The 72,089-nt window shown below is 41.8% G+C and overlaps 2 protein-coding genes and 1 long non-coding RNA gene across 3 annotated transcripts; 1 reads left to right on the forward strand and 2 right to left on the reverse strand.

Moving 5' to 3' along the window:
• Positions 1-30,309: 30,309 nt before the first annotated feature.
• Positions 30,310-47,357, reverse strand: LOC112846147 (protein NLRC3-like). The gene is made up of 3 exons (XM_025905421.1): positions 47,330-47,357; positions 32,290-32,494; positions 30,310-32,138 (listed from the first exon to the last, which is right to left on the reverse strand). Exons 1-3 carry the CDS (start codon positions 47,330-47,332, stop codon positions 30,310-30,312), a joined length of 2,037 nt encoding a protein of 678 aa, XP_025761206.1. The 5' UTR covers positions 47,333-47,357.
• On the reverse strand, positions 34,257-36,196 carry LOC102077849 (uncharacterized). The gene is made up of 3 exons (XR_268798.3): positions 36,142-36,196; positions 35,956-36,057; positions 34,257-34,303 (listed from the first exon to the last, which is right to left on the reverse strand). It is a non-coding gene; the product is annotated as an uncharacterized LOC102077849 (long non-coding RNA).
• A 15,120-nt stretch (positions 47,358-62,477) lies between the features above and the next one.
• Positions 62,478-64,647, forward strand: LOC112846026 (protein NLRC3-like). Its single transcript, XM_025905249.1, has 2 exons — positions 62,478-62,643; positions 62,819-64,647. Exons 1-2 carry the CDS (start codon positions 62,478-62,480, stop codon positions 64,645-64,647), a joined length of 1,995 nt encoding a protein of 664 aa, XP_025761034.1.
• The last annotated feature ends 7,442 nt before the right edge of the window (positions 64,648-72,089 follow it).

The following is a 72,089-nucleotide window of genomic DNA, read 5'->3' on the forward strand; positions in this document are numbered from 1 at the left end:
TGTGTGTGTTTCAGTGATGTCCAGAGCTTAGAGAGAATCTTGGAGCAGATTGTTACTAGAGTAAATAATGATAGCACTGTACGCTTAAACATCATAAGGCGAAATGTGTGGGATGGAGCATCCAGAGCCATGGGCAGATCCAATTTTTCACCAGAGAAAAAAATAGATATGAAGTTTACTGATGACTATGGAATATCTGAGGGTGCTGTTGACAATGGAGGACCTACTCGGGAGTTCTTCCGACTTTGCCTCCGTGAAGTCAAGGACAAACTTGGCATCTTTGAAGGTCCACCCAATGCTTTTTTTGTATTTTGTATCTTATAGTTGAAAATGATGTCTCTTTGGAAGATATTCTTGTTTTCTGCACAGGATGTGACAGCATACCAGCCCTGTATGTATCACAAAGTACCATTTGAACGGAACAGTGATCGAGTGAAGGAGCTCCGTCACCAGTATGTACATGAATTAAATATTATATTACTGCAATGCAGGAAGTAATAATTAACATTAATCAAATTTAAAAAGTGAAAAAAGGCATACCACACTTGATTTGGGACAGTGACATTGTTGACCCTCCGCTGAATTGCTTTCTGTCCTCTCAAAGCTCTTCCCACTGGATCAACTATTCTTAAACATTTTCGCACTCGCCACCGCTGAACTCTGATTCCTCTTCCTCTCAAACTGCCACTAACGTAGGATTCTCCTGAGCCAGGGGTATGTGTAAGAATCTCAGTAATGAGATGATCAAGATCCACATTTGAAATATTATTTAAAGTTCCATAGTCCACTAAACCTAGTTGTATCCTGTGGTTGTACAGTGTTTGAACATTTATTGACAACATTTGAGATATGGCCATCCAACTAAACCCCAAGTCTCGCATGTCAGTCAGCTGAGTAGCTGGTATGTTGTACCTAAAAGAGTTAGAAACAAAATAACAAATATTTTAACTTCTTTCTTATTTCTTGCATTCATTATCTAGCCCTCTGATGCATAGTGGTCACTGGAGTGGACAGCTACTAAAACGTGCATATCTCTTTAATCCATTGGTTTCTATGGTGGAACTGCATATTAGCCTCTAGAGTGCTCTCTGCTGCCATACTCCATTGAGGTCAATTCAGTGTTCAGTTAGTGCAACTGCAAGTAAATTTCCTCTGAATCAAAGATGGCCGACAAACTGCCACCCCTGCCGACCACTGCTGGCATATCCTGTCAATCCTTCTATGCTAGAAGAGCCCAACAGGTAAAAAAAATATGACGATATGCAGTAACATCTAGGGAAGGATATTATCTGTTTGGAATAAGAAATTGTTATGTCTAATATGTAGAAAACTACGATTAGCCATGTGTCCAATTAAGTGGACATCATGCATTACCCACTATATTTTTTGACATAAGTCATAAATTGCTTCACTGTTTCTTGGGACTGTTTTGGTTATAAGTAAGCGTATAATTGTTACATTTTTTAAGCTACTCATTTAAAATATATATTTTTGTGCAGATCAGCTGTAGTTTGAGTTACTATATTAATTATTTTATCATATTTTGTAGACTTCAAATGCAGCAAAGAATAAGGCAGCGTACAGAATAGTCCAGGAAATTCCATCCAGCTCCAGTGATGATGAGTTCATTGATGAGTGCAGTGATGATGAGTTCAGTGATGAGTGTAGTGATGATGAGTGGCTGCCAGAGAAGAACAGAGACATAGGAGCTACGTATGATGAAGACACAGACAGTCAGGATACAGAAAGTGAGAATGATGAGGGGCAAGATGAAGAGGAAGGTCAGCATGATCAGGCAGCTGTGGGAAATGGGCACATGGCACCTGACCATACTCAAGCCCGCAAAAATGTTTGGAAAGTCCAAGACAATGACTTTGATGGAGACTTGCCTCCTTTTCTAGGAGAGTGGAAATTGAATATGGAGGGGAAGGATCCCATAGATTTCTTCAGACATCTGTTTCCAGCAGATCTAATTGATAATATAACTTACAACACCAACTTGTATGCTCTACAAAAAGGGAAAGAAAATCTGTCAGTAACAGGAGAAGAGATGCAGGTTTTTTTAGGGATCAACCTGATCATGGGGTACATTTGGTATCCGAGGGCACGAACGTACTGGTCTAGTGAGGACGGTCTTTGTCTTGGAATAATTGCAAATGCTATGTCTGTAAACAGATTAGAGATGGCACGATACCACTTTTTTATGTCCGATACCGATACCGATATCATAAATTTGGATATCTGCCGATACCGATATGAATCCGATATTGTGTGTTTTTTAATCAATAAAACTGTTTTTTTTAATGTCTTGCTGCATTTTGTATAAGTTCATACTCAGTTTAAATAAACAACAACACTAAAGCTATTCTGTTATACCTGTATGTAAAAAAATATACTGCACCCAAAATATTTCATAGTTCAGCAACACTGATCAATCTAATAAACTTAAACCTGCTCCATCCTCCCTATTCTGGTATTTTAAAGAGTACTTAGCAGAAATATTAAGCAACCTAACTAATAGGGTTGCAAACTCCCAGCAAAAAAAAAAATAGGGAACCACCCCCAACCCTCCACCTCATGATGCTTAATCGACGTAGTCAACTTTAATTTGATGCAGTGTGAAAAAAATGCACAGAAATAAATTATTTTTCAAGAATAATTAAATAGATTCAACATCTTTCTTCTACAGAATTGCTACGTAGAAAAAGATCCTGGTCTAGAAAGTAATATTAAATAAATTCTAATAACAGCTTATCAAGGTTAAACGTGCTGCTGTTGTTCAGCCGCTGGTTTCCTCTTTCTGGTGCAAAGTGGGCCAAAAACAAAGAAGAGAGACGGACTCGCGACAGAAAAGCCGATCAGCTGATCATTGATCAGTTTCACGATTGAAGTAGCAGCAGGAGAGGGAGGGAGAGAGAAGAGGCACTCGCTCCATATATCGGTTGTTAAGCTTAACGTGGGAATGCTTTACAAACATTCAGAGATGAACGTACACACTTACTTTACTTCTCTGTGGGATAACTTCCTCGGAGATGAAATGCTGGATTGCTAGGAGGCTACAAATACACACAGCCGCTCTATAACGTGACACACTGCTCCGACGTGCTACGGTTATGAGCTGAGTTACGCCTTGTCACAAGTTTTGTGAGGTACTTTTTTGATATTTAATGGATCGGGTTACATTTTTTATTTCTCTCCGATATCCGATCCAGTAATTTACGTCAGTATCGGACCGATACCGATACCCAATATCGGATCGGTCCATCTCTAAAACAGATATGAGCAAATCCTGAGATACCTGCACTTTGTGGATAACTTGACTTACCAGCCAGCAAACACAGACAGGCTCTTTAAAATAAGACCAATCCTATGTGCTCTTCAGGAGACATTCAAGGCAGCAGCAGACCCTGAGGAATTTCAGTCAAGAAGGAAAAAAAGATGATGATGGTCCAAAAGCCCTTCTCTGTGGCCCTTTACAGTCAACACATGGGTGGGGTTGATCTTGTTGACCAATGTCTGGCAATGTACCCCCACAGACGTCGAAACAAGAGGTGGTACATCCGAGTGTTTTTTCATTTTTTGGATGTGACCATTGTAAATGCCTGGCGCCTCTACCAGATGTCTGGTTTGGAAAAGATGAGACTCCTCCTCTTCAAAGCATCTGTGGCTCGTGCGCTGATAAATAGTGGCACCCTCCAGCAATGCAAAAGAGGAAGACCCAGTGGGACCCCACAACCCGTGAAGCGGAGAGCAGTCACCAAAGTAGCCCGTGAGGTCAGGTTTGCCACAGGATATCACTGGCCCCAACTGACCGAGGTGAAAAATGCAAACAGATGCCATGATGTTGCGTGCACACGGAAGACCAAATACATCTGTATGCAATGCTGTGTGCCATTGTGCCCTGGATGCTTTGCAAACTTTCACACAGCCTAGGTGTGATGAACATCGGAGATGCAGAGACTAAGATGTCAGTTTGTGTTTTCTTCCAGCATGCTAATAAGGGCTTGGTAATACTGTCCTGCATCGTTATAGTAGAACTGTGTAGACTCAAAAATGTTTCTCTTGTTGGAGATAGTTTGCCATATTCAGGTGTAGGATTCACGGCTGGAACTGTTGTTATTTACGCCTAAACATAGGGGCTATATGAGTTGAAAGTTCCAAAAAATTGCTGAGATGTTTTTCAAAGCATGCAAGCAAACAAGTGCTTGCATATTTACAATAAAACATAAGGTAATTCGTTTTTTACAGTAAGTTCACAGTATTTCATGCTAAGTGCTCGGGCGCATATAGTCCACTGGAGTGGACAAGTCTGTAACTTTATAAAAAAAACATATTTTTGGAAAAAAAGAGTTGAACATTTTTTTTCATGTCCTGAGAAGAATAAAAGCACTTAAGAAAAAAATCTTGACCAAGGCTTTCATAATTCATGCATCAGAGGGCTAGTTTGCCATCTCTTGACTCTTTCAAATGCCATCCACATTATGAATAAATTTTTTCCATTTTTATCACTTACCTTGGCCTTCCTCTTTGACATATATAATGGTATAATGAGCCCATAACATGTACTTCAGCTTCTGCTCGAAGTGTTATCTCAGTTGACATCTCCATCAGTGAATGATAAATTCCCTCAAGAAGCATGCATAATCTTCTCCCAGAAACGTTTTGTTGAACATTATCCATGAGCACTAGAAATGTTGCAATAATCACCGATTGGTGATAACGACCTACTGAGGCTGCTACCAGGTGCAGGAGGGTCAATCTGAGCCACAGTTATGGGCTGATACCTGCTAATAAAACCCATTGATGGACTGATCATATGAATATTAAATGTCAGCACCCTCCAAAATAAGAGCTTTAAAAAAAAAAAACGAAAAAAAGGGGCGAGCTGGGTGTTTTTTTGTGTGTGTATGTGTGTGTGTGTTCCACTGAAAAAATGAATACAATAATAAGTATAATATATTGTTTAATAATAATGACAACTAGAATTATTACCGCTTCCTTCCTCCATCTTCAGCTATGTTTACTGCACACAGATAACATGTGAAAAACTGCCTCTGCCAGTTTCTTCTGCTCAGTCTTTGATGTTTTCTTCTTTCTACCACCGTTCCTTCACAAGTCTGAAGTCTGTAATCCTTAATCCAAATCTTTAATCTGAGAACAACCAACAGCAGCACTACCATCTAGTAACAATTCAACTATGCACCCATGCTTTGCTCCCACCTGTCTCTTGTATGCAGGTAGTTCCCAGTGTATATAATGTCCTCTTTTCCTGTGTCTGCTTTGGATTTCTGTTTTATGGACTTTGTTTCTTCTCGTCTATCAGTTTTGCATTTGGACCAATAAACGCTCCTTTTTGTCACTCCTGCCTCTGCATCTTCCACCTGGGTCGTATCTACATTTATTTATTGCATTGTTTTGAGTTCAAACACCAGGGTGATCTCTGACGATGGCTGCCGCCCTCACATCTTATATACACACACAGACAAAGACATTCCACAACTCTTACATATTACCCCACCTCACAGGCCTATACCTTCAAAGAGAGAGATCTACGACTATATTCTTTACTTAACCGTTGCCTCCCCTCTTCCACAGACGAGCAGAAGGGCCCTCTGTGAAGGTGCCATAAACATGAGGCCCACTTGTAATAACATTCATGCATACAGCTAGTAAGAAAGTGATATTACTATTACTAAAGTGATCAGTACATCAGAAAAGAAATCTTCCACCACAAAAGAGGCACAGCAGAAGGTGGTGTGGTGCTTACAGCAAGAAGGTCTTGAGTCTCACCTGGTGCCTTTGAAATAGATGAAATAGTCAAACAAGGGTTTAACATATGACATCTAGATACAAACAAAGAGTACCTTGACTGTGCATTGTGTAAGTGTGTGTGTGTGTGTGTGTGTGGTCAGAGTTTGACCCCATAAATGACTTCCCTAAACCTGCTGGTCTGGAAGTCCAGCAGTTCATCTAAACAAAAGGCACTTAGACTAAAACAGATATAGATACGTTTATCCTACCACAAAACAATAAGAGAAGGTATGCCCTCTCCCATGCTCCCAGGACGTGGGTGTGAATGCCAGAACACTCTCGAATGCACACATAGTCTTTGCAGACTATTAAGGATCAAACCTCTACCAACATGACATTGATTATACAACTCTAAGCATATATGAGTAGATATTTCTAAGCATAAATGACAATCAACAATATAAACCCGAAACTAAGGATACAGTGGAGGTTCATAGAGGGCTGTGTATTTGTAATTTTTTTTTTGACTTTTTTTTTTTTTTGTTATAAGCCACGATGCTGCTGGAAGGTTCTCTGCCATGCTTGACCCTGGCATGGCTCACAGTGACATCGGCACACTTATTTTGTGTTTTAACAATCAATGTAAATCTATCTTAGATAAGGTGTCACCTCTGAAGCAAAGTGTTGTTCATTCTTCAAATTTATGTCCCTGGATAAATAAAATTGTTTGAAATTTCAGGAGATATTGTGGCAAGTTAGAACATTTATGGAAGGCTTCCAAGTTTGAGGTTCAAAGGTACATTTTAAGGAATCAATTTTCTCACATAACGACATGATAAAAAAAAAAAGCCAGAACAGAATATTTTTTCAACTTTAATAGCTTTAAAAAAGAACAATCGTAAAGTGTTTTTTGATACAATTAAGAATATCGTTAATTCCTGATGTTCCTCATCTACCAATCTATAGCAAATCTGATGTAATACATTTTTTTTAAACTTTGTAAATAAGGTTGCTGCCGTCACGTCTAATATTTCTCCATCATCCTCTCATAAATGGCAACTTTCTCCAGTTTAATACAGGTAAAACAGAAACTTTGATTACTGCTTCTGATCACATGTTTTCAGAAATTAAGCAGCATATCAGTTTTTAGAACCTTCATTTTAGTCAAGTCTCAGAAACTTGGGTATCATATTTGAAGGTTTAATGTTGCTTGAAAAACACTGGAAACAACTGGTTCGAAATTTTCATCAGTTTTGTTAAGTGGAGTTTAATTTGCAACGTTGTAAAGGATATTTTTCTTTATATAATCTTCAGAAATAGCAAGAAAATCTATGGATTTTTCTCCCACAAGGTACCAGACTGTCATTGCTACCTGCATTCATCATGTTTACTAATGTTCCACACACACACACACACACACACACACGCGCACACACACACACACACACACACACACAAGGATCCAACCTGAGCCAGAAAAAAAGGTTTATGGATCACTTTCAGTTCTGTGCACTCTGCTGAATGCAAAATGCTTTGAGGTCAGATTTCATCTTTACAAACTCATCAGCAACCTTTTTATACTCATCAGAGATCTGTGTGTTACAAGGTACAGGTGTTAATGTTCTGAGGTTTACTGTGATGGCGAACAGCTCCAGTGTTTTGATCTCCAGTTGGATGAAAGTTAAAGCCTGTGATCCGACTGAAACTACACGAAGATGTCCACACACACTCTTTACAGCCTCCAGACAGTTCCTCAGATCTGCAACAATCATCCCAAACTCTTTCATTAATTTGTTCATTTTGGGGGCATTTTCAAATTCTACAGTAATTTGATTTTTTTAAGAAAGTGCCAGCAAGAATAATTCCAGTTAGAATTAATAAGGTGATATCCATGTGATATTGCTTTAACTCCAAATCCAAAAACAGAAAGTCCTAGTAATATGAAACTCAATGATTCCTGTTGATGTCGTTTTACATTAGCAGAAATCTGCTGAAGCTCGTCTATGACCGCCCTCATTCTAGGTTCTCTGCACTCACACAAGTCGATGAATGAAGCAGCTTGTTGAGAAAGAGCTTGGAGTAAATGAGAAATGTTATTACGGTATCCCAAGCTCTGCATTATTTGTTGTATGAATGATCCCATTTCCATAAAATCTCCTTGAAACTGAATGCATTACGGATTACATGAACTTCTGTGTGGACAACACCGTACCCATGAAAAAGGTACAGTGTTTTTCTAACAACAAGCCATGGATAAATCCTGAAATTAAGGCTCTCCTCAAGGAGAAGAAGAGAGTCTTTAGATCTGGAGACAAACAGGAGCTGAGAGTTGTCCAGAAGAAGCTGAAATGGAAGATAAGGTAAGGAAAGGAAAACTACAGGAGGAAGATGGAAGAGCAGCTGCAACAGGACAACATCAGAGGGGTTTGGAACAGCCTGAAGACAATCTCAGGACAAAAACCAACCCCCCAGGCTGCAGGAGACTTGGGGTGGGTGAATGACCTAATAAATATTTTAATAGGTTTGATCAACCACCCACCCCTCCCACAGCATCGTCCCCCCTGCTGCAATCTCCTTCATCTTCAGGGACTGCCTGTCCTTCATCTCAGGACTTCACACCTCTCAGCTTCACACCTCCCAGCTCCCAGTCATTACACCCACCCCGGCTTCTGTGGACTCCAACATACACCCCCCTCCCCCAAAATCCACTCTTTCTATCTCAGCACTTCAAGTAAGGAATGAGCTTTGCAAGATCAAGGTGCGGAAGGCTGCAGGTCCAGATGGCGTCAGCTCCAGGCTCCTGAGATGCTGCGCAGATGAACTGTGTGGCATCCTAGGTTATCTGTTCAACCTGAGCCTGTCACTGGGGAAAGTACCACAGCTGTGGAAGACCTCCTGTGTGGTACCGGTACCAAAGACCTCCCATCCCAAGGACCTCAGCAGCTACAGGCCGGTAGCCCTGACATCGCATCTGATGCAGACCCTCGAGAGGTTGGTTCTAAACCATCTGCGCCCCCTGGTGAGGTCTTCATTGGATCCGTTGCAGTTTGCTTACCAGCCTGGCATTGGGGTGGAGGACGCCATCATCTACCTCCTGCACTGAGCTCTGACTCACCTGGAGAAGCCTGGAAGCACTGTGAGGATCATGTTCTTTGATGTCTCCAGTGCTTTCAACACCATCCAGCCACGACTTCTGAGAGACAAGCTGGAGCTATCGGGAGTGGACCACAACATGTCCCAGTGGATACTGGACCACCTCACAGGACGTCCACAGTATGTGAGGTCACAGGGCTGTGTCTCTGACACGCTGGTCTGCAGTACAGGGGCCCCACAGGGAACTGTGCTGGCACCGTTCCTCTTCACCCTCTACACTGCAGACTTCTCCATCAACTCCCCACGCTGCCACCTACAGAAGTTCTCTGACGACTCTGCCATAGTCGGCCTCATCACAGGTGAGGACGACTCAGAGTACAGACAGTGGACTCTGGACTTTGTAGACTGGTGTCAGCAGAACCACCTGCTGATCAACGCCGGGAAAACCAAGGAGTTGGTGGTGGACTTCCGGAGACGCAGACCCACCACACTGACACCGGTGAACATCCAGGGAGTGGACACTGAGATAGTGGACTCTTATAGGTACCTGGGTGTTCACCTGAATAATAAACTGGACTGGAGCCACAACACTGATGCTCTTTACAGGAAGGGTCAGAGCAGACTCTACCTGCTGAGGCGGCTGAGGTCATTTGGAGTACAGGGAGCGCTTTTAAAGACCTTCTATGACTCTGTTGTGGCATCTGTCATTTTTTACAGTGTGGTATGTTGGAGCAGCGGTTTATCGGCAGCTGAGAGGAAGAGGTTGGATAAACTCATCAGGAAGGCCAGCTCTGTTCTGGGATGCACCCTGGACCCAGTGCAGGTGGTGGGAGACAGAAGGACTCTGGCCAAAATAACATCTCTGATGGACAGAGTCTCCCACCCCATGCATGGAAATGTTGCTGAACTGCAGAGCTCCTTCAGTGACAGACTGCTGCATCCTAGATGCATGAAGGAGCGTTTCCGCAGGTCCTTCCTCCCTGCAGCTGTCAGACTGTACAATCAGAACTGCTCCCAACAAACATAGATGTTTACATCAGCACTGTAACTGCAATAACTTAATTAACCGATTCGCACTACAACCTGGTTTGCCTCTTATCTGTAGTTATTTATATTTAATTTAATAACTGTACAGTACTCTCTGTATATAGTAACCATTGTCCTTAATGAAAATATGTAAGAAAAATTATGTATGTTTCTGTTCTGTGTCCTGTGTACTGTTTGTTTGTATATGTGTCTTTTTGGCTGCTGTTACAACCAAATTTCCCCTTGTGGGACAATTAAAGGATTATTCTATTCTATTCTATTCTATTCTATTCTATTCTATTCTATTCTAATGTCAGTGATTCTGGATGATTCTGTGAGTGAAAAGTAAAACAGTCAGCAGTCTGTTTAAAGATCCAGAGTTGAACAGGTTTACTGAGTTTTACCTTTAGCTGAAGGATTCTTCCTGTTTGTCTACAGAAGCTCACAGATCAGATCTGGTTACCCTTTCATGTCCTCCTCGTACCTGAATCTCTGTGAGACACACCTTGGTTCTGTGAAATCATGTGATCTGATTCCAAAGAGCAGAGGGCGTGTCTTCCTGAGTAATACAAGATTCATGATTCAATGAATCTTGTATTTGCTTTGGCTCTCGGAGGAGGCGGACGCACTTTTTCTCCTCTCCCTTATCTTCCCTGCTTCCCTGCTTATGTCCTTGTCTAGTCTTGTGTTTTTTGTCTTTCACTCCCTGGAACACTCTCTCACAGTCTGTATCTAAAACCTAAAGAGAACTATGGATTTGATCAACTGGTCTCTGAATGCTATTGACACCCTCTTCTCCACGAGAAGTCTGGGCTCGGGAGAGCCCGAGTGCCCTGGAGGGACCTTCCCTGCCGGATACGCGATGGACGGGTGGCAGACATGGAGGATCGTGTGCCTGGCGGGACTGTCGATCGAGGACGCTGAAGATATCTACCTATTCGGAACCATGATAACAGGGTTCTTGCTGATCGGAGCTGGCCTGGCCCTGGCTTATCAGAGAATTAAGAAAGCGGAACCGGCTGTCCAAACCGCCACTAAGCTGCCCGCTGAGATTGACTTGACGGGACGAGGTGCGGGTTTTGAGAAAGGGCTCACAGACAGGGACATGGTCAAGAGCTTGGAGGCAATTGCGGCTGCAGTGAATACTCAGAATAACATCTCTGAGCGGATATTGGGACACATCAGGGAAGAATCCGCTCAAATCAACAACTATGGGCGGAAGTTGGAATACATCACGGATCAGTTGGCTGCGGTCGCGAGGTCTCAGAATCTGCTCTGTGAGTACAAGAGTGACAAGATCTCGGATTCGAAGGTAAATAACATCATGGAAAAACTCGCAGCTATCCAACGGATGATGGAGGGACCAGTGTCGGAGTGCTAAAAGAAACAGCTCGAAATTCTCATGAGTTGGTTGGAAGACAATTGCTATCATAATCTGGCTACCCCCTCCGGCGCCAGCTGCGGGCTCAAGGCTGGAGCCGATCAAAACAATCCCTGATAACGACTATGTTGAGACTGTTCCCCCCCATCCCATGCAAGGCCACCTGGGTTGGCTGGAAGACTGTTTACTTAGCCTGGCAGGGCGAAGGACACTGTCTCAGCTGAACTCTGGACACGCACACACATACATATACTGATACTGATAAGCACTCATCAACGCATCACCCTCCCTACCCCGGATCCAACGCCACCTCCAACGCTTACCTCCCCTCTGATGTGGACATCGGGTCAGCTGGAGGCGCAGTCGAACGATTGCAGCGGTCCCAGATCAGATGTACACACTGGAACTCTTTCCCATGTTGCTCGTCTGTGTTTTATTGTGCTATGGTGTGTTGATATCTGTGCATTCCTGTATTATCCTTTTGTGTTACACATTTCGATGTTTTTTCCTCGCTACCTAGCCTGACCTGTCTCCCCAATGTGATGTTGTGTAATGTATGTACGGTCGGCAAGGTCTGTCATCTCGGTTGCGGGCAAAAGACCTGCAACTGACAAATAAAGGCTATCTCATCTCATCTCTCATCATCAAAGCGTTTATTGTCATTTGTGCAAAGAAAACAATGTCCCTGTGCAATGAAATTCTTTCTTTGCGTTCCACATAGAGATGCCGGATAATAAATACAAATAGAAATAGAACAGATAAATACAAATAACATAAATAAATAGTCAAAATATTTAAGTTTGAAATGGATGTGTGTGCAAAAGAACTATGAGCTTAATATGCAAGATGACCTGATATGCAAAAGTTATTATTATTCTAAAAAATAGGTCAGCTGTTTAAGAGTCTGATAGCAGTGGGGAAGAAGGAATTGTTGAGTCTGGATGTTCTAGATTTCACGCTTCAAAACGTTTGTCTCGAGGGCAGAAGTGTGAACAGTCCATGTTGGGGGTGTGTGAGGTATTTGAGGACAGAGACAGCTCTCCTCTGGACTCTGCAATGGTAGCTGCTCTGCCAGAGAGGGCAGCGGGGTCAAGGTGATCTTCTCTGCAGTTATTATCACTCTCTGCAGGCATTTGTGGTCCATGCTGCCGTACCATGCAGTGATGCAGCTGGTCAGTGTGCTCTCCACAATGCAGCTGTAGAACCTGCTGAGGATCTTGGCCAACATATCAAATTTCCTCAGCCTCCTCAGAAAAAAACAGCCGCTGCTGAGGCTTCTTGTGGTGATTAGTGTCCAGGTGAGGTCCTCGGCGATGTAGACACCGGTATCTAAAGCTGTAGGTATCTAAAGCTGCTCACCCTCTCCACATCAAGCCACAGGGTGGGACTGAGGACACAACCCTGTGGAACTTGTTAGAAAATAAAATATATAATCTGAATGCTGATTAGTGTGTTTTATAAGAGGCCCAGACTTCAGTGTAAAACTAGGTTGCAGGCTGACAGGAAACTACATACTTTTGCATAGCATAGGACCAGAAAGTGAAACCAACTAGGCTGTTTGTTCGAAACTTAAAGTGGGGTGTGACGTAGAGCAAGTATATAAACAACTAGGCTTCCTTTTCTGCTTCAGACCTGGGGATTTGGGTTTTGTGTACAGGTCTCCATATCCTGGATATGTAAAATAAGATCATTTTTAAAGTAATAAGACCACTTCTGAGCTGTGTCTTTTTTGGCCGTAAAGAATCCAAAGAACTAGAATTTAATAAACTCCAGTGTTTGTAATAATGCTGGTTGAAGTTCTGTTGCCGATCCTGGCAGACTGGGGCCTGCCAGTCGAAAAGTCCTGTAGCCAGTCACAGGGGGTGGGGTGCAGGCCGAGTGTTGCCAGCTTGTGAGTGAGTTTGTGAAGGATGACTGTATTGAAGGCGGAGCTGTAATCAACAAAAAGTAAAATGAAATGAAATGAATTTCATTTTTTGAGTTAATACAAGATATTAAAAAATCTGCCAAAGGAACAAATAAAAACCTCCATTTTTTTCTAGTTTTAAGATTCACTCTCTTGAAACAAGTTCCTTTAGATTACTTAAATGTTGCCCTTTAGCTGATTGTGGCTTATTTTAAGTGTAATGAGATAATTCTGACTTGAAATAAGACAAATATACTTGGTAAGATTTTGAGTTTTTGCAGTGTACCGCTGTGCCATTGAGAGCATCCTCACTGAATGCATCACCACCTGGTATGGCACAGCACCACTTACAACCGCAAAGCTCTCCATAGACAGTGTTGGGAAGGTTACTTTTAAAATGTATTCCACTACAGAGTACAGATTACATGTCATAAAATGTATTTCGTAACATATTCCGTTACGTTACTCAATGAGAGTAACGTAACGGAATACTTTGGATTGTTGCCCGGCCCCAGATAAAGCGGAAGAAGATGGATGGATGGATGGTTTGACAGAGGTGGGATATCCACATGGTTTTGGAGAATGCATGTTCGCTTACCAAGAAGCTGGAGAGCATTTGAAACACCTTTCGCCTTTCCTGGGTGTAATCACCAATTTCCTTGTTATAACACCTTGAAATGTTTCTACCTCTGAGGAAAACATTTATTATTTCATGATTTTATTGTGTCAAGAAAGGAGATTTCTCAGTGGCCACTATAATGCTGTGATTGTAGCTAATCAACAAGCTAAATGTAGGACATCCTAGTGTCGTGAAATCAATCAATCAATCAATGTAGAGCAGTGAAACAAACCACGGAGGCCCCAGAAGTGCAATCAAACAATGAGTTTATTAACACACAGGAGAAGAAATATAAGCATATGTCTTCTGACAAAAATACATGTTGAGAACACTTTTAAAGCATTGGGTATCCGCCCCCCATGGCGTCAGAACAGGTCAAAGCCGTTGATTACAGTAAATGGTATATCTTGAATGGCTAAAAACAGACACAGAACTTTCTATGTCTATAACACCTTCCATACATGGCAATAACTTTAAGCCCTAAGGGTCTCTGAGGGCTGGTCGTTGACTCTGGTCATCTGTTACCAAGTAGACTAAACTGCAGTTAGAAGCTAAATGAGTTAAGGCCTCAGGCCTGGCACATTAGACTATATTTCTAGACATCAACTCTCTATAAGCACAATCCTGCAATGTGTGTATAAAATGATTATAGCTGCACCTGTAAGGAAAGGTTAATATGGGGGCAAACATCTTTAATACAACATCAATGCTGTAGGGTATATTATTAAGGCACTGTTAATAATGCAGATTATCTTGTAGCAATAAAACAATTTCTGTATCTCCACACTAGTTAACATCAAAGTTTGCAGTGATTTATGGTGGCAGACGTCAACAAACAACAAATCATCAGCTAACTTAACAACACAGGTTATTACCTCCTTTGGGTCGGACTTTTTTTCTTTTTACAAGCGGTTGGTCTGGACCAACAATTAAATAGTGTTGCCTGTCCGCCTCTTTTCATGTCCGATGTCGCCACAGTTCAGTTAGCAAGCATTTAGTTAGGACCAGCGACTGCGCTAACAAACATACAGCAAACAGTGAAGGTTTGGTAGAGAAAGCTGGTTGGGTAATACCAAGTATGTGGCGGAAGAAGGGGGGGGGGGGTTACATTACTAGATGATTAAACATGAAACTATTTTGAAGATAATAATTGAAACGATTAAAAAAAATCAACAAGCTATTCATGTAAGATAATTCATAATTTTATAAACAGGAATGATGAAATTATATTGGCTGGATCTGATTATTGGGGGGTCATGACCAATGTTCCCTCTAAGCTGCGCACGTGCGCAATTGCGCACTGCTGGCACGGTCTCTGCGCACAGAAAATCTGCGTTGCGCACAAAAACAATCTAACCTGAATTGAAATTAAAATTAATGCTTTAACAATTCTGTTTTGCAGTGTTAGTCAGTGAGTGACTGGCTGCTCCTGTATGGGATTAGAACGATGCCACCTTATCCCATAGTCCAGCCAATAATGCGATTCACATTCGTATATACGCAGCCAATCAACGTTGTTGACAGGCTATGACAGCGTCCTTATGCGCCGACACCGGTGTTTTAGCTGGCAAAGCGGCGTGGCTGATGTGGAGTGAAGCCACGTTAATGACAACGTGTACAACCACTGGAGATGTGAGCAGGACAGACGGAACAATTGACGGAAAAAGTGGGGACTTTATACCAGTTTTGATTTTGTGTTGATAGGCCACGTAAAACCAGAGTTATGATAAAAATATATGCAGTGTTTGGTTTTCTTCCTGAATACTATCGTTGTTTATATTTACTGCGGGAAGAAACGGTAAAAACGGCGTTTTATAAGGAAAACGCTTGAAAGCACTCTCCGCCTGTGAGCAAAAACAAACCCTACCCCTCTCTGCCTTTCCTATTCGTCCAAAAAAGTACCGTGTCGACCAATCAAAAAATGATATGGCAACGTGGCATCTAGTTGATAAGAAACGGGGGGGAAGTTTTAGGAGTGACGGCGGTGTTTTGAGATGTGAGAGATTTGCGACGTTTAGCGCAAATCTTGTGTAGTTAGTGTGTAGTTAGTGTGTAGTGTAGTCAATAGTTTTGTTGTGTGTGTCAGAACAATGAGGCGACTGCTGAATGTTACAGGTGTTACGGGAGTGATACATCTCCTGTTGTCAGGCCTGCAGGTATCAGGCTGTTGTTCTCCTTTTTCTCATAGTGGACAGAAATTATTTTTTGGAGTGGCACAAATAATTTGTGTGGCATCAGATTTGATGCAGAACAGCTGATTGTTCTGTAAATAGTTTGAAATGTTTATTTAAAAACGCCTTGGCTGCATTAAAAGAAAAATAGCTGCAAAAAACTTTGTTTGCCAAACTGAGTTACTTTTTTGAAGAAGTAACTATATAATTAATTGTCCAACACTGGTCTTTATATACTGTATTTTACAGACAGAGTTACAGGACTCTCTCCCAGACCACAGACTCACACTCATAATAAGTCAGAGCTTTATAAAAAAATAAATAAATAAAAAAAAAAGTTGTGTTTTCGAAATTGGAGTTCAAGTTATTTTTACCTCCAATAGTGTTAACATACTACACAGGTCAATGACTAGATTTTTTTTACACCATTACATGGTGCCAACAGCACCTCCTGTGGTGAGAGGATGCAATAATGCGAAACTGTCTGTTGGATCTGTGTGACGTTGCTTTCTTGTGTTGCTTTCTTGGTTAGAGTTCCTCACAAATGTCCAGATTATTCTTCTAATGAGGCGTTGACCATGTTTTCAGTTCTTTGGAAGAAAACATCGCCCTTTGCCATCCTTACTTTTCTTTGACTTCTTCAAATGCAGCTGAACTCCAGCTGGTATTTTATTGGACTTTGCAGCTGTTTCTGGTCATCAGTTCATTCCTGCAAACCTCTGAACCTGAACAACAATGATGCTGCATTGCTGGCTGATCCCAAAAGGTTGATTCTGTTCATCTGGACGTTTTCAGAAACGTTTGCTCACTGATCAGGTGACTTCTTCAGTCTCAGCTGACTGCAGCTTTACAACCTTACAAACAGCACATTTGCACAATGACTGAAACCAGCAGCAGCAGCACCTGATATATATGATACTAATATAATACATATACATATATAATCCATACAAATGATGAAGGAACTGAGCTCACAGTCCATTGTTCATTCAGTGAACTACTCAGTTTATTTTGGGCCTCAGAAATGCTCACTCTGTTTGTACATCACTGATTGTCAGCAATAGACTCATTCTGCTGTGTGGACAGGAACACATGTGACATCACTTCCTGTTTGTTTGTGACTGAAGAGGAAGAAGTTTACCAGGAATCATTTAGAAGAGTTTCAAACATCAACTGATTGAATCCATGAATCTGAAACGTGTTTGTGAGTGAAAGAGACAGACATGTACAGACTGAACTATCTGTTCAACAGTCAGAGTGTTTCTCTAACAGGAGACACTCTTTACACCCAGCACAGGGACACTGAGGAACCAGCAAACCTGAACCCAAATGATGAGAGTCTAAACCCAGGATAAAGAGTTTGAGTGAATGTGGTGTTGAAGGTGTGGAGGTGGATCAGAGTGTCAGAGGAGACTCTGTAGAAGGACAGAGTGCCAGCAGGACAGTCCACATACACTGCTGCTCTGTTAGAGACGGAGGAGGAGGAGGAGGAGGAGATGGGTGTTTTTATTTTATTGTGCCTGACATGATGAGGACCATAATCGGTGCAGTACAGACTCCAGGACTGATCATTGTCTCCAAACACACAGTCATTACTGTCTCCTTTCCTTCTGATGCTTCTGTAACTCACAGATATAAAAACGTCTCCTCTCCACTCGACCTCCCAGTAACAGCGACCAGTCAGACCATTTCTACACAGCAGCTGATAAACATCAAATCTGTCTGGATGATCAGGATATGACTGAACCTCCCCCACATGTGTCACCTTCCTGTTGTTGTCAGACAGTTGGAGGTATTTGTTCACTGTGTTTGTGTCGATTGTGAGTTGACAGGAATCTGATGGAGAGAACAAACACAATCCAGCTGCAGTTATTGATCCATCATCTGTTCATTGATTGACACTTTGATGATGACTCCTGACATGATGAAGATGGTTGAATGTGTGCTGCTTTGTTTTCATGAATCCCATTAAAAACACACTTACACTTCCTCAGACCTGGTCTCAACCATCGGACTCCAGCAGGCTCCACCCTGAAAGGAGGAGGGGGGTCAGAGCAGCACAGTCAGCATGCACACATGGACATTACATGGCTCTCACACACACACTGTTACACACTGAGGACGGCTCAAAGCTCGGCTCCACTGTTTTATTCAAAGAAATCTACATTTATTTATCAGCACATTTAAAAACAGGTTGAGCCAAAGTGCTGCACAGAGTAGAGATAAAATAGGAAACATACACAGTAATTACTATAAAGACTCGTCAGAATTGAAAGCTACAGAGTACAAATGTGTTTCCAACCGGGTTTTAAAAATGTCGAGTGTTGGTGACGACCTGATGTGAAGGGCGACTGTTCCAGAGTTTGGCTGCAGCGATCGATAAAGCTCACCTCAGTTTTTACGTCTAGTTCTGGTCAGAAGCTGCTTATCTGCAGACCTGAGACAAACAAGATCTGGAAGTGGATTCTACGACGTACTGGTAACCAGTGGAAAAAGCTGGTGATGGGACGTCTAGCACAGAGCCACCGATGGAACCAGACAATTCTACTACAACATGCACGTTCCTTCACTTGACCTCAGTCGCTCTCGTCTGCTCCCTCGTAACACTGCTCTTTATTGCGGTTACATGAATATGCATTAGTTCATTAACATACGACGTCTTACACAGGTATGAACAAAGAGTACCAGTCTGTGCATAGTGTAGGTATGTGTGTGTGTGTGTGTGTTCCACATGTGACCCTGTGACCCCAAAGCTGGTGCTAAGAGTCCAGCGGTCCCCCTGACAAAGGGCTCTTATACTTAACCAGACACAGAGTAGGTGTCCTCCTATACCAGGGCTCAGCAACCTTTAACACCCAAAGAGCCATTTGTATGCAATTTCCACACAAAAGAAAACTCCGGGAGCCACAAATACTTTTTGACATCTAAAATGAAGATAACACTGTATATATTTTTTTTACCTTTGTGTGAACAACTAAGGTGTGCTGCTTATGAAATCCATGAAGTGCTAAAGAGAAAATTACATTTTATTTATGTAATTAACACATTTTGAACTCTTAAAGAAATATAACAAAAGCAAAGACACCCAGCTGAACTAAAAGGATCCAGCAAACAAAAACTGTTGTGAGCCGCCACCCTTATATCACCTTTGGGCTGTTGGAGCCTTGACCTGACTTTTAAAAAGTAATTGGGAAAAAACACTATGCTGCTGAAAAATGAAAAAAAGATATTTTCAAAATTCTGCCTAAATATGTATTTTACCTGGTTAATGTGTGTTGCGGGAATCACGCCTCGCCGCCTTTACGTCTGTGCTCTCTCTACTGTTGTGTTGTTGTTGGTGTGTGTCAGGTTTACAATGGGACTTCTGCTCCTGAACCTCTGCTCACAGCGTCTGCAAATCGGCACTGTACGAAGTTACTTTCATCTTTACGCAGGACTGTAAGCTGTCATCTGTGAGGCGTGAACAGTGTTTGTTTTAACATAGTTCACAGTGGAGCTGCTGACATAATGTGGATCCGAAGATCCATAATTGGCCTACCTGGGGCTGAAAGTCTCGATAAATGGGCGTTTAGGCAGGTATATCAGCTTCCGCGAGTGTGACGCTTATTATGAGCGATCAAAAACTAATAGAATATAATTTTATATTTATATTTCAATATCACAATAATCTTCCAATTTCAAAATACAAGTTAAAAAAGAACTAACATAAATAAAACACACTTCAGCTAATTACTTAAAAAACTAATTTATTTTCCCAAACCACGCGGAGCCGCACTAAAAGGACTAAAGAGCCGCTGGTTGCCGACCCCTGTCCTATACCATAAATGAGTAAGAGAAGGTACGACCTCTCTCATGACCCCAAGTTGTGTGTGCATGCCAGAGCACTCTGGAAGGCACACAGAGTCTTTACAGACTACTAAGGATCAAACCTCTATCATTATGCAATTGATTATAAAACTCATATATGAGTAAATATTTCTAAGCATAAATGACAATCAACAATATAAACCTTACAGCTGGTTTTAAAAGCAGAATGTATTTGTTTCTGAAATGAGAAAGAGCTATCGAGAAACACTCCTAAATCTTTAGTTCTGGAACTTTTCCAGTGGGCCAAGATCAACATTGTCTGCTAATGCTAAATAGGCTGCCGTTATTAACTAATGCTAATTTGACATGAATGAGCATTATCCACTAATGTTAACACTTACTTTTAACAATGTGAGCAGTTAATGCTAACACTATTTCCCTTAACTTTTTAACAATGTGAACTGCTAATGCTAACACTCTTTTCCCTAGCAAAACCTAATGCTCATATCGTTTTCCTTTGCTTTATAGCAATGTGAGCAGCTACAGCTAAATAGACTGCTGCCATTAGTGGCTAATTCTAATTAGGGGTGAATAATTATTACCTGCTACTGCTAATATCGTTTTCCCTTCCCTTTTAACGATGTGAGCAGCTAGTGCTAGGTAGGCTGATGCTAGCAGCTAATGCCAATTTGATGTGAATTAGCATTATATTAGTGAGGAGTTAATGCTAAGTAGACTGACATTAGTGGCTAATGCTAATTTTAGGTGAATAGGAATTGGCAGCTTATGCTAATACCATATTTTCTTGCTTTTTAACAATGTGACCAGCTAATGCTAAGTAGTCTGCTGTTATTAGCTAATACAAATTTGAGGCAAATTAGCATTACCCAGCTGTCATAGGGCGAGAGGCGGGGTACGCCCTGGACAGGTCGCCAGTCTGTCGCAGGGCTAACACACAGGGACAGACAACCATTCGCACTCACATTCACTCGCACATTTACACCTAGTGGTAATTTGGATTATCCAATTAACCTATCCCCACAAGCTGCTTGTCTTTGGACGATGGGAGGAAGCCGGAGTTAAATTAACATCTAACGAGTTAAAAAATTACCATCTAGACTGATATTTTTCACAAAATATGGTTTTGCATTTGTTGTCGTAGAGGGCAGAGCGAAACTGGAAGGTTTACTGAGCTGTGGCTTCACGTAAACGCTGAGCATACACTCGACGGCGGTAAGCTAAATGTGGCTAATCAGACACGTGATGTGCGGAGTGTGGGTACAGTTATTACGGCATCTCTGAATGCTTGTAAAGCATTCCCATGTTAAGCTTAACAACCGATATATGGAGCGAGTGCCTCTCTCTCGCTCCCTCTCCTGCCGCTACTTCATGAAACTGATTAATAATCAGCTGATCGGCTTTTCTGTCGTCAGTCCGTCTCTCTTCTTTGTTTTTGGCCCACTTTGGACCAGAAAGAGGAAACCAGCGGCTGAACAACAGCAGCACCTTTAACCTTGATAAGCTGTTGTTAGAATTTATTTAATATTACTTTCTAGACCAGGATCCTTTTCTACATAGCTGACGGCTGGTAACTGTGCAGGGGCGGATCTAGCAAAGTTTAGCCAGGGGGGCCGATAGGGCATGAACAGGGAAAAGGGGGCACAAAGACATACTTTTCTTTCTTATTCTCATTTAAAATATCTAGCTTTTAATAAATAATTATCCGAATCTTACACCCAAAGTTTTAAACTGATGTAAAATGTATAGAAGTCCATTACTGTATATGGTAACTGTTAAGTCTAATATACCCTAGTAAGCTATAGTACTTTTTCCTTTGGGAAGGTACGATCTGTGCAGTCTGCAATTCTGTAGAAGAAAGATGTTGAATCTATTTAATTATTCTTGAAAAATAAATTATTTTTGTGCATTTTTTTTCACCCTGCATCAAATTAAAGTTTATTATATCGATTAAGCATCATGAGGTGGAGGTTGGGGGGTGGTTCCCTATTTTCTTTTGCTGGGAATTTGCAACCCTATTAGTTAGGTTGCTTAATATTTCTGCTAAGTGCTCTTTAAAATACCAGAATAGGGAGGATGGAGTAGGTTTAAGTTTAATAGATTGATCAGTGATGCTAAACCATGAAATATTTTGGGCGCAGTGTATTTTTTACATACAGGTATAACAGAATAGCTTTAGTGTTGTTGTTTATTTAAACTTGAGTATGAACTTATACAAAATACAGCAAGATATTAAAAAAACAGTTTTATTGATTAAAAAACACACTATATCGGATTCATATCGGTATCGGCAGATAGCCAAATTTATGATATCGGTATCGGTATCGGACAAGTGGTATCATGCCATCTCTAGTTTATAGGTCAGGTTTTTTATATGGGATGAATCCAAAGACCAGGTCAGCGATTCCAGAACCCAGAGTGTTCACTGGATGGCGAGCCAACCCAAGATCCTAGGAGACGATATACATACACACGCACACTCATTTGCACATTGATGGACTACAATCCTCTACTGTACAAGTAGTACGGTAGGACAGACAATCACACACACACACACACTCCTCATCGGACGAACTCTAAAATGGTAAATGATAAATGGCCTGTATTTATATAGCGCTTTAATAGTCCCTAAGGACCCCAAAGCGCTTTACATATCCAGTCATCCACCCATTCACACACTGGTGATGGCAAGCTACATTGTAGCCACAGCCACCCTGGGGCACACTGACAGAGGTGAGGCTGCCGGACACTGGCGCCACCGGGCCCTCTGACCACCACCAGTAGGCAACAGGTGAAGTGTCTTGCCCAAGGACACAACGACCGAGACTGTCCAAGCCGGGGCTCGAACCGGCAACCTTCCGATTACAAGGCGAAGTCTCAACTCTTGAGCCACGATCGCCCTCTAATGCAATACACCCGTTTGTCATGAGCCCCACCGGTACCATTTGGACTTAAAAAGACTAATTCTTTTACTTGTGCACAACTTTATTTTATTCTATTTTTTTGCTACTTTGGGGGAAAAATTTTATACTTGAAGTTCTGTTAAACCTGTTGTAATACTGTGTGGTTACAAAATTCTTTTAAAAGGCTTAACCCCACTAAAGCACTTTCAAGCCACGCAAATGTGTTTTGTATGGTTTCCCTGCCATTCACATACCAGAGCTCTAAGAGTCGTTCTTAGCCTTCTGATACTAGCCCAAATTACTCATTACCTTGGTAATTATCCATTGGTACTGTATATAACTCCACGTAAGTGCTACACTAACAATGTTTTTTCTTACTTTTTAACAATACGAGAGCTAATGTGAACACTTTTTTAATTCAATCTTAACTTTTCCCCTGCGATATGAAGAGTTAATGCTAAATAGGACGCCATTAGTGGCTAATTCTAATTTTAGATGAAAAAGCACTAGAAGCTAATGCTAATACCATATTTTCTTGCTTTATATCAATATCAGTAGCTAATGCTAGGTACATAGCCATTATTAGCTAATGCTAATTTAGGTGAATTAGCATTATCCACTAATGCTAACAATGTTTTTGCCAACTCTTTTCCCTTGCATTATAACAATATGAGCAGTTAATGCTAAGAAGGCTCCCATTATTAGGTAATGCTAATTTGATGTGTGTTAGCATTATCCGCTACTGATAGCAATGTTTTACCTTACTTTTTATTACTTTTTAATAATATAAGCAGCTAATGCCAACACCACTTTCATTTCAGTTAAGCCTATTTACCATGAATTAACTTCATTTAGCATTAAGAAGTTTATGCTAAATGAAGTTAATTCATGGGTGGCCTAATTTTAAGTAAATAAGCATTGGCAACTAATGCTAATACCATATTCTCTTGATGTCTAACAATGGGAGCATCTAATGCTAAGTAGGGTGCCGTTATTAGCTCATGGTAATTTATCCGCTAATGCTAACAATGTTTTTTCTTACATTTTAACAATATAAGTAGCTAATGTTCAAGTAAATGGAGAGTCCTCTTCACCCACTAAGGTCAATTATGGTGTTCCACAGGGTTCAGTGCTAGGACCAATTCTATTTACATTATACATGCTTCCCCTAGGCAGCATCATTAGAAGACATAGCATAAATTTTCACTGCTATGCAGATGACACCCAGCTCTATCTATCCATGAAGCCAGGTAACACACACCAATTAGTTAAACTGCAGGAATGTCTTAAAGACATAAAGACCTGGATGGCTGCTAACTTTCTGCTTCTTAATTCAGATAAAACTGAGGTTATTGTACTCGGCCCTGAAAATCTTAGAAATATGGTATCTAACCAGATTCTTACTCTGGATGGCATTACCTTGGCCTCCAGTAACACTGTGAGGAACCTTGGAGTCATTTTTGACCAGGACATGTCCTTTAACGCACATATTAAACAAATATGTAAGACTGCTTTCTTCCATTTGCGCAACATCTCTAAAATTAGAAATATCCTGTCTCAGAGTGATGCTGAAAAACTAGTTCATGCCTTCATTACTTCCAGGCTGGACTACTGTAATTCATTATTATCAGGATGTCCTAAAAACTCCCTGAAAAGTCTTCAGCTAATCCAAAATGCTGCAGCAAGAGTCCTGACAGGGACTAGAAAGAGAGAGCAGATTTCTCCTGTTTTGGCTTCCCTTCATTGGCTTCCTGTTAAATCCAGAATTGAATTCAAAATCCTGCTCCTCACATACAAGGTCTTAAATAATCAGGCCCCATCTTATCTTAATGACCTTGTGGTACCATATCACCCTATTAGAGCACTTCGCTCTCGCTCTGCAGGCCTACTTGTTGTTCCTAGAGTATTTAAAAGTAGGATGGGAGGGAGAGCCTTCAGTTTTCAGGCCCCTCTTCTGTGGAACCAGCTTCCAGTTTGGATTCGGGAGACAGACACTATCTCTACTTTCAAGATTAGGCTTAAAACTTTCCTTTTTGCTAAAGCATATAGTTAGGGCTGGATCAGGTGACCCTGAATCCTCCCTTAGTTATGCTGCAATAGACGTAGGCTGCCGGGGATTCCCATGATGCATTGAGTTTTTCCTTTCCAGCCACTCACTATGTGTTAATAGACCTCTCTGCATCGAATCATATCTGTTATTAATTTCTGTCTCTCTTCCACAGCATGTCTTTCATCCTGTTTTCCTTCTTCACCCCAACCAGTCGCAGCAGATGGCCGCCCCTCCCTGAGCCTGGTTCTGCCGGAGGTTTCTTCCTGTTAAAAGGGAGTTTTTCCTTCCCACTGTCGCCAAAGTGCTTGCTCATAGGGGGTCATATGATTGTTGGGTTTTTCTCTGTATGTATTATTGTGCGATCTATTGTACAATATAAAGCGCCTTGAGGAGACTTTTGTTGTGATTTGGCGCTATATAAATAAAATTGAATTGAATTGAATTGAACTATTTTTCCTTCCATTTTAACAATGTGATGTGTGTTACCGTTAATAACTATTACGCCATTAGTGGCTAATTCTAATTTTAGATGAAAAAGCATTAACAGCTAATGCTCATACTGTTTGCTTTGTAAGAATGACAGCAGCTAATGATAAGAAGCCTACCGTTATTAACTAATGCTAATTTGATTTGCATTAGCAATATCCGATAATGGTAACTCTTTTCCCCTGCATTATAACGATGTCAGGAGTTAATGCTAAGCAGGCTGCCATTATGGGCTAACTCTATTTAAGGGTGAATAATTAGTAGCAGCTAATGCTAATACCGTTTTCTCTTTCCTTATAACAATATGAGCAGCTAATGCTAATTTGATGTAAATTAGCATTATATTAGTAAGGGGTTAATGCTAAGTAGGCTGCCATTAGCAGCTAAATGTAATTTGGGGTGAATAAGCACTAGTAGCTAATGCTAATACCCTTTTCTCTTGCGTTATAATGATGTGACGTTAATGCTAAACAGCATTAGCTTAGCAGCATTAGCTTATCAGAGTTTCCATCATGGTCACACAAATCCTTAGCAGAGCAAAGTGGCCTACTTAGCAATAGGTGCTCAAGTTGTAGAAAGCAAGGGAAAACAGTATTAGCATTAGCTGCAAAATGTGCACTTGAGAACAAATTTATTGTGAATTCAGCTGTGAATGTAGAGTTTCCAGTATTTAAACTTCCATTTCCAAATGTTAGCTGCTCCTGTCTGTCTCTTTGTCACACACACAGACTGAAATGATTCACAGCCTTGTTTTATCCTTCTGACTGCCACTGTGACTGTGGAGATACAGCATGGGAAACATACACATGGCTGACACATTACACAGTGACCACTATCTCAGGTACACCTGTGACCTAATAAAGTGTATCTAAAGTTACAAAATGTTGTCTCTTTCCAAATATTTATGGACCTAACTGTAGGTCCACTTTTAATGAAACTCTCAACATGACTTATCAGTTATCATTAATGCTCCTGCAAACAGACTCCTTGGAGACCCCGTACATAAATATCCATGTACTATCCAGCTAGACTAGTGTGTCTATCCCTGAAAATATTCCTGCATGTAGTGCTGGGCAATATGGAAAAAATATTTATCACGATATGAATTATTTTATATCACAATAACGATATATATCACGATATACCACCTGACCCGTGGTCATCTAGAAAGTATGCAGTCTGTAAAGAGCGAGTGCCGAGGGTGCAGTCTTTGTTTTGAGTTACCATAAAGTATGTCGCAAATCCAGGTGCACGGACAGCGGCACCAGCTCGCAAACCACGAGACAGAATTTCTTCACGAAAAATATCATTTTTTTAATACTTTATTTTTCTTGCATAAAGTTAAGAGCATGTATAGTTAGAAGACAACACTAATATATTTGCCACAGGCTATTTAACCCTTTAAGACCTACCATAGAACCAAGACCGCCAGAGCTTATCTTTCTGTTTTTACATGCTGTAGTGCCATTTGTGGGAGTATTTCAAGTTTCCATATATATTTACAACCGTTATAGCCCAAATTTTAATAATATGTAGGCATTAAGTAAATAGTAACTACATAAATTGCAAAAACTTGTTGTTTTGTTTTTTACATATATTTGTTGTTAAAAAAATTTAAGAGGTGTATCCCTCAAAACTGTAAATACAAAAGTTTCCAACCACGAGAAATTTATTTAGAGTGTCTTCATAGTTTTATTTTTGAGATACACTAATTTTTATATACTACAGGAAAAATGAAAATAAATATTGTAATGCATCAAAATAAACTATTTCCAACAGCGTAATTTGAGTTCTAAGCATCCCAGAAATGATACAGGAAAGCATAAAGTAAAACATGACTTTTAAAAACACCAACATAGGCTTTTCGCGAAAATGACGTCACTTCCGGTTTTGGGCAGGTAATGGCGGACAGTTAGTTCGCGCTGACATATATGCCAACGTAGGAAGTCTTATGAACGTCGGCAAAGCGTGTTTCTGGAATATTATCTTTTTGTTGCTGCAAGTTTGGAATATTATGTTTTTGTTGCTGCAAGTGCTTCTTATGCAATTTTTGCAAAGTTATATGTGGAAGGAAACCTGTGACCTAGGACAAGTTAATGACATAAGATGTAAGTACAAGTCCTCCGGTTTCACATGCAAATAAAATTATTGCGCTCTCTTACGTGGCTCCAGTTCTACAGGGATTTAAAAATAGTTTATATTTATATAATATATTTTATGTAATAATTTATCAAATTTGGGTTAGTACGATATAAACGACAGAAGACAAATGGCACGATAGACACTTTTCTATCGTCCACACGATATATATCGTCTTATCGCCCAGCACTACCTGCATGTGTGATTGTTCATGTCTCATCTGCAGGAAACAAACAGTAAATGAGTGAAGGACACAGGACATGTTTCCAGCTCTTCCTCCTCTTCAGACATTCTCTTCATACCTGAGAGTGTCCAGTCTCCAGCCTGGTTCCTTCAGTCCAGCCGACAGCAGCTTCATTCCTGAGTCCCCTGGATGATTGTAGCTCAGGTCCAGCTCTCTCAGATGGGAGGGGTTGGCGCTCAGAGCTGAGGCCAGAGCAGTACAGCCTTCCTCTGTGATCAGACAGCCTGACAGACTGCAGACACACAAAGCAACAATCCATCTGTCAACAATCGTTTTCTCTTTGTCACAATAACATCTATCCATTTACATCCATTCAATGTAACTTTATTTATAAGTGACAATTCCCAACAGACACCAACAGTCATCTCAAGCTGTTTAACAGTGTAAGGTAACAGCCTCCAATATTAGAGAGAAAGCCCCAACCATCAGACAATCCACTGTGAGCAGCACTTGGTGATGGTGGGAAGGAAGAACTCCCTTTGACACAAAGATCCTCCCAGTGAAAACACCCTCCAGGAGGAGCATCTACCATGACTGAGGGGAAAGAGAAGAGATGAGCTCAGAGAGACAAGAACAAAACACAAACTAAGGAGAGAGAAGACAAAAGTTAAAAACATGCATAGCATCATGGAAAGTCCACCACAGCCAGGCTTTCTTTGTGTTCGCTGCTTTGACAAAACCTCAAACCGAACCTTAAGCTCCTTATTCCACACGCTGGGAACATTTGGCCTTCAGTGGTGTTCTGGCTGACACACTGGAGTGACCGGAGTGCTAAAGAGTGAATCCGACACACCAGTGTCACCCCTGATATCTCTACTACACTTTCAGCTTCTCCACCTGAGCTGTGGCTAAGGTGCTACCAGCATGCAGGCTCGGTGTGTCTCACTCAACAATTACACTCGTCACCCAGACTAACACCACTCCACAAGTTCACCACTAAGAGGCGCTAAAAGACCACATACAGTGAGATCATCACTAAATGTCTGCTGTGTCTGAAGGTGACTTGGTTTTTTAATAACTGGCTACATGAGCATGATTAGCTGCAGTTCCATCTTTGTAAAAGAGACTCAGCATTAGAGCCAAACAGAAACATTTCTACTTTTTAGTATGTTTTTTAGTAGAAATGTTTCTGTAAAAAATTTATTTGATATTTCAATGAAAATACTTTTTAACAATTGTTTATAAGTCAAGAATAATAGTTAAATAAAAAGAAGCGACAAATCAATAAACACTCAATAAAACTTTGTACAGCTAAAACTCATGTAGACAATGCCAGGGGAGGAAGTAAAACTAAACCTTTGACACCAGAGATGATAACTACCAAAATAAAACAGGAAGTTAATCACACCATCTGAGTGAACCTAGTAAAGGGATGTAGTGGAACACTGATGGAAGTAAATAAACTCAAAAATACAAACAGTAACTAAAACTAATGAGAGCTGATGGCAATTGTGTCTGTGAGCAAGAGGAGGGAGAAAAAGGAAAAGTAAGAGTTGTCACCAAGCAGAAACGGGAGCTAGAAGCATGTAAATATAATAATAACCACTGCAGCCAAAAAGAGTGCCTGACGAGCCCAGTTGTAAGTAAGCTATTAAGCTGGTTTAAAAGAAGCTAATAGATTATGTGATGAATGTTGAGTTTTAATCGAAATTTTTTAATCTGTATTCACTGAGTATGTGTATGTGTAATGAAAACACTGAATTAAAATTGCTTCCCTTAAAAACACCAAGCTTACAATTAAATTTCTAATTATGATCTTCAGTACCCAACACCGTGACTATGTACATATTGTCGGGTGTGAGAATATTTGTGTTGTGTGCTGTGGATTCAACTCTGCAAACTCATCACTATTTTCATCATCAAATTTCTACTTAGACAGCAACAAAACAGAAAGTAGTTCCCAGGAACTACTTCTTGTTTTAGAATCTTTCAACATAAGAGTATGTTGCACATCAGAACACCTCCACATCTCCTCTTATTAAAGGATTACCTAATTATTAATTTGCTAATTCTGCCAGTTGATTAAAAAATGTTTGATCTCACCTGAGAGCTTCCAGTTTACAGTGTGGATTCTTCAGTCCTTCAGACAGAAACTTCACGCCTGAATCCTGCAGGTCATTGTTACTCAGGTCTAGCTTTATCAGATTAGAGGACTGAGAGCTGAGACCTGAGGACAGAGCTTCACAACTTCTCTCTGACAGGTTACAGAGACTCAGTCTGAAAAATAACAGCAAAACAATAAAAAAATTACTTTTGATCAAGTGTAATGAGATTATATAACATTTAGGAATATTCCATTCTCTTTTTGTCTGGAAAGTAATGAGCAACATGTGGAGACAATCAGAGAGAGAAGAGAGAAGTGAAGAGAGAACAGAGCAGTAAAAGAACACTGGATAGTTCAATGTGCTTTTGGTATCAACAAAATGTGTCAAATGTCTTTATTTTGTAATCGTTTCAGAAGAGTTCATGATTAAAACTTAGATAACAACTGAAGGCCAGGTCTGGATGGAACTTTGATGGGAGTTACACCCAGAAAAATTTCAGAAATGCCGACATGTATTCAGTGTTGAACAAAGTGAGTACTGATTATCACTTAATAGCTCTATAGACTTTTCAGACACCAGCACTCATGACTGTTTTTCGGGGGTTATTTTGTTAGTTTTTTTAGTTGATCGCACCTGCTTTTTATCAACAAGCATACAAGTTAAAATGTACTCACAGAGCTTTGTTGGAGGCTTTGACCACTGGCAGCATTCTCAGAAGAGCCTCCTCAGAAGCAGAGTATTTCTTCAAGTCAAACTCATCCAGATCTTCTTCTGATGACAGTAAGATGAAGGTCAGAGCTGAGCACTGAGCAGGAGACAGTTTACCAGTGGAGAGACTTCCTGAAGTCCTGTATTGTTGGATCTCCTCCACTAGAGAACGATCATTCAGTTCAATCAGACAGTGGAGCAGATTGATGCTTTTCTCTGCAGACAGATTCTCACTGAGCTTTTTCTTGATGTACTGAACTGTTTCCTGATTGGTCTGTGAGCTACTTCCTGTCTGCGTCAGCAGGCCTCGTAGGAGACTGTGATTGGTCTGCAGTGAAAGACCCAGGAGGAAGCGGAGGAACAAGTCCAGGTGTCCATTTGGACTCTGTAAGGCTTTGTCCACAGCACTCTGGTAGAAGTGTTTCTCTACAGATTTTACTTCTTTTTCTGGTTCTTGTTTTCGAAACAATATAGACCATGTGGATTTTGTTTGTTTCTGTTCCAGCAGATTGAGTCCAGAGTTGATGAAGGTCAGATGGACATGAAGAGCAGCCAGAAACTCCTGAACACTCAGATGGATGAAGCAGAACACCTTGTCCTGGTACAGTCCTCTCTCCTCTTTAAAGATCTGTGTGAACACTCCTGAGTACACTGAGGCTGCTCTGATATCGATGCCACACTCTGTCAGGTCTGATTCATAGAAGATCAGGTTTCCTTTCTGCAGCTGATCAAAAGCCAGTTTTCCCAGAGACTCAATCATCTTCCTGCTCTCTGGACTCCAGTGTGGATCTGTCTCAGCTCCTCCATCATACTTGACCTTCTTCACTTTGGCCTGAACCACCAGGAAGTGGATGTACATCTCAGTCAGGGTCTTGGGCAGCTGTCCTCCCTCTCTGGTTTCCAGCACATCCTCCAGAACTGTAGCAGTGATCCAGCAGAAGACTGGGATGTGGCACATGATGTGGAGGCTTCGTGATGTCTTGATGTGGGAGATGATCCTGCTGGCCTGCTCCTCATCTCTGAATCTCTTCCTGAAGTACTCCTCCTTCTGTGGGTCAGTGAACCCTCTGACCTCTGTCACCATGCCAACACAGTCAGGAGGGATCTGATTGGCTGCTGCAGGTCGTGTGGTTATCCAGAGGCGAGCAGAGGGAAGCAGTTTCCCCCTGATGAGGTTTATCAGCAGCACATTCACTGAGGTGGACTTTCTAGGGTCAGTTAGGATTGTAGTTTTGTGGAAGTCCAGAGGAAGTCGACACTCATCCAGACCATCAAAGATGAACACAACCTGGAAGTCTTCAAAGCTGCAGATTCCTGCTTCTTTGGTTTCAATAAAGAAGTGATGAACAAGTTCCACCAAGCTGAACGTTTCCTCTTTCAGCACATTCAGCTCTCTGAAAGTGAATGGAAATATGAACTGGATGTCCTGGTTGGCTTTGTCTTCAGCCCAGTCCAGGGTGTATTTCTGTGTTAAGACTGTTTTCCCAATGCCAGCCACTCCCTTTGTCAGCACTGTTCTGATTGGTTCATCTCTTCCAGGTGAGGCTTTAAAGATGTCTTCTTGTCTGATTGTTGTTTCTGGTCTGTCTGGTTTCCTGGATGCTGTTTCAATCTGTCTGACCTCATGTTCATCATTGACCTCTGCAGTCCCTCCCTCTGTGATGTAGAGCTCTGTGTAGATCTCATTCAGAAGGGTTGGGTTTCCTGCTTTAGCGATGCCCTCAAACACACACTGGAACTTCTTCTTCAGAGCAGATTTAAGGTTACGATGACAAACTGCAGCAGGAAGTTCTGAATAATAATAATAAAAATACAACTTCAACAATGATATTTTACAAAACGCTGATGACAATTTCTGACCCACTAAGAAATGACTGAACACACTGGTGTCGCAGGTGTCTCATTTATCTAACAGCTTAAATCTTTAGATAAATCCTCTTACTGCTCTGCAGACGGTCAGCCAGCTCCTCCTGCTTCATTCTCCTCAGGAAGTCCACTGTGATCTTCACAAATGCCTCTCTGCTGTGTTTCCTCTGCTCATCATCCTCCCTCTGAAACTCCAAGCACTGGGGCTTATTTGGATTCAGAGCCTTCTGGATCTTCTTCAGCTCGTTCTTCACAAAAGTAATGATGTTGTCCTCCAGCAGCTGGAACAGAATACTTTATGAATGACCCACCACTCTGAACTTCAGTCTACACAACATCCACTTCTTTACAATCAACGGGCATATCATCCACGGTCTCTTCACCAATTGTAACTTTGACTTTATCTGATTAACTGACACATTCTCCACAACTCCATGATCCCAAAACATTGATGGTGTTCATATGAATGCAGTGATGTCAGTGGGAGAAACATTTCACTGGTGTTCAGAGCTGCCTACCAACGGGTTGATGATCGAAGCCAGAAAGTCTGCTCCTGCCTTCAGTTATTTTTATCTACTGTGTGTCAACTGGCTGAACCTACTCCAGCTGTCTACCATCCCCCTAAACTCAACAATGACTTAGTGATCTATCCATTCTCTGACCAAACACATCCTGCTGCAGGATGTTAACATAGCAGCCAATGATGATCCCACTCACTGTGAACAACACATTTGGACCTGATTTGCTGCTCTGGTTTCCACGTGAACTTTGACTGCTGTCACCAACTTGAGAGGCTCTACAGTAAAACTGGACTTGTCCACAAACAGATGTATAAAAATCATAAACTACATTACAAGGACAGCATTGCTCAATCAACTCTAATTACTATGGCCATGTTATCTCTTCTAATTAAGGCACAGACACTCAAACTTGCTGCTTTCAGTGAGAAGTCAAATGTCTGAATATGAGCTGGAAGCTGCTGAGAGTCCTCCTCCTTCCCATGGGGTTTACTTTCTCTACTACTTTCACTATAAACACGCCCCTTTCATGCACCTGCAGAGGGCCACCAGCAGATGGAGCTGTCTTAAACAAATCCACTTGGATAGTTAGCTGTAGATGATTTTCTCAGTATTATTGTAGGATTTTGACTTATTCTTCAGATTTAACTCTTATATTGTGCACAAGTGTTGAGCGACCCATAATTTCTCTGTACTTTTCATAAGAGCAGCCAGACTTTCAGCTAGTTTTTCTTTTGCTCTGCAGGCTTTATGAAGGTGTGTCAAAGTTGTTCTTTGGACATTGCCTGCTTTTTAAAATCATTTTCAGTCCTCGTACAGGAACCTTCTTCAAGCTAAATCCAAGTGTGTTAGACCAGAGTTAACTTGATATGTGTGGGTGTGTAACTCTTAGAAGCTGATTGGCTGCTTTTTATGGGGGCTGGGTCTTTGGAAAGTGAGCAAACCACAGTTTTAGTAACACACCCTGAACTGCACACTTTAACAAACAACATGAGATTTTAACAGTAATGTAAAAATCCTGTGATTCATTGTTATTAAGCACAAACACATCTATGGCCCCGTTTCCATTAGTAGCTGCTCAGATCAACTCACCACAGGTCGCCACACTGGACTAGATCCACTGGTTTCCATTACAGTTGAGGACCACCTAATCTGGTCGTCTCAATACAGCCGAGTCTCAACTCACATCATTAGTAAGTGCTAATGCTGCTAATTTCCATCATATTTCTCATTTATTTCTCAAAGTTATTGTAGAAACAGTTATTCAGCTTCATTCCCACTGATCTCGACTACAAACTGTTTCACTTTGGTTTTTGTTTAAAGCCTCAATGTTTAAAACGCTTCCCTGTGATCACATTTGCACTGTATGATTTCAAAGTTTGTTTTCTTTTGCTCATTTAGTCCACAGAGTCCTTGGTGTTCTGAAAGTGACCTATAAATAAATGTATTATTATTAATATTAATAATAAAGTAGTTGTTGTACATGTACAGACCATAAATGTGGAGTCCAGCTGTGTTTGATGCTGCTGGGCAGACTGACCACTGGGAACCTCTGAGCTATCCTCTTCCACTCTGTGGAGGAACCATGGACACACACACACACACACACACACACACACACACACACACATACACATGAAGCCACTTTCATTATTAAAATGTGAATTCACCTTCAAGAATCTACAGAGACAATTTGGACTGGATAAATCAGATTTATTTAGGTACTTTCAATTAAGACACTTTTACAATACAGAAATATTGAAGAAGCCCTTGAGAGAAGGAACCCATATAATAGAAATAATAACTGGTGCGTATAAAAAACCTCCATCAAGAATTTTATCGAAATTATATAATGGTCTGCAAAATTTGACCTGGCACTTTCAAAATGTTTTTCCCTTTATTCTCCTCATCAGTAGACTAACTAGATGCTGAAGTACCACAACTGCAATTTATGGACACCTGCAGTCATTCACTGTCCCACTTTTAACCTGCGACTTTAGCACACGTCATCTCTTTTTATGCGACATCTTAATAAATATAAATAAAGGAACAGAAGCCTTTCATGTGTTTCTATTTAGGCTTAGATGTTTGAAGGCTTGCAGTGATGTGAAATAAGAATGTCCAAAATGTGTTATACCGTGCAGCAGCCCATGTCGCCCGTATCAAAAACCGCCACTGTACACAGGACAGGAAACTGAACCATGATTAAGAAAGAATATTAATGAACCAAGAAAAGACATAAACACTGGGTCACAGGACCGTAGTAGAAAAGAAAAGTTGCTGGTACTCATGGTGCCCCGACGTCATGCCAGCGCCGTATAAAAGAGGAGCTGAGACGTCCTGAGGGTGGAGTGCTCATAACTTAGACCTGTGATGTTATGATGTGTGTGTTCGCTCTCATGTATGCACGCAGTAATAAATAGTTTGACCACAGCTCTTTCTCAGTTGCAGACGTTTTATCAAAAAACTCCACGACAACATCATGATATAGACTTGTAGTTTGCACCGATGTGTTTTCTAAATTCGATCACACACATATATGTGAAAAGTCAGTGTGAGACACTGATGGAGCTCATAGACTCTATTGCACGTCTGCGCTGTGTTCAGCATAATATTAATTAGCCATTAATTAGAAGAGCTGTATTGTTGATTTGTCTGCTATTCTTCTTAAAAGGTCAAACTAATATATAATATCGACTCATTACATGTAAAGTATTTCAAGTCTTTACTTTTTATCATTTTGATGATGGTGCCCAGGGCACCAAACAGCCTAGGACCGCCCCTGCCTGTGAACCTTCCATGTCTTGTGTCTCTACAGGATTTTGTTAAGTTGTGCGTTCTCCCTGTCTTGTTGTGTCTGATTAGTTCCAGCTGTTGTTTAACTGAATTTCTCTGAGCAACCAACTCAAGGGATCAATAAAATTCTCTCTCTGTTTCTCCTCTTTAACCTCGTTACAAACACTACAGCTAACTGTGGATTTTCCTGTTTTAGCTCAACCAGCAAACAAAGCAGAACCACTTCCTGCTGATGAGACAAAGAGTGAAAGTTTTTAAATAAACTCATTGCTGCAGCAAAGAGCAGCACGACAGTGAGACAGATTTTTAGCTTCAGTGTTCTTATTCTCCACAAAGTCATTGCTTCTGTCACTAATTAGCTAATATGAACTAATCTATGTCTATTAGCATCCAACCAACTCAAAGAGTTCATGTTACTAACAGCTCACCTCTCTGCAGCAGACACAGGCTGGACTTTAAAATCAATGATGGCATCTTTAGACGTGTCACTGTGTAAGGACACAGAGCTGGGTGGAGGTGCAGGTGGGTTCCTGTGAATAATGATGGAGCAGTGATGTGAGTGCTGAGCTGTGACATGGAGAAGAGTCATGGACAGTTAGAGATGGTCATCTCACCTCTGAGCTTTGGTCTGGCTCTCATGTTCCCCACACAGAGTGCTTTTAGAGGGAGGGACTCCCTGCTCTCTGTCCTCACACTGATCCATGCTGCTCAATTCAGCTCACACACACTTTCTACCTTCACCTGCAGAGGAAACACAAATCATTCATGTGCACATCAGCTGAGAGCTGCAGAGGTCATGTCTGATGTGTTGGACTAACATCCATCTGAGACACAGCTTTCATCAGTTCACTACAAAAAGTGTCACAGAGCCCAGTTCAGCCTCCAAATCCTCCATTACTGTAGTCCTACAAAGGTCTTCAAAGAGTTCATACTCTAACTGCTAGCTGCTCTGCTAGCTAACTCATGTTAATGCTGCTCAGAAAATGTTTATAAAACATTAAAGAGTGAAAAGTAAAGCTTGGAGTCACAGGATGATGCTGATGTAAGCAATGAGAGCACTGCGTTCTTCATTGCTGTTCCTTTGTTGTTAAGCCACAGAAAATGAAATCTTAAGGAAAAAATTACAATGTTGATAAATCTATTTATTTGTAAGACAAAACTTGGCTTAGTTTGTGGAAAGCTGCATGAAGCTGGCAGCGTGACATTTGTCTCAAAACTGCACGTGTGATGGAGAGAAATGTTTTAGATATTTGTGCGCACAGGAAGGTTTTTGATTGGTGAAGCTGAACTTAATAAACTGAGTGTAAATGATGAGGATCTTTTCAGGTTGTGATGTGTGGATTGCAGCACACGCTTGTGAGTCCTCATATGAAACACACAAATCACTGCAGACGTGTGTAAATCTTATGGATCATATCGCACCCAGTCGAACTACTCTAGAGACACGTTTGTCTGTTAATGAGCTGAGATCTTTTATTGGGACTCGTCATCCAAGAGAAACCCTCCCTGTCACCATGGTTACTGATTGTCACCTGTGTGCACAGAGAGCAGAGAGAGGCTCTGCAGCTGTGCACCGCTGATGTCAGTGTGCGCAGCTGCATGTGGGAGTTTCTAGTGAACCATCAGGTTACACATGTTTCTGATGTGACTTCATCCCAGATACACTGTGGCGTGTCCAGCGGGGTGGCCTGGGGGGGCACAGGCCACCCCCCCAACCGGACTGGCCACCCCAGGTGCCACCCCGAAGCTAAAACAATAAAATTCAATGAAATATCAAATGTACGATTATGTTTTCACAGTGAAGCTCAGATATCCGAGTGTAAGTGAATGCAGCATCGGCTTCTGAGCTATGAGCATCATGTTAGCAAAGGTAGAAGAGCCAAGCAAGAAAGAGGCACCGCAGAAAACAGTTTTTCGGCGAAAGGTTAACAGTTTAACATAGCTGGACTGGCCATCGAGCATGGCGGAGCTTCCACAGCGGCTAGCAGGTTGATGAGGGAAGGGTAGGCAGGAGGAGAGACCCGAGGCGGCTGCTGGTCCGAGTGTCAGGTGAACTGAACTTCAGGTAAGAAGTTATGACCTGCAGTCTATCTGGGTCAGATATAAACCAAGTTTAGGTGGAGTTTATTTTCATTGTGCTGACTTTTTACAGTCAGTTACAATAACTCATACTGGTGCTAGCTAGCATGACGGAGTTTCTATACAGCTGGGTGGGTGTTATGATGTTACTGATAGTGAACTTTATTTTATTCATAAGTTTAGTTAGTAGAGTTTACAGCGGCTCCTTAAAAAATGGAATGGTCCCTCATTCAGAGAAAATATTACGCGTTTCGTATTGAGCTGAGAAGAGACGCAGTTTGTCCCGGACTTAAGCTAGAATGAAAAAAAGACACAAAGCTGGAGTTATTCTGTGTCTTTGCTGCACAGCTGCCTCTTCTTCTCTCATTCTCTCCCCCTCCCTCTCCTGTTGCTACTTCAATCATGAAACTGATCAATGATCAGCTGATCGGCTTTTCTCTCTTGTTTATCGCCCAATTTGCACCAGAAAGAGGAAACCAGCAGATGTCGCGTTAAACAACAGCAGCACATTTAAGCTTGATCAGCTGTTGTTAGAATTTATTTAATATTAATTTCTAGTATCAGCTGATGTTTGCTGGAGCCACAGCTGTAAAGCTGCTGGTCATGATATCGGTTTGTATATGTGGTGAGAGGGAAACATGAAGATGAAACCAGGAGATGTCCTTACTGAATCATCAGAGCTGAACAGGTGATGGAGAAACAGGTTTACCTTTTAGGTGACATGGATGAGTTGAAGTTATGAACTGTTTCTGAGAGACAAATAACACCAGGATCCTTTTCTATGTAGCTGACAGCTGGTAACTGTGCAGGGGCGGGTCTAGCAAAGTTATGCCAGGGGGCCAGGTAGGGCATTAACAGGGAAAGGGGGGCACAAAGAAATACTTTTCTTTCTTATTCTCATTTAAAATATCTCGCTTTTATTAAATAATTATCTAAATCTTGCGAACAAAGTTTTTATCTGATGTAAAATTGATAGAAATCATACATATACCAACAAGACAGTGTACATCACTGTCACAACAGCATCTGCTTTCATTCAAAGGCTTTATGGCTTTAATACCTGGTGGGCCGGTCTGTAGTCAAAATGCCCAATTTTTTGTCCCAGTCCAGCCCTGCAGGTTAATACTGGCAGTGTCACCATGCCAGCTGACTATATTTCATCATCAGCCAGTGTCGTTCTTTATATATCAATATTACCAAAGTTTATCATAAGGCAGCATAGAAAGTATTTACTTGCTTTCAGGTTTTATTCAAATGTTAGTCTTTTCATTTGTTTCCCCACTTTTTTCCTGTTTCAAAATCAAACACCCGTTTGTGAGAAGATTATCTTCTTTTTTTAATAGGCAGATAAAGTTTTGCATTGGCTAATTTGCCAATTGTATGTTAAAAATGTTCATATTTTAATATTTAAAAATGTTTTTGCCCAAAACATACGTGCACTATATGTCAGTAAAAATACTATGCAAATATTGCTGCACCGTAGTGGTTAAAACCTCATTCTAATAAGAGTCAAAAGCAAATTCAGTTATTAGGTTTACAGGGTTATTGAATGATGGTTAACTGTTGGTAGAATTTTTTTAACATTATCTGCCAATTACATCTGCCACCCTTCTCCAAATCTGTGCCCCTACCTGGCCCCCCCAACAAAAATTTTCTAAACACGCCACTCCAGATACACGATGACAAACCGCTTTACTTTAACTTTACATTTATAATTTGGTCTCTTTCAGGAGAGTCCAGACTCCTACACAAACACTCAGAGCCTGAAACACAGAGACTAACTGAAAAACGTGTTTTGTCTTAAAATCAAATCACAGCAGAGCGAGCAGAGAAAGAAACGACAGATCAAATCTTCACAGCATATTTCCTTTTTTCTTCAGAAACATGTTTCCACGTCACGTACAGCGGCCTCACTCACTCAGAGCTCAGGGCGCGGTCAGCCTCTTGGTCCAGCTGTGAGTCCGTTACCGTGAATCAGAATAACTATCAGAACTATGGAGCGGCAGATTTGTGCTGAACTAAGCTGCACACAGCTGATGTTAGCCAGGAAACATTACACACTGCTAACGTTACCTTAACACGGAGCTTCACACGGAGACGATCAGCCTCAGACACAAAGTTCAGGAGAGAAAAACGTCGGGAAGGAAAAACCAGGGAGGGGCTTGTGGGACAGAGGGTCCACAGCCACAAACAATCACAGCACTCCATTTCACTCCACTTTTGTTACGCCCCCCGCTTTTCCACAGCAGTAAACTGTGGCAGTAACAGAGAGGATGGAGTGAGTGAACTCAGCACATAAGATTTTCTATTGAACGTAGAAAAACACAGAATAGATTAGTTTGAGTGAATGGACAGCCCATGTTGCACAGACCATAATAATACTGACAGGCGGCTGTTTGTTCAGAGCTGATTTATTTCTGCTCATTTTCCTGTTTGAAACACAAACATCTGTCAACACTTTGTTTCAGCTCCACATTCATCCAAACATCCATGATGAAGGTGATCATGGTCGAGTGTGAGGTACAAAATTCTACTGTAACACTTTACCTTCATCTGATGTCAGTATGACCATCAGCAGGATTCTAATGCAGGACTTTCGCTGCAGTAAATCCCCTCAAAATACATGAAAGTAACATTAAAGCAGCGTTTCATCCTCAGTGTGTGTTTAAACACACTGATCCAGGATCAGATTCATGTTTCTGACCTGAGAGTTTACCTGTACACTAATGATGCATTCAGGGTCCTGCAGCAGACTGTTGGCTCTACAACGGGGGTTTTATCCTTCAGTCACTGCAAAAATAAAATCTGCTAGAAGATAGAAGCTCTGAGGTCACACTGTCAATATGTCAGCACACGAGCTCACACATGACTGCTTCATCAACATGGAGCTCTGAGTGTTTATTAAAGGATCATTGTGTGAAAGACGCTCTGACACAGCTGACTGCAGCCTTTAGCTGTGAGCACACAGTGTCTCACATTTACATTCACTTTACTGCCAAATACACTCAATAACTTTAAACAGCTGCTGTGGTTCCAGGGCTGAGCCCCCAGTGTTTCCCCTGATCAGGTCTAAGATATCTGCCTGCACTAATTGCAGGGCGCAGCTGCAGGATCAGGTTCAGCTATAAATAGACTGCATGTTTTACAGGAACTGACAGCACTAAAGGAGAAGAGGACAAACTAAACAAGACACAAACAAACACACACAGTTTGTTTATGAAGAAAAAATCAGTCAGTGAGTTTGATTCAAGCTGATCAATAATGTATAATCATGTGGATTTGTCTTCAAACACACGCGTGATTTGTCCTGAAATAAGAGCTGAACATGCTTTAGTGTGTAGAAGCTGTTGTTATTGCAGCACTCCCTGATGTTTGAAAGTGTCTATTTTAAAGTGGTCGTGTGTAGGATTGTGTTTCCTTCCTTTGTGCAGTTCTTACAGTAAACATGTTTGAATGTTTCCTGTTCCCCTGATGCTTCTTCCTGTTGGATAAAGTTGGTTTGAATAACATGTTCTTATAGGTTTCAATGAACTTCAAACTGTGATCCACTTACAAAACTGTCTCATTTTATTGGAACGATCCACATTTGCATCCATTCACGGTACATTTGACATCAGGTCTGAACACGTTTGTACACATGATGAAAGCACAGATGGTGTTTGTGTGTCCTTCTTAAACTTAGTGTGAATGTTTCATCATGTAGAACTACTTAGAACAAAGTCTTTGGGAACATTTGGAGAACACGTTTAGGAAAGTAACATCCTGGTAGAACATTTTCTTAAAGCAAAGCAGAGCTGCAACATGACTGTGAGGATTCACAATAATAAAGTCAGAATACTTTATTATTATGAAGACTAAAGTGCACCTTAATGCTGCCAATGAAGACACATGTTCTTTGTGAAAGCATGAGCACAGCTGACATGCACCACACTGACCCCACTCGCCCCATTTCTTCATCCACTTCTTGCTCTTGTGCTTGAAATGAGACGCAGACGCAGCAAAAGTCAGAGGCTCTAAAATCCACAAAAAGGGGGCTTGTTAGATCAGGATATTGATGTGATCCATAGAAAACATGGATAATACACCACTTTATTTGAAGACATCTGTAGCACTGCCTCAGTTCTGGATGTTTCCACAGACTCCTCTGTGCACCTAAAGAACAGGTCAAAGGTCAGCAGCACATGTAGTTGGGACAATTCTTCATTTACAAACAACAGTCGCACAAACTATACAATTATTTTCCTCCAATTACTTTTCACTTGCAGAAATGGTCCTGTGTGATTTCTAGGCTGTGATATAAAAACTAGTTCCTAATGGCAGCGATTCACTCAGTAAACATGTGTTTCCTTCACCAACCTCACACACAGATCCAATAAGATCAGGAAGTGGGCAGTATAGTACAATATGTGTTATTTTGTACTGTACTGCCCAAACTAAAGATCTGCTGAAGTGTTGGAAATGATTCAGATGTTTATTTTGGACGATACAGCAGAAGATCAGACATGAAAGTGGAGATAACACAGAAGACCTGCAGCAAAGGGTCAGAGGTCAGACTGGGCCACTGGATTCAACAATGAGCCAATGATCATCAAGTAGTGACTAAAGCAGAGCCCTGACGTTCTGACATTTATCACACAGTTAGAACAAATGTCTGCTGATGACTTCATCTCATGAAATGACTGATAGATGTCAATTCATTGATCAGCTGAGCTGCTGATCTTCATCGTGCACAGAAACATTCAGCTTGTTTCAATCAGTAAATAACTCCCACTACTGTCAGTTTGAACTGTTCCCACTCAAAATGCTGTCAGAACAATGATCATTGTAGAACTTCACAAACATCACGTGTTGTTTTCCACATGTAAGATCAGCAAACATACAGAAACTTCCTGTTGCCACACACGGCCTCTAAAATCTCTTCCACGCTTTCTGTCTGAAGTCCACTCTCTGTGTCGGATCCACAGGAAACAACAAGATCTTATTAACATGGTTTTCAATGTGTCTCCTTCCAAAAAGTCCAACCAATGAACAAATGTGTATATTTGTGGAGGCCGAACAAAAGCACGACACATTTCTCTGTTTCTATAAACTGGTGTCAAACACAAATATGAAGAGTTTCATTGACAGACTCCAAAATGCCCCCGCAGTGAATCAAAGGGAAATCCTACAGTGTGCAGAGAATCTTAATGGCTCCAACATCAACACATCCACAATGTTGAATCCAGTTCTACCTCACAGAGTTACTAAGACACACCCTCTGCCAGCATTACAACAGCTCCACCTGCTTCACCTGCCTCCTCAGCCTCTGTACACCTGAAGAGAAAAGAAAGGCTCCAAAAGCTCAAATCTACAAAGGATTCATGAAGTTTCATCCAACAATAACATGTTTGCCTTCCACAGTGTGCTGTTAGACACCACTGTACCTCTGCCATTTCAGAAAGAGCAGCTTGGGAACATTTTGGCTCCAAACACTTTGTGTTTAAGTTCCTAATCTTTGTTTTCTTTGTGAAGCCGACAACATCTGGAGCTTTTTGACTCATAGAAATGTAACCCACATAAAAAATCTGAATCGAACTCTTAAATTCCAATCGGAGCGTGTCCGTGAAGGCATCGCGATGCGTCATGACGCACGCCACGCCGCGAGTCTGCACGTGCCTGTTGTGACCAATCACATTCAGGTGGCACTAATATATGCCTTCCGGGTTGTCGCCTCAAAAAGATGCGGGGGAGAGGCGGTAGCGGATGGAAGCAACAGTACTTTGATACCGCCGTGCTGATTATTCCAAATAAAGCTGTTTTCCATTTGAGATGAAATGACTTTCTGTCCTGATATATAATAAAGATGTGAGTTGTTTTTGAGCCCCTGTATTAAAAGTAGATCCAGTTTAAAGTCAGCTTGAGTTTGATGTCTTTCTGTCAAAGCTGCTCATGATGTTGAGCTGCTGATGGAATAAAAACAGTGAAAAATCTGCCTCAATATAAAAACATGTAGTCCAGACTTAAATGTAGCCTATTGTTAGCTGAGGTCCACACACAGTGTTTGACAGTGTAAACTGTGTGAAAGGGCTGCTGGTGGAGCTCACTAGGATGAGCAGGTGACCATGTGCCACGAGGTGGAGAGCAGCTGGCCTGGCTTTGATTCTGACCCGGGCCACGCCCCCTTTCTCTCTCCCTCTGCTTTGCTGTCACTTATCTTCACTGCTCCGTCCAATAAAGCTGAAAAAGGCCCCAAATCAAAGAAATCTGCTGCAGCCTCTGAAATGTCTTCTGTTTCCTTCCCGACGGCTTTTTCACCGTCAGCCCATCAGACAGTCCAGTAGCATTTATGATGATGTCATGATGTTGAAGAGACTGCTATGGTGGCCTCCCATGACCCCAGCCTCATCTACACTGAGATGCAGACATTTGAAAACATTCAGCAGACAACTGAATAATAGTCCAACACAACAGTCTGTGTACAGACACACACTGAGCTTTCATAGAGTCAAAGGACTCAATCAAACACAGCTAGTTGAGTCATTTCTTGTGTGAGTCTAAAGTGAATCTAGTATTTGAAAGTCCACTTCCTGTATTTGTTGTTGAAGACTTCTTCAGCTTCTTCTCAAGGACATCAGCTGCTTGTTTGGCAGCAGAGGCAGTTAAGAAGCTTCCTGAAAAACACTGAACAGTGAGTTCACTGTGGCATATGACAAATTCAGCTTTCTATGTGCAAATGTGTCTGTGTCAACCTTTCAAATGCTGTTGAATCCAAAACATCAGCGGCTCCTTGGCTGCTCACTTCATGCACTTCTGTCTTTGTGACAGTCCAATGACATCACAGCTGTTTTCACCCCCAGTGTCTCAGGACTGGACACCTTTAAACATGTGGAGGATCAAACAGCCGTCCAGCTAAACATACATGAAACTATCAAAGCTGACAATCATTCCAATAACATCTAATGGTGCATATATATAGACACAGGACTACAAGGAAATGGCTCTCAGCATCTGGCTGTGGGAACAAATGAGTCCCTGTTTGTGTTCAAATTGTGTGCATGTTTTAGACGTGTGTCACATGTAGAAACACAAAAATCCCACAATGACACAAAGATGTGTTTGACACAACTGTGCAGCTGTAAGTTGTTTCTAATGATTCATTGAAGCTCTTCTAACATTCTGGAGACAATCAGTCCATGAATCTGTTCAACACCACAACAATTTGACTTCAATGTGAACGTTTGCCATTAAATAACCTTCTTCATCCAGCTGACAGCATCCTTCATTCTATGATATGAACAGTTCCTCCTGTTGATGACAAACCTCTGACATGATCTACTTGAGGAGCTTTTTCATGTGAAGCTCTCTGAGCTCAGGGCTAAGTTGCTGTGTTTCATCTTTAAGAGCTGCTGCCTCCTCGCCGCACTTGTTCTTCTCTTCTTCTCCTAATGACACCATTTCTGCTTCATATCTTTCACTGGGCCTAAAACAGATGAAGAGTAGATCTACTGCTGTTCACTGTTTGTGTCAATATGGAGAAATATGAAAGACAAACACAGCACATACAGAGAAATGTAGACAGAATGTGCAGCCAGTGCAGTAAATGGTCTAAATATCAGCTCTTTAGAAAATGATCCTGATGAACATGAAACTAACATCCAATGAGAAACACAGCTTCCTTGTTTCATGTCCAACAACAATAAATGAAGAGCTAATAAAGAGCTATTCTATTGTAAAATGCTGAGATGATTATTAGACAGAACCCAGCGGCTCACCAAAAGCCTGCATTGAAAATCTATATGAAAGTAATCTATGCTCATATATGGCAAAATCCTTTAACTGTCACTGTGTTTTTCATCTGTGCTCTTGTTGGTTGGACAAGTTTCTAAATGACAAAGAGCTCAGTGGACTTTGCATCCATCAAATCCTGTTAGATGTTTGTTTTTCCTTCACAGCTTTGTGATGAAGGCTAAAGAACAGAGATATGAACTATTGCCAATATGAACCCTGATGCATGACGTGGGCACAGACCCACCAAAGCAACACTCAGCTCACCTCATTCCAGGCGCTTGTCTGCTGGAGACCATGAGCCTTGTTAGTCACACATTAGCACCGTGGTAGGAAACAGCCTCCATCATTTCATTAGATCTGAATTTGGACTGTTTCCCTCTGGATGAGAACCAAGTCTGTCAAATCTATTGATCCAACACAAACTATCAAACACATTGGCTCACAGTCAGATTGGCTTTGTATGGATGGTGTAACAGGGGCTGGGAAAGGATGCTGAAAGCTGAATATAATACAGAACAATAACAGGACATATAATCATGTAGCAAACATGATCTTCAACAGGCACACTTCTATTATTCATGATCACAAACACAAAGAACGTGTGCAGCCCTGATATCAGCCCTAATATATGAGTGTGTTTGCCCAAAGATTGAAACAGCATCAACATGACAGCTGTAAGAAATCTTCTCTCAGCCTTGTTTGGCAGAAGATCCCTGCAACAAAGATTGTAGCTGAAAGATGACGTGTGTAAAGTTTGCTCTTTGGGAGGGTTGTGTAAATGACCTTTAAATTTGGTAAAAATTTTTACGTTTGTTTTAAAGGTACTTCGGTTTTATTTTGAAATCCATGCTTTTATTTTCAACCAGGAAACTGGCACAAAACCGTTAAAGGGCTTGTTAGTAACGTTTGTTTTAGGATACAATAAATAGTGTGCCTTAAAGTGAAAAATATGTACGTTTCCTTTGCCAATTAGTACCTGGCTGACAGTGGCACAAGGTTTGTTAATGTTTCCTTTAACGGAATAAGTTACGTGCAATCAAAATGTCGTTTAATAGAGTTAATGTGTTGTTAACCTTGACCTTTATGTGTAGTTGTAAGTTAGTGAGGTGATATAATGAACTGAGTGATGTAAATTTGATGTATATGCTATATGTGAGCAGGAGAAATTTGTTTCTTTTGATGTTATGGTATTAATATTGTTGGTTTTGTTTTGCTCCTAGCTCTTACGGTGTCTTCACTGAATGTTTCAATAAAAACCTTTCCAATAAAACCTCTGTGAAGCATCAGTATAAGAGACCATCATTCAGCCAGGGATGCTACAGGTTGAGGCTGTTTTTAGACCTTTGATAGTTTCCAATCCAGTTCTGAAAGACAGAAATAAACCAAAACAACATCATTAAGATCAGATCATGGAGCTGTTTGCTGCCTTGTTTCTATCTTCACATTACAAGACTTTACTACAATAAAGATGCTAACATGTATCTGTAGGAACAACATCATTGAATCTATAACAACTGGAGCCAAACCAGTGGCCTCTGCTGGGATCACTGGTGAGCCAACACTTCCTTGTTGGATGCAGATTTCAGGGCTTCCTGTTGCTCCTCCGTTATAACTGTTCTCTCTTCTCAACACATGATGACACAAAGGAATCAGCAGTGATGAAGATGATGCTGAAGAGAAACACACATTTCACACATATAACAGACCAGTCCCTCCAGTGGTTCACAGACTGGATCTGGTGTTACTGTTGAACTTGATTTGACGCTTTGAGTATTACAAAGTTAAAGTCCATCATTTAAAACGTTTCCCTGTGATCACATTTGCACCGTCTAATTTCAAAGTTTGTTTTCTTTCAGTCATTTAGTCCACAGAGTCATTGGTGTTCTGAAAGGGACCTATAAATAAATGTATTATTATTAATATTAATAATAAAGTAGTTGTTGTACATGTACAGACCATAAATATGGAGTCCAGCTGTGTTTGATGCTGCTGGGCAGACTGACCACTGGGAACCTCTGAGCTCTGCTGGTCCACTCTGTGGAGGAACCATGGACACACACACACACACACACACACACACACACACACACACACACACACACACACACACACACACACAGATGAGGCCACTTTGATTATTGAAATGTGAGTTTAGCTTCTAAAAGCTGTGTTCAGTCACTTTTGCTGCTTCCCTTGTTGCATCTGTATTTGTAGTACAAATAGTACAATAATACAAATGATACTCCAGAGTCCTTCCACTCCTGATCACTGACACTTCTTTGTTGGGTTTTAAATGCTGTAAAAACACAAAGATCATAATTCCCTGAATGACTTCAATGTTTTTCTAACCGAACTTTGATTCTAAAGTTAAAGCCGTTTCTCAGTAGATGTACGTGTGATACGTCATCATTCACACATCAAGTACCTTTCAATTCAAAGTACATATAAAGCCAAGTACAGCAGCTTCACGTTCACTGCAGAATCCAGTTGAATCAAATCTCTACATGTTACAGCTGCACTTTATATCTCAGAGCATCTTCAAGCTGAGACCCTCAGACCAGAGAATAAATGACTGTTACAGGGTCAAAGGTCAGGATTCAAACACAGGACTGTGTTTCACTGTTTCAGCATCAACACTGTGGAACAAACTTGCTCTCACTGTGAGATCAGCACAGTCAGTAAGGTGTAGTAAACTCCTCTGATTTGATCCAGCTGTCTGCAGATTCATCACTGTGGTCAGCCTGCTGCCAACAGCAGCTGGATCACTGCTTCATGTTTGAAAGGAGCTTTCTTTATCAGTCACTTCATTATAGGAACAAGAAGCTCATCAGATCCTGTCTCTGTGATACTGAAGGTGAGATTAACAATGAAAGATGCAGTCCCAGTGTGAGCCACTAACAGGAAAAGAGGAAACACACTTGTATAAATGTGTGAATGAGGCGAGTATCAGAGTGCTCTGAGTTTCACTTAGACGTGTTTGCACTGCAGTTTATATCCAACAACATCAAGCAGTTAAATCAAAGAGTTAATTTTACTAACAGCTCACCTCTCTGCAGCAGACACAGGCTGGACTTTAAAAATGAACCGGATGCTCTTTAGACGCGTCACTCTTTAAGGCAGGGGTGTCGAAGTCCAGGCCTCGAGGGCCGGTGTCCTGCAGGTTTTAGATAACACCCTGGGTGAACACACCTGAATCAAATGAGTAGTTCATTACCAGGCCTCTGGAGAACTACAAGACATGTTGAGGAGGTAATTTAGCCATTTGAATCAGCTGTGTTGGATCAAGGTCTCATCCAAAACCTGCAGGACACTGGCCCTCGAGGCCTGGAGTTCGACACCTGTGCTTTAAGGACACAGAGCTGGGTTCAGCTCCGGGTTTAAGTCTATGATGGATCCTAAAAAAAGTTCAAATCTTCAGTAAAAGTCTCCTCACATATTACTATAACTGACATTAGCATACTTTTTCCTCAATTGACTGGTTTTGTTCAAATCTCTTAATGACATCCTTCACTCTGTCCTGGGTGGAGGTCCAGGTTGGTTCCTGTGAATAATGATGGAGCAGTGATGTGAGTGCTGAGCTGTAACATGGAGAAGAGTCATGGACAGTTAGAGATGGTCATCTCACCTCTCAGCTTTGGTCTGGCTCTCATGTTCCCCACACAGAGTGCTTTTAGAGGGAGGGACTCCCTCCTCTCTGTCCTCACACTGATCCATGCTGCTCAATTCAGCTCACACACACTTTCAAAGATTTAAATTGACACACCAACTCATTACCAAGGATGGTTTAAGGGGCCCGATTTGTCAAAATCAATTGACAAATCAATTTGTTTGATTCAATATATGTTATCAGATTACATTGGTCTGGAAACACTGTGTTCATTGTGTGTGAGTTTGTGTTTCTGCCTGTGATGGTGAGATAAAGTTTCAGGCTTTGAAGCCTTCCAGCTAACAGCCTCACAGAGGTTCACATGTGGAGGCTTCATGTGTACACAAACCCCCCTGCTGGTCAAACAAAGCCTAGCAGGCAGAGTTATCACAGGTCGTGTTAAGTGCAGCATTTGTGAGACAGCTCTTGTTGTTACCAGTGTGTGCATGGCAGCAAAAACAAGAACTACATTCACCTCAATACATGTGTTCCACTGTGTTGTGTCTTCCTCTTCATGCTTTCATTCAAACACAATTTCTGCATTTGTTTGTGTGTATTGTTCTGTAACATGTCAGCTCAGCTCAATGAAACTGAATGTTAATGGCTGCTTACACCCACGTAGATGTCTATGTTAATGAATCTCAGACTATCAGCATAAAGAAAGGAACTCTGGCCTTCTAATGTTTCCTCCTCATATTTTGTCTCCACCAGTATGGAGAATAAATATTGTCATGGGATGTAATATTTTCATAGACAAACATCATCTTTACCCAGTGCTGGTTGGGCTACAAGTAGTAATGCTACCATTGTTAGCACATTACTTTCAACAATTCAGTTCAGTATTTTTTTTTTTTTTTTTCACAGCGCAAAATCACAGCAGTCGCTTCAAGGTGCTTTATATTGTAATTGATTTTTTTTTTTTTTTTTTTTTTTTTTTTTTTGTCTGTCCCATTTGGTTCTTTAGCCGTCAGAATTGTTGTCTGAAGACCAACAAGGATACCAAATGGATTTATTTTGCCAAATGGATCATCATGGCATTGCCGTATTGGTCCATTTGATCAAACTTTGTTGTTATTATTTATTTTATTTTCAGTTGTTACAGATGGGACAGACATGACTGGGGGATAGGAAAGGGAGAAAGAAAGAGAGGAAGGAAAAGAAAAACAGAAGGGAAAAGGGACAGTGAGAAAGGGCACTTACAAAGACAAAGAGAAAGAAAAAAAAAAAAAATCTCCTGGATCACCTGTTGAGAGAAAAAGAAGAGAAGACAAGCAAAAAAAACCAAACAAAAACAAAGCAACATACTAAACACAACACCATCACGTTAATCTAGCTGAGTGTGAACAGCAGTAAATACTAAATATTGAAAGTTGTTGTGCAGCACGCAGGACAGACAGCGCACAATGTGCTTTGAAGTAGCAGCTAAGAAAGGTGTAGTTTATGTCTACGAACAGTGAACACCCGTGTGCACACCTGTGTGGATCAACGCGCTTGTATACAAAAGGTTTTCCCATGTAACGGTCTGCTAGAGGGTGTGGAGGCCCATAGCCCCGTCCCCCAGGGCATGAAGCAGGCATGGAGGAGATCCAGGCTCCAGACATCCAGAGGACCCAGAGTGCGAGAGCCCAAGGAGTACCACCGGAGGGGCATCCGTGCCACCTTCCTGGGAAGGGCTGAGGAGATCCCCAGACGAGGGGTCACCCAGTAGCCACGGAGCAGAAGCCAGAGGGGGCTGCACCGGCGTGCCCGCCGGCTCTGCCGGCAGCCAGCTGTGCCAGAGTGAACCGAGTTGCAGGCCCCGAGGCCGGAGGCCCGAGGGCCCCCTTTGCCCCGGAAGAGGCCTGACCGAGCGACAGGCATCGGGCCCCGCCAAGTAGCCACCGGGAGTGAGCCGGTGCATACCTGAGCGCCCAGCCCCGGACACCAAGAACCACCAATGCACCAACCCCTGAGGGCATCAGTTACCAGCAGGGAGTGTGGTGAGGGGAGATAGGCCTCCACACTTGGAGGGCCTGGGAGTACCCAGGGAGGTGGAGTCTAAGACCCGACCTGACATATAGACACAGACAAACAGGCACACACAGACATAAACATGCTTTCCCACCCTCATGCACACATATACAAACACTCAGCACTCACCCAACGTAGGGATAGACATACATAGACATGTACACACAATCATACTCCCCAAACATACTCTATGCCCTGGGTCCAGGTACCCTCGCCCCCAGAGGGGGAAACGGCACCCAGACCCAAGAGATGTGACCCTTTCCCCCGGGGTGGAGGCAAGCAGACCGCCCCAGGCTCCGCAGCAGCAGGGAGGCCAATCGGACAGCCAACACCTCCTCCCAGCCCCCGCCCCGATGGCTAGTAGAGAACGGGGGTGTGTGAAGACCCCATACCTCCCTCCTCCCGCTCATGTGTAGTGTTGCTGCGTGTTGTTCTAAAGTGCATTTAAAACAAGGGAGGGCATGGTGCTGCTGCCAGAGAGCAGCAGGTGTTAGCACGGCCCCTCCCGAGAACCCTCAATGTCTACATGGATTTAAAATTGAGAGGTGGGCACCGGCGCCAGAGGTAGGGTTGAATACACAGACCGTCCTCTGGACGCCGTTAACGTGATCACCCTCAAGGCCCTATATATATATATATATATATATATGTGTGTGTGTGTGTTATGAGAGTGTGAATAATGTGGATGTCTAAGTTGTGAAATAAAATTGAGGCACAGGTGGCCAGAAGGGGACAGAGGGGGGGGGAATGCCTCCCCTGCACCCTGGTGACACACCCGCACCCCAAGGCCCTACCTGTGTGGGTGGGTGTGGTGGAGCGGGAAAAGGGAGGCAGCCGGGGATGGGGAGGAAAAGAAGGGAGGGCAAGATGCCCCTCCTTAGGGCCAGCTCCCCGGCTGACCCCAGTAGGCACCCCCGTCCCCTAGTACCCACCAAGGCAAGGGAGCCCAGGCCCATCCCGATCGGGGCCCACGGCAGCAGCACCGCTAAGCCCCACAGGACCTGGGGAAGCCCACCCCACCCCACCGCAGAGGAAACTATACCCACCCCAACATTCAATCATCTCCAGACTACACAAGACAACAGACACCCAGGTTAGGTTTATTCTCCACCTCTCCTGTGTCTCTCCCCCACCTGCAGAGTGGACTTCTGCAAGGATGGAACAACCTCCCTGCCAGTTGAAGAGTCCCCCAGTTAGGTCGATGCACCAGAGGCACCCTGCGCCAGGGCTGAGCCCCCGTGCACCCACCGGCCCACAACCTCGGCGACACACCGACGAGGACCGAAGCCCCCAAGGCCCAGCCAGAGCCCCATCACGGAGACGAAGCACCCCCGAACCCCAAGCCCCCCCGCCTGCCCCGGATCCACTCAGGGGCAGCCAGGCTACCAGGCCAGTAACCTACGTCCGCCAGTACAGATCATCCCCCAGCCCCGCTGCACGCAGCCACGAGGAGAACACCCTCTAAGAGCGACCAGAGCCACTCACCAGGTTATGACCACAACCCCCCGGGTTGTGCCCTCCAGGGATAACGTCTCTAGGGGTTCTCCTGGCGCCCTAAGCCCATCCCAACCTCCACATCAACCACAATAGCGAAGGCAGGACCAAACCATGACCCCCCACCCCCACTAGGTGATGAAGCCGATCAAAGGAGCCCAAAGGGATTGATCAAATGTGGTGGCAGAGGCTGTATCAAGACTAATGTGATCTATTAGATGGTTTTTATATTGATTAGAATTAAGATTATTTTTATTTTTCCAGTTAAGGAGGACCGTTTTCTTGGTAATTGATTATTTCTTACAGAGGTGTCTTATATACAGATTAAACATGTTGGCCTCTGATTAACAATACTGGGTCACAAGCTGTTGTCTCTGTTCCAACTGGGAGTAGTGTTACAAAACACACAGTTGTCAACAACTGGTTATAATAGTTTACAAAACTAATCACAAAGCTAAAACTAGATCTGAAACAGTATTTTTTTTATTAACTAACATTAAAATAAAAACTAGACCTTTGAAAAGAGTTAAAACTAAGTGAAATGATTCTGTGAACTTCACTAACTACAGTAAAATAATAGAGGAAAAATCCCAAGTTTTAGTGTTGGTTAGTTGGTTTAAAAAAAAGAGAAAGAAAGGGGGGGAAAGAAAAAAAATCAAAACTTGAAAATTTGATAGACAAAAGACTCTTTATCTTTGTAGGACAGCTTCCTAAGCCTTTGACATACGCACTAAAAATGTCTTCAAAAACTCAAAACCAAACTGAAACGAGTCTTCCTGTGGAGTCCTCCAGGATCATATCTGTTTCTCAACAGTCAAGTACGCAGGTCCATACTTCATAAATTCACATGGGTGTCCAGACTTCCCGAGAACGCAGCATGATCATTTTACAATCGGAAACGCAGTGTACTTTATGACATCTCAGCTCCACAGTTTGCCATCCCCTCTGGAAATTACAGGTGATGTAGTAGATTTCTTTAAGAAACAAAAAGATAATTTAAGTATTAAGTGTAATTAAGTATTTTGGGCAATTCTCTTTTGTGTATCATCTGTTTCATTATGTCTAATATCCTTCATATAGTCAAACACAATTACTACATGACAGAAATACAAGCTCCATGTCTCTTAATAAAAATAATATACAGCTACGCTTATTGAATAAAAACAAACAGGTCTGCCTTCAGGATCTCAACGTATTACCACGCTGTTTCTGCTCCCGGTGAAAATTTAAATATTTTTAATGTTAGATTCAATTCAGAGTCAGCTGTTTAAATCAGAACAGCACATTTTACATCAGGGGATATGACGGTTGAAATTCAAAATATACTGACACCCCTCCAAGTAAGACTTTAAAATGAAATAAAACGGTTCAGTTATGAAGCTGAACTTTAATCTCACTCAAACCGATTAACTCAGGAACAAGTAAAACTCTTCCAAAAATCTCCCTCCTTCCCCCTCCCAAATGTGCTGAGCTTCAGGTGGAGTCCCGCCTCCTTCCAAGAAGCCGCTCACCTGCGTGTCCGTGTTTATTGTCCAGCTGTGCAATGGAGCTTGTTGTTGGTGTCTCTGTGTGAAGAAACTGTAAGTTTGCTTTGTTTCCTCCTTTAACAGTTTGTTTATAGGAACTTTTGGAGCAGAATGTGAAGAGAGACTTTTTATATTTACATTTTATTACATTTTACATAACATGAAATAAATATGAAGTATGATCTGAATTAGAGTGTAAATCAAACAAACTCTGGATGTGTGTTAGTGTTGTGAAGCACCTGATCTATGCTTCACATAGATCAGGTGTGCCGTAAACTGAAACTATGCGAAGCATTTGAGTTTCTGGTTTTTCTGGTTTGAACTTTCACTGAAGAATGTTTCCTTTGCTGAAAACACCCAACATCATGAATAACAACAACACAAAAACTATTGAACATGATTTCAGACAAAGGAGTGAGCTTCTTGTGTTCTGCTTTATTGGGTTTACGTCAATAACCAGTTCTCTTTATGTTCTTCTTTATCTAATGTCTGCATGTGATTCCCCATCTTCAAACATGAGTCTTCAAACTCTTCCAATTGTGACAGTTTTGCTTTGCTGTTTAAAATCTCAGGACCAGAAACATGTGAGGCTCAACTCTGAGATTCAAAAACCAGATCATGTACGCTAGTTTTCATCTGAAAGCTTAAATCAGATTTAACACAGGTTAACTGTGTTAAATAAACACACAGATCAACATCAAACACACAAAATTCTAAAATCTGGTTACTCCTGTAGTACAAAACTAAAAATGAGTCAAAGTGAGAATAAAAGGTTCATTTGTACATTCTTAATGTCACCACTTAACTAATTAATTAATTAATTAATTAGTGTATTGACTGCATTATTTTTAAGAAAAGTAAAGTGTAATGAATCACTTGTCTTGAGTATCGACTCAAAAAGGTCACATTAGCGTGAACTTTACTTTGATTCAGTCTGAGCGGTCAGACAGCAAATATGCAATTACAATTACACGTGACATTCTTAAGCAGGCATATCTGAACAACATCAGTGTCTGTATTCTGTGTGTGTGGGTGTGTGTAGATGCATGTGTGTGTGTGTTTCCAGCTATACCATACATAGACATACGACCTTTTAATCAACTTGGTCATGTCTCAGACGAACATTTAAAGGTATGAAGTCTTGCACTTTGAGATAACGAACAAGACAGTCTGGTCTCTACAGCTTTAATGGAAATTATAACGTCAAGGCTGCTTCCTCTCATCTCATGGTACACAAGTGCACACAGACTTTTATCAGACCTAATAAGGATATGATTTTTATCAGCATATATTTATATATTTCTAAGCATAAATGACGATATAAAAACGATCAATTCCAGCACAGACAAAGTTAGAGCTGAAGATGGTTTGGTTATCTGCAGAGGAGGGATAAACTAAAGGGATAAACTAAACTAAGCATGATAAAGATTGAGCTGCAATGCAAGACGTGAAGAGAAAGACCTCAGAGGAAAGATTTATAGATGTAGTGAAGGATGGTCGGTATTACGGAGGAGGATGCTGCAACTGTCTGTGTACAAACTGTGTCTGTCTGCAGACTCTGTGTGTTTTTGTGTGTGTGTGCAGGTGTAACCTTTATTTGTTCACTCCAAAAATGATGATATTTCAAGGTAAAATATCTTGTATTAAGTGAAAAAATCTGCAGATGAAACAACTGAAAATTATCTAGTTTTTCTCTAGTTTCAAGATTCGCTGTCTTGAAACAAGTTCATATATCTTACTGGAACGCTGCTTTGTAGCTAATTTTGTCTTATTTTAAGTGTAATGAGATATTTTGACTAGAAATAAGACAAATATACTTGGTAAGATTTTGAGCTTTTGCAGTGTAAGGCACTGAGTGTGTGTGTGTATGTATGTGCGAGCATGTGTGTGTATGGGTGTGTTTGTGTCTCTATATACGTGACTTCCTGCTGGTCATAAAAGTCATCTCCCCTCTCCCTGTATATGGCTTAACCCCTCTAACGGTCTACCATACACTAACACAGGTGAGGCCATAAATGGCAAGAAGTAAACATCCTCACTAAATAAGGACAGAAAACTTTCACCTAGGGTGTGCCTGCAGTTAAACACTATAACTAATGGTCTCCCCAGCATCCTAGATGTGTAGGGGAAGAACAGAAGAATATCTAATCATGCAGTTTAGGTAAGGTTTATAAATTTAAGTACAACAATGGCAACATTTAACACTTTATTCTAACAGTGCAGTTCTCTGCAAACTCAGCAGGAATAATTAGTGTGAAGCTTTTAACTCTGCTGATCCTCTTTGAATCATGGATCAGCTGAAATGTTTGAAAATGTTGTTCACACGTGTTGAACTGACTGAAGCTTCCAGTCACAGTGAATCAGTGTGTGTCAGTGAATGCATCATGTGTGCTTCATGGCTCCATCTAGTGGACTGATAGTAGAGCAGCTGATGGCAGCTTCCTCTGCCTCACACTGCTGTCTGACTGCATTCAGCTGACATTGAGATGAAGCAGGAAAGAAGCAGCTGATATTTGGACAGCACACATGATGGAAAGGAGGATTTCAGCTGATGTGCACATGAATGATTTGTGTTTCCTCTGCAGGTGAAGGTAGAAAGTGTGTGTGAGCTGATGTGAGTTCAGCAGCATGGATCAGTGTGAGGACAGAGAGGAGGGAGTCCCTCCCTCTAAAAGCACTCTGTGTGGGGAACATGAGAGCCAGACCAAAGCTCAGAGGTGAGATGACCATCTCTAACTGTCCATGACTCTTCTCCATGTCACAGCTCAGCACTCACATCACTGCTCCATCATTATTCACAGGAACCCACCTGGACCTCCACCCAGCCCTGTGTCCTCTAAGAGTGATTTCTTGAACAATTACATTAAAAGATCTCATCAAAGACTTGAGTCTTTCAAAGAGTCTGTATTAAACTGTTTTAAAATGTCTAACATACTATCAGCTGTCTCTGTTCAATTGATTTTAAGAATTGTATTTATGTTCAGTTATTTTATTTTTCTTTAATTTTTTCTTTTTTTTTTTTTAGGATCCGTCAGAAAGTCAATCCTCAACCTGTATTGAGGAGTGTGTCCTTTAAGAGTGACCAGTCTGAAGATTTCCACATTGGCTTTAAAGTTCAGCAGGCATCTCCTGCAGAGAGGTAAGCTGTTACTAACATGAATTCTTTGGTGTCATTTTAATGTCTGATTTAAATGATTTTAATAATGGTTTCCTGGTTTCTAAAATGCCTCTCTGTAGGACAGCAGTGGTTCAAAGGACACACAGGCACAGGCGTAACTGTTATTTATACCTGTCTTTAAGCCATGTTGTGGCTAAATTGGCTGTTTAGAATAGAGTAAAACAGAATAGAACAAACCTTTATTATGCCACGAATGAGAAATTTGTAATTGTGTTAGACAGCTCTTATAACAACAGCAATATAGACACAAAGTAGTCCTACATACATAAGCAACTGAAAATCGTACAGAGATGTGTATAAAAGTGTACAAAGAAATATTGTGTGTGTGTGTTTGTGTGTGTTAAAAACCGTATGATGTGTCAATTAAGCAGGTGTTGAGTAGGATAGCTATGTTAAACTGGTAAGAATGACCTTGGTAGCGCTCCACTGTGGGTGTAAGTCTACTGCTGAACGAGCTGCTCAGTGCTCATACAGTCTCATGCAGGGGGTGGGAGGTGTTGTCCATGATGGATGTTAGCTTAGACAACATCCTCTCCTCCCCAACCTACTTGATGGACTTCAGTGGACAGTCCAGGACAGAGCTGGCCCTCTTGACCAGTTTGTTGAATTTCCCCCTGTCCATCTCTGCCATTCCACCACTCCAGCACACCACAGTATAAAACAGGAGTGTCCTGTTCACCCCAAAGGATCTCAGCCACAATAGCAGGTATTTGTACTTCTCCACCGTTTTAATGTCCAAACCCTGGATGCTCACTGGTGTAATAGGGGGTGCCACTATATCTGTCTGTTCCCGCTGGAGGATCCAAGGGGCCGCTTCAGCCTTCTGTCCTCACTGGAGGGACCGATGTGCCCATTTAGCCACCTGTTTCTGCTAATGGGGTTCAAGGGGCCCGTCCAGTGTCCAGCTTTTGTTTCAGCTGGGGGTTCAGGAGAACCCAGCAAGCATCATGCCTCATCAGCTGGAGGGTTCAAGGAGCCGGTACAGCATCATGTCAAGTTAGCTGGGGGTTCAGGAGATCCAGTAATTTAGGTCAGGATGGGACAGATACTGATACTTTATATTGGATCGGTCCAACTCTACTGCAAACCTCGAAAACTCCCTCTGTTCTTCCTCCTTTGCCAACTGAAGATGTGCCAGACACACTCTAAGCTTTGAAGTAATTTCATAGGTGGAGATGGTTTTACAAACACACATCTAATTAAGACACCTCCACACACCTCTGCCAACTCAGTCACAGGCTACCAACAATTAAACAGATTAATGATGAGCTAACCAATTTACTTCCATTGACCAACTTAATTCTTGCGGTATACACATTAAACAACAAATAGAAACTTACCCAGTTCCTAACCACAGCAAATTTTACCTACCTACCAATGCTAAAAATTCCTTTTTCACAGACCCTACATGTTACAGTCCCCTAAAAGGCCCAGGGGATGAGGGAAAGTAACAAAAGGTGTCCAGGTTGAAAAAAGGAGACAGGGAGGCAAAATGGTTGAATTTTGTCACCAAACTTTCTCTGGTTAGGTACCAAGATTTTTAGGGCCGAGTACAATAACCTCAGTTTGATCTGAATTAAGAAGCAGAAAGTTAGCGGCCATCCAGCTCTTTATGTCTTTAAGACATTCCTGCAGTTTAACTAATTGGTGTGTGTTACCTGGCTTCATGGATAGATAGAGCTGCATGTCATCTGCATAGCAGTGAAAATTTATGCTCTGTTTTGTGATAATATGGGAAGGGAAGCATGTATAATGCAAACAGAATTGGTTCTAGCACTGAACCCTGTGGAACTCCATAACTGACCTTAGTGTGTGAAGAGGACTCTTCATTTACACGAACAAACAGGAATCTATTAGATAGATATGATACAAACCACTGCAGCACGGTACCTGTAATATCTAGAGCATGCTCTAATCGCTCTAACAGGATATTATGACCAGTAGTATCGAACGCTGCACTGAGGTCTTGCAGGACAAGCACAGTGATGAGTCCACTGTCAGAGGCCATAAGAAGATCATTTGTAACCTTCACTAAAGCTGTTTCTGTGCTGGGATGAGCTCTGAAACCTGACTGAAACTCTTCAAATAAGCCATTCCTCTGCAGATGATCGGTTAGCTGTTTGACAACTACTCTTTCAAGGCCTGTGGTACATAGCCGATTATTACAGATAGGTTGATCATATTTAAGATTGAAGCATTAATTAACTTACTTGAGCAGTTTTTTATTAATGGGGTCTAAAAGACACATTGGCTTTCTAAGGCTAGGTCTACACTAATGCGGTTTGAAAACGCATCATTTCCTCTCGGTTTTGGCCTTTCGCCCACACTGAGACGGCACTTTTTTCAAGGAAAAAAACCGCATACATTTCAAAACGGAGCTTCCCATCGCAGTGTGGACACTCGAAAACGCAGACTTTCTAAAACGATGACGCATTTTAGTCATGTGATGCAGTCATGTGACCAATTAAACAAAGATAGCGGAGTGCATTATACAGCAGTTGTTTTGATTGCTTTCAATTTGGACAGCCCTAAAACATATTAATATCAGTTTGTACATGCTCCAGATAGCTTTTCTTCAAATTATTTAATTCTCACTTGCTTTTGTGCATGCACAGGACTGAAACTTAAGCAGTTTCGGCCGTTTCAGTGTGGACGCACAACTCTGTGAAAATGACTGAAAACACTAGTGTGGACGCTGAGCATTTTCAGATGAAAACGCCGTTTTCAATTCTATCCGGGCTAGTGTGGATGTAGCCTGTCTTGGTCTTGGTTGATCGATAGGAATGAAGCAAATGAAAAACAGATTTTCTTCTCTAACAGGATCTATGGGAGACCTGCTGGACCTGAACCCAGCTTTGTGTCCTTAAAGAGTGACAGGTCTGCAGCTCGCCGCATTTTGTTTAAAGAACAAAAGCTACCTGCTGCAGACAGGTGAGTTTTTATTAACACATTTCAAAGTTATACTTTGGGTATATGCTTCTTTGTGAAACTTTTTTAATCCACTCCTTTTATCCGACAATTTTCAGAGGAATTTTTATTTTGTTTGTTAAGCTACTTTATACTTATATACGGTGGCCCCTAGAGACAAAGCACGTACAAACTCCGGATATACGGATTTTGTACGTGTTTTGGAGTTTGTAAGTGTTTTGGAGTTTGCATGTGTTTTGGATTTTGTAAGTGTTTTGGAGTTTGTACGTGTGTTTTGGAGTTTGGAGTTTGGGGCCACCGTACTTATAAATAACTTGAGCATGGGTTTCCCTTATATGATGTATTTACATTTACATTTGGATGGATTTCCTATTTTCCAAGCAAAACATAAAGAAATGAGAAGTGGTTTACGACTTTTGCACTGTATAATAAGGGAATTGTGGAAAATAAAAATAATCATGCCAATGTTAGCTTAATAAAGGTGCGTGTGTGTGAGAGAATTGAATGACTGAGTTCTTTTGGTTGATTTTTGTAGAAAATGTGTGACAGGACTGAGCGCAGTACTCACAAAGTAAAATTACATTTTGCCTTTGTGGAAACAGGACATTACAGTATCACCACTAAAGTTGTTTCACGGCTACTACATAAATGAGCTAAAAGTAATAGCAATCACCATTTTTACCATCATCGTGTAACCCTACTTGGTGTACATCACAGACTGTGGTGACGAAAAAGCAGTTCGGGATACTGATCCTTGACTGTAGATAGTAGCCCCTTTTAGATGAAAAGAAGCAAACAATACAACCACTTTGGCCCTGTTTAGTCCCATACAATACCAACTCTCTACTGCTGACCAAGAGCAGATGCCACGCTCATCTGACAATCTTCACTCAGGTTTTGGAACAGTCATCTTTTAATCTGATTCCCAGACTATAAGATGAAACACATTGTGTGTATTTCTTTTATCTTATGAAATCTTTGGCAGTGGCAATGCTTTTATACAGGGATGTAAAATATCCTGTTTTGATGGGGGGGGGGGGGGGGGTTATCAACAGAGGGGAAAAGTCTTATCTTGGGCAATAACCTTGCAGGTAAAAAGGAATTCTGTATGCCTAAGGCAACAGAGAGCCCTTTAGATTTAAAAACCAATGATTCAACTTCTTCAGGCCCTGTATTGTACCACTGTTTGTCTTGTGACAAAAAGCCAATAATTCACCATCTCAGATACATATATGGCCAATTCCCAGGAAATGCCTGAATCAGAGTTTCTCAATAGTTCATTAGTCCAGTTCAAAAGAGCAGATGATGAAGTTCGGGAGCTAGGATCAGGTAGATTAATTTTGGTTAGCCATAGAGGAACAAATTATATCTCCGAAGGCTGAATGTTCATGCAGTAAAAGTTTTACTGCTGTTAATCCTAGGGATGTAGTCCTACTGTTAGCAACTGAATTTGGCTTTTCCTTAGGGGGCTTTTTCATACATAACTGAGATTTCACTATCAATGTTCCTGAGTGCAGTTCAATTTTATATCAAAGGTATTCCATCTAATGCCTAAGCTATTGTCGGTAAAGGATCTGGTTTATAGACTAAGTTAAAATGTAAAGCTTTAAAATCTTCAACTCTGAAGTTCTCTGAGTCCTTATGCTCAGCAGAGCACTGAAACTCAAAGCAAAAGACTAAGCGGAATTTTCAGTGGGGACAGCTGGATAAGTGAACATTTATAAATACAAAAGCAAAAAAATATATATAACTGATTGGATTGTTACTCTGTGCTTGAACCAATTCTCCATGATTCCTCCACAGAGTGGACCAGCAGAGCTCAGAGGTTCCCAGTGGTCAGTCTGCCCAGCAGCATCAGACACACCTGGACTCCATATTTATGGTCTGTAAATGTATGTCTGTGAAGGTTCTCAGTCATCCAGGTCATTGTAGTCAAAGGAGTTTGCAAAGAAAAGGGTCTGGACTTCTTTAAGTTGCTTGAAGACGTTGGTGGAGAGTCCCAGATTTAAATCTGGGACTCTCGGCCATTTGACCTTAGAACTGAAGAAGCTTCTCAGATGAGAGATGAAACGTCTTCAAGCAACTTAAAGAAGTCCAGACGCTTTTCTTTGCAAACTCCTTTGTCTGTAAATGTACAACAACTACTTTTACATCTATTTTGTTCACAGTCATCTCCATGCTGCTCTTTCTACACCAGTGGTTTGTCAGTGTGTCCAACATGGATCTGATGTTCGGCTCCATGATTTCAGTCTGATTGGGTCATTCATAAATATTCTGTTACAGCTGTTGGAGAAGAATATCATCACTTTTGTGAAGAATGAGATGAAGAAGATCCAGAAGGTTCTGAGTCCAGATTACCCAGAATACTTAGAGAGCAAGAGGGAGGATAACGAGGAGAGGAGGAGCAGCAGAGAGGCCTTTGTGAAAATCACACTGGACTTCCTGAGGAGAATGAAGCAGGAGGAGCTGGCTGACCGTCTGCAGAGCAGTAAGAGGATTTATATAACATTTTAAACTCCTGGATGAATGAAACATTAAGTAATGTCTCAAGAGATCGATTACCTTGTATATGGTCATTTCTTAGTGGGACTGAAATTATAATGAGCATTTTGTAAACAACACGAACTGATTGTTGATGTTGTATTTTCATTATTGTTATTCAGAACTTCCAGCTGCAATTTGTCAACCTAACCTTAAATCCACACTGAAGAAGAAGTTCCAGTGTGTGTTTGAGGGGATCGCTAAAGCAGGAAACCCAACCCTTCTGAATCAGATGTACACAGAGCTCTACATCACAGAGGGAGGGACTGAAGAGGTCAATGATGAACATGAGGTCAGACAGATTGAAGCAGCATCCAGGAAACCAGACAGACCAGAAACAACAATCAGACAAGAAGACATCTTTAAAGCCTCACCTGGAAGAGATGAACCAATCAGAACAGTGCTGACAAAGGGAGTGGCTGGCATTGGGAAAACAGTCTTAACACAGAAATACACCCTGGACTGGGCTGAAGGCAAAGCAAACCAGGACATCCAGTTCATATTTCCATTCACTTTCAGAGAGCTGAATGTGCTGAAAGAGGAAAAGTTCAGCTTGGTGGAACTTGTTCATCACTTCTTTACTGAAACCAAAGAAGCAGGAATCTGCAGCTTTGAAGACTTCCAGGTTGTGTTCATCTTTGATGGTCTGGATGAGTGTCGACTTCCTCTGGACTTCCACAAAACTACAATCCTAACTGACCCTAGAAAGTCCACCTCAGTGGATGTGCTGCTGATAAACCTCATCAGGGGGAAACTGCTTCCCTCTGCTCGCCTCTGGATAACCACACGACCTGCAGCAGCCAATCAGATCCCTCCTGACTGTGTTGGCATGGTTACAGAGGTGAGAGGGTTCACTGACCCACAGAAGGAGGAGTACTTCAAGAAGAGATTCATAGATCAGAGGCAGGCCAGCAGGATCATCTCCCACATCAAGACATCACGAAGCCTCCACATCATGTGCCACATCCCAGTCTTCTGCTGGATCACTGCTACAGTTCTGGAGGATGTGCTGGAAACCAGAGAAGGAGGACAGCTGCCCAAGACCCTGACTGAGATGTACATCCACTTCCTGGTGGTTCAGGCCAAAGTGAAGAAGGTCAAGTATGATGGAGGAGCTGAGACAGATCCACACTGGAGTCCAGAGAGCAGGAAGATGATTGAGTCTCTGGGAAAACTGGCTTTTGATCAGCTGCAGAAAGGAAACCTGATCTTCTATGAATCAGACCTGACAGAGTGTGGCATCGATATCAGAGCAGCCTCAGTGTACTCAGGAGTGTTCACACAGATCTTTAAAGAGGAGAGAGGACTGTACCAGAACAAGGTGTTCTGCTTCATCCATCTGAGTGTTCAGGAGTTTCTGGCTGCTCTTCATGTCCATCTGACCTTCATCAACTCTGGACTCAATCTGCTGAGAGAGCGAGAAATGACCGCTAAATTGTCTAAAATATTTAAAAAACAAGAATCAAAGAGAGAAGATGTATCTGCAGAGACACACTTCTACCAGAGTGCTGTGAACAAGGCCTTACAGAGTCCAAATGGACACATGGACTTGTTCCTCCGCTTCCTCCTGGGTCTTTCACTGCAGACCAATCAGACTCTCCTACAAGGCCTGCTGACACAGACAGGAAGTAGCTCACAGACCAATCAGGAAACAGTTCAGTACATCAAAAGGAAACTCAGTGAGAATCTGTCTGCAGAGAAAAGCATCAATCTGTTCCACTGTCTGAATGAAGTGAATGATCGTTTTCTGGTTAAGGAGATCCAACAGTCCCTGAGATCAGGAAGTCTCTCCACAGATAAACTGTCTCCTGCTCAGTGGTCAGCTCTGGCCTTCATCTTACTGTCATCCGAAGATGATCTGGATGTGTTTGACCTTCAGAAATACTCTGCTTCAGAGGAGGCTCTTCTGAGGCTGCTGCCAGTGGTCAAAGCCTCCAACAAAGCTCTGTGAGTAAATATTTGTTCATTGCTTTATTTTAAAAAATTTCAGTTCATGAAATGAACCATGTAATGTTGATTGCATAAAACAGACACTGAATGATGTTCTGTTCTAAGAAAAGAAAAGTTGTCTTTCCAAACACGCTCAACGTGAATTACCTTCAACTTGTCCCTACGTTTTAAGTTATTACAAGAGGAACAGACATGACTGGGGAATAAGAAAGTGAAAAGCGTAGACAAGAGAAGTTCAAGAAAAGGCGAGGGAAAGAAAGGAAAGAGGGACAGTGAGAAAAGACACAAAAAAATCAGTTGGATCACAAGCTGGAGGAAAAATAAAAAATAAAACAAGCAAAAAGAGAACAAGACAGTAGGGATACCACAGCGACAACCTAGATAAGTATAAGTAACAGTAAATAATAAATATTTTATTTTGAGGTCACAAAACTGACAACGCACAATATGCTTTGAGGCAGCAGCCAAGCAAGATAGTGTGTCTCTGAACACCCATGTGCACACCTTTGTGTACACCTGTGTGCGTGAGAATGCTTGTATTCAACAGGTTTCTCCATATAAATATCTAATAGTGGGTGTGGGGAGCCATAGCCCCGCCCTGCAGGACATGAAACAGGCATGGAGGCAATCCAGGCCCCAGACAATAGAGGCCACCCCAAAGCCCGAGAGCCCGAGGAGGACTGTCACAACCCGGCTCATAGGAGGTGACAATCAAGAGGGAGACCACACACAGGCTTTTAAAGGCTGTAAGACATATTTAATGAAAATAAGGTAAAGCAACTTAAAGACAATTTAAAGGACATAACAGCCATAACTGAAACTTCCAAATGAACATGATGGGTGCCAGACAGAGAGAGTGAGAGCCAGCGAGCGCGTGAGCTGGTTCAGTCAAGGTGTCTTTATATACACTGGGACTGGCCTTCTCAGGTGTGCTGCATATATAATTGGGTCAGCTCCACCTACCTGCAAAAAACAGGTAACAGAAAAAGCAAAACACAAGGCCAGCCCACTGGCCGTCACAGGACCACCAGAGGGGATGCTGCGCCTCCCTCCTGGAAAGAGCTGAGGAGAGCCCCAGACCTGGGGTCACCCAGCAGCTCTGGTGCAGAAGCCACAAGAGGCTGCAGCGATGTGACCGCGGGCATGGTGGTTTCTGCCAGGGAGCAGCAGCTCTCTGCGTGGCCCCTGCCGAGAACCCTCAATGCTACATGTATTTAAAATTGAGAGGTGGGCACCAGCGCCAGAGGTGAGGTTGAATACACAGAGCGTCCTTTGGACGCTGTTCAGCATGCCCACCCTCAAGGACCTATATGTATGTGTTATGGGAGTATGAGTAATGTGGATGTCTAGGTTGTAGAATAAAATTGAGGCACAGGTGGGGAGAACGGGACAGAGGAGGAATGCCTCCCTGCACCTCAATGACACACCTATACCCCAAGGCTCTTGTTACGCCCCAGTCTAGGGGTACAGGTATGTAACATAAGGGTTAGAAAGGAAGTGACCCCCCCCACTGGTCCCCAAAACCATACCCAGAAGCCAATTTTTGAAGTGAGCGGTGGTTTATTTGTGACTGCACTGAAAACTTAACTCCGCGGTGAACAAAGGCCAACATAACAAAGAAAACAAGCTAAGTCAGGAAAGAGGTGCTATGTGCTATGTAAAACACTATGTGAAATAAAAAACAAACAAAAGACACGTGCTACACCGAACTCCCTAACTGAAATAAACAGGAGAAAACAATTCAATAATAATAAGGCAGTTCACCCCTTCTGTTTCAGTGTCTATTTACAAGTGGAAACAAATTTACACTATATATACAAAACTCTGTACATCTCAGGAACCACACGCAAGAATAACACAGGGTTTGAAAGCCAGGGTCAGGTCTGCTGCTGCTGTCAGTTGCTGCTGCTGACAACTGCTGGTGAGGAATCTTTTAAAACAGTTACGTGTGTGTGGGTGTGGTGGAGCGGGAAGAGGGAGGCAATTGGGGACAGGGAGGGAAGGAATGGGGGGAAAAGTAATCCGTCAATGGGGCAAGGTCCACCACTGACCACAGTAGGCACCCACATTTCCCTGGAATCCACCAAGGCCAGGGGGCACAGGCCTGTCTCCTAGAGAGCAGAAACCTCCTGCAAGGATGTAACAATCTCTCCACCAGCTGAAGAGGCCCCCAGTCCCATTGATGCAGGCCCCCAGTTCCGTCAAAGGCCTCTGGTGTGTCACCACCCACAACCCCAGCGATACACACCAACCAGGACGCACGCCCCAAAGACGCAGCCAGAGCCCCAGAATGGAGGCAGAGCACCCCAAGAACCCCACGCACCCAAGCCTGCCCCGGACCCACCCAGGCTAGGCTAAGCTACCAGGCCAGTAACCCACGTCCACCGGTATAGAGCCTCCCCCAGCTCTGCTGCACTCAGCCACCAGGAAAACACCACCCAAGAGTCCCAACCAGGTCATGACCACAGCCCGCCGGGAAAAGCACCTTGAGGCAACTGTTGTTGTGATTTTGGCGCTATATAAATAAAATTGAATTGTATTGAAAAATGTCCCTAGGGACTTCCCATACGCCCCGAGCCTGTACCCTAATCCCACATCAACCACAATAATGAAAGTGGAAAAAAACCCATGACCCCCCCACCCCAAATAGGTGATGGTGCTGATTAACAGAGGCCACGGGGATTGACCCAATGTGATGGCAGAGGCTGTATCAAGACTAATGTGATGTATAAGACAGTCTCTATATTAGCTGTTCATCCAATACTGTATAACTAGTCTGTCAAATGGAATAAAGTCTGTTCCTTCTAATATATGCTCCAAGTATTTAATTCCTTTACAGTTCAGTTCAATTCAATAAAACTTTATTGATCCCGAAGATTGACCCCGAAGGAAATTGGGTCAAGGCTGCCGGCCTTATGCCAGCGCCATCTTACCCTTCCGACCATACATACATTACACAAATTTAGAAATGTAGAAATCTACAAATCCTGAGATCTAAACCATGCTGGTGATGGTTTACTTGGGATCATTGAAAATAAATAATTGATTTTTGGCAAGACTATCATTTTCATTGTGGTGACTCTTCCCATGAGTGATATGGGTAGAGATTTCCATCTAGCCAGATTGCCTTCTACTTTCTTTAGAAGTGGTATGTGGTTTAATTTAGTTACGCTTTGTATAGGAATTTCTTTTACTTATGTATTAATCACATTATTTTATTGTATAATGCCTTGGTGCCACTGGATTTTAGCATGTCTCACACTCATACAGTAAGACAAATGGTGGGGGTTTAGTAAGGAAGTTGGGGGAAGCAGACAACTCCACAGGAAGAGTCTTTTGTCTCTTTGAGGACTCTGGGAGGTAGCAAGGGAGTGTGAACCTTAAGGTGTGAAACAGCTGTGTACTGCCTTTTGTTCCTGGAGAAGGCATTTAAGTGAGAGCCATGCAAAGCTCAGGGGAGACTCTGCTGACCGTCTGCCCCGCAATCAGGCAGGCTCTCCACCTACTTGGTTTTCTGTTCTTTGTGTTTTGATTAAAGAATGTTAGCTACCGCTCATCTCCAGGCTTTATTTAATGGAAAACTTCCACGACAGCTTCCAAGCCTAAGACAAGCTTAGACATTGGTGACTAAATATTTAATATTTCCAGATTGCAGTGGGGTATAAGAATAATTAGGGAAGGACCAATTAATCGCAAGAACTATAGATTTTAACCAGTTTATTGAATAATCTGAAACTCTTGAAAAATAGTTTATTAATGTAAAAACCCTAGAGAGATTGGTTTGGGAGTTTTGGAGGAAAAGCAACACATCATCCACATAAAGACTGATTTTATGTTCTACGTTCTTGCATCTTATGCCCTTAATTACAGTAGCCTGTCTAATTGCTGCTGCTAGTGGTTCGATAAAAATTGAAAACACTGAAGGGGAGAGTGGGCATCCCTCCCTGGTGCCCTTCAGGAGACAGAAGCTGAAGAATGTTTCGTCATTTGTTCTGACACAAGCTGTTGTGGAATTTATATAATATTTTTAACCAGTTTATGAAATAGTTTGCAAACCAAATTTGTGTAAAGTTGCAAATAAATAATTCCAGTTAACTAAACAGAATACAAGAAAGCCAAACTAAGACACTAGACTATACAATAAACTGGGGCAACAAAGAGTACTAAGATCATAATACAAAAACTCTGAGACACAAGAAACTCAACACTGGGTCACTGACCCAGGACCGTGACAGGAGCCTTATTATTGGGCATACTTATGAGGGCTTCCTGGAGTTCACCTGGTGTCATCGGCAAATCCAGTGCCATTGTTTTACTATCTGGTAGAAATAGATCAATTTCTTTTTTAGTTGGGTTTATCTGTGGTGAGTGTAAAGTTTTATAGAAATTCTTAAAAATGTTGTTTATTATTTCAGGGTCAAATACTATATTCTCAGATATGTCTTTAACAGCACATATACTTGTTTTTTTCTCTCCGTTATTTATTTTAACTGATTAGGTAGAAATTTAGCAAATCATGAATCAAGCGTATTCTTTGTACTAAGAATTGAGTTTTTTTTATTAATAATTTCGGTTAATTCTAGTTTTGTTTTTCGTATTTTGTTCATTATTTCCTGATCTTGGTGGGACACGTAAGCTTCTTCTAATGATGTGTTGTTTTTTTCTAATTCCTGAACATTTTTCTTTTCTTTTTTCTTTTTCTGTGATGAGAAAGAAATTGTTTTACCTCTCATCGCAGCTTTCCCTACTTCCCAGAGAACAGATGCTGATGTTCCAGGAGTGTCATTATAGTCAAAATATAAAGTCCAATCTCTTTAAAATTATTTAATAAAGTCTTCATCTTTGAGCAGTGATGTAGTAAATCTCCAGTTTTTACTTGGCAGAATGTTCTTCTTATGTATTAGTGTTGTCAATACAGGAGCATGATCGCTGACAGCTATAGGGTGTATCTCGGTGTCTGAAATGTCACTCAGCAGTGAGCTGCTGACTAGGAGATAATCCAGACGAGAGTAGGAGTGATGGACACGTGAGAAGAAAAAATATTCCTTACGGTTGGGGTAAAGGGAGCACCATGCATCGTAAAGACCAAAGTCTCTCATGTACTGATTATATTTGTGGACTGCCAATTGAGTTCATGCTGTATTGAATCCAATTGAATTTTATTTATATAGTGCCAAAACACAACAACAGTCACCTCAAGGCACTTTATATTGTAACGTAGACCCTACAATAATACATTCAGAGAAAACCCAACAATTATATGACCCCCTATGAGCAAGCACTTTGGCAACAGTGGGAAGGAAAAACTCCCTTTAACAGGAAGAAACCTCGGGCAGAACCAGGCTCAGGAAGGGGCGGGGACATCTGCTGCGACCAGTTGGGGTAAGAAAAGGAAAACAGGATAAAGACATGCTGTGGAAGAGAGATAGAGATTAATAACAAGTACGATTCAATGCAGAGAGGTCTATTAACACATAGTGAGTGAAAAAGGTGACTTAAAAGGAAAAAATCAATGCATCATGGGAGTCCCCCAGCAGCCTATGCCTATTGTAGCATAACTAAGGGAGGATTCAGGGTGACCTGATCCAGCCCTAACTATATGCTTTAGGAAAAAGGAAAGTTTTAAGCCTAATCTTGAAAGTAGAGATAGTGTCTGTCTCCCGAATCCAAACTGGAAGCTGGTTCCACAGAAGAGGGGCCTGAAAACTCAAGGCTCTCCCTCCCATTCTACTTTTAAATACTCTAGGAGCAACAAGTAAGCCTGCAGTGTGAAAGCAAAGTGCTAGTCCCTGTCAGTACTCTTGCTGCATCATTTTGGATTAGCTGAAGGCTTTTCACCGAGTTTTTAGGACTTCCCGATAATAATGAATAACAGTAGTCCAGCCTAGAAGTAATAAATGCATGAACTAGTTTTTCAGCGTCACTCTGAGACAGGATATTTCTAATTTTAGAGATGTTGCGCAAATGAAAGAAGACAGTCGTACATATTTGTTTAATATGTGCATTGGAGGATGTCTTGGTCAAAAATAACTTCAAGGTCCCTCACAGTGTTACTGGAAGCCAAGGTAATGCCATCCAGGTTAAGAATCTGGTTAGATACCATATTTCGAAGATTTTTAGGGCCGAGTAAAATAACCTCAGTTTTATCTGAATTAAGAAGCAGAAAGTTAGCAGCCATCCGGGTCTTTATGTCTTTAAGACATTCCTGCAGTTTAACTAATTGGTGTGTGTTACCTGGCTTCATGGACAGATAGAGCTGGGTGTCATCTGCATAGCAGTGAAAATTTATGCTATGCCTTCTGATGATACTGCCTAAGGGAAGCATGTATAATGTAAACAGAATTGGTCCTTGCACTGAACCCTGTGGAACTCCATAGTTGACCTTAGTGTGTGAAGAAGACTCTCCATTTACATGAACAAATTGCAGTCTATTGGATAGATATGATACAAACCACTGCAGCACAGTACCTGTAATACCTACAGCATGCTCTAATCGCTCTAATAGGATATTATGGTCAACAGTATCGAACGCTGCAGTGAGGTCTAACAGGACAAGCACAGAGATGCGTCCAATTTCAGAGGCCATAAGAAGATCATTTGTAACCTTCACTACAGTGGCGGAGCGGGGGGATGGCTTATTGGGCTTAAGCCCTGGTTGTTTTTTCAGAAGCCTGGGGTCTTTTGGGGTGTAATTTGTTTCATAGTTAGATGCCTGGCTGACAACTGTATAAAACAAAAACTACACACAACAGTGCGCACAGTGCACACTGTGGGAATTTACGACTGTGCGGAAATCCCCCCCTAATATTGGTATGATCCGAGCTCAGACACTAAGCGACTGAGCGAGGGGGCGGGGGGAGCTGCTGCCTGCGAGTTTGCTGTTGGAGAAGCGCAGCCAGGCAGACAGAGGACAACTGAAGTTTGACCAGGTACCAAAGCAAATCATTTGTGCTGTACAATAATGTAAATATGACAGTGTATCACAAAAGATTGATGTCTTTTGTGATACACTGTCATAAAATTATTAAATTATTAATAAAAATTTTTTAATTATTAATAAAAAAAACTCAATTCTTAGTACAAAGAATATCAGCAGAAGCTGCTGATGATGGCGAAGGCTGGACGGGCTCCTCGGTCCCCCCAGCGAAAACAGGCTCAAAACCAGTAGGCATGGAAGCCCCTGGCATACACAAAACAAAACCAGCAGCCTCGTGGGCCTCTGGTACACGTGAAACAAAACCAGTAGGCACACACGAGGAGGGCTGTAGCTGCACAGAGCCCTGACCCTGCTCAGGCAGTGACAGCCGGGTGTAGTCCATAGCTGGCAACTTGGCCTCCAGGGATCCAGAGTTAGCTGAGGGTTGTAACCCAGCCTCTGGGGAAGCCCTGGAGTGAGTAACCGTCTCTAATGTTGTCAGCTTTTGAGGAACAGGTCCATTTTGA

This window comes from Oreochromis niloticus, linkage group LG3, assembly GCF_001858045.2.
Source record: "Oreochromis niloticus isolate F11D_XX linkage group LG3, O_niloticus_UMD_NMBU, whole genome shotgun sequence".
NCBI classification, from domain to species: domain Eukaryota; kingdom Metazoa; phylum Chordata; class Actinopteri; order Cichliformes; family Cichlidae; genus Oreochromis; species Oreochromis niloticus.

What these genes read in the sequence shown, in the direction of transcription:
- LOC112846026 (XM_025905249.1), top strand. Translation starts at nt 62,478, where the DNA reads ATGAAGAAGATCCAGAAGGTTCTGAGTCCAGATTACCCAGAATACTTA. An exon ending in GGCTGACCGTCTGCAGAGCA is followed by an intron (nt 62,644 to 62,818) that starts GTAAGAGGATTT and finishes ATTGTTATTCAG; the next exon opens with AACTTCCAGCTGCAATTTGT.
- LOC112846147 (XM_025905421.1), bottom strand. An exon ending in GGCTGACCGTCTGCAGAGCA is followed by an intron (nt 32,139 to 32,289) that starts GTAAGAGGATTT and finishes ATTATTATTCAG; the next exon opens with AACTTCCTGCTGCAGTTTGT.